General features: G+C 46.3%; 1 protein-coding gene across 1 annotated transcript; it reads right to left on the reverse strand.

Annotated features, from left to right (window-relative positions):
* Positions 1-528: 528 nt before the first annotated feature.
* On the reverse strand, positions 529-53,896 carry fam20cb (FAM20C golgi associated secretory pathway kinase b). Its single transcript, XM_012867157.3, has 11 exons — positions 52,853-53,896; positions 51,221-51,396; positions 48,764-48,842; positions 11,579-11,671; positions 7,730-7,845; positions 6,873-7,053; positions 6,459-6,568; positions 6,287-6,368; positions 6,081-6,140; positions 2,325-2,475; positions 529-1,833 (listed from the first exon to the last, which is right to left on the reverse strand). Exons 1-11 carry the CDS (start codon positions 53,359-53,361, stop codon positions 1,717-1,719), a joined length of 1,674 nt encoding a protein of 557 aa, XP_012722611.2. The 5' UTR covers positions 53,362-53,896; the 3' UTR covers positions 529-1,716.
* Positions 53,897-72,089: the final 18,193 nt, after the last annotated feature.

Below are 72,089 nucleotides of genomic sequence, written 5' to 3' on the forward strand. Positions count from 1 at the left end.
GTGGAGGGAGGAAGAGGAAGATGAAGCTGGTTGTTCTCTGAAGAACCTGTGAGGCCAGAACCAGAACCGCTGCAGTTCACACGGCACCCAGTGGACTCTGGTTACTGATCAGGGGATATCTAAAAGACACTGATTGCATTTTGGTCGTTTTAATTTGTAAAAAAACGTATGACTCTGTGTTGGTCGGTCATATTAAATGTTTTTGTAATATTTAGCAATTAGTGGTTGTAACTTGACAGACAAGGGAAAAGATGAAAGGAGTGAATACTTTTCATAGGTTCTCTGAGCCTCTGAATTGGATGGTTCTGGACTACAGTTTCTCCCAGAACTGGACCTGATTCTGATTGGATAGCAATGGAAATCTGGGCTGACTTAAATTCCATATAATCGGACCTGAACTGGACCTGTTTGTTTCATAAAGCACCTTAAATTAACATTTTCTCTGAATTTGAGTTATAGAATAAACTGAATCAAAATAGACATTATTAAATCATCCTTTAGTCCAAAACACGCACATGCTGCAGACGATTATGCTGATTTAGTTTTATTGCACTGTTACCATGATGCAAAGGAATAAAAAACAACAGAAATAACAAACAATGGATCAAAGGAATAAAAAGAAGCCTTTTCACCCACACACCCTGTGCTGCCCTGACACAGACAGGACAGGAACTAGATAATAAAAGCCTCATTCAGCACAGACACGTATGAAGAGCTCTACAGTTGTACCCGCTCCGCTATAACCCACACATTCAAGTATTTCTATCATTGCACAGGCACTAGATTTTCCTACTGTATATATTAACTTTCAGCCAGAGACTGAATCAGTGACAACAGTTCAGCTATCAGCTGTTGGTCATGAAGGAAATATACATCCTGAAAGATTATCTCTCCACAACAGCAACATCAGCACATTAAGCACGTTACAAACCAAATGAATAAGGATATGAATTAGTGTCACGTTTGGCCTAAATCTAACCTCATATCTGCTGCAGAGAAGAGAATAAAAGCTGCAGGAAACGCATTAAAGGTTGGAAAGAGGAGAGGAGGCTGATGGTGGCTTGTTGCACATGCTCACGTTGCCCTCTTGTGGAGAAACAGAGACGTACACCATCCTACAGCTTCATTTACCAGAACAGTTTTTCTGTTTTTCTTTTGTTGTGGCAAACAATAAATACAAATTTTAATAAATACTCTGTCAAGTAAAAGTTTAAGGGCAAACTGATGCAGGAGTAAACCTGTACTCCCTTCCAAAAGCTCCAATCAGACGCTGAAACAGATCAGCAGAAATAAAGTCCAAAAAAGAAACCGTGGAATAAAACATTTTACAAAAGAAATCAGCAAAACCTCATATTGATCCAGCTTCTGTCCTGTGGTGAACGTTCATGTTGGCAGATTTATTCCAAGGCCCGCAGAATTCACTGAATTCAAACAGCGGGTCCATGATGGGTCTCCTCCAAGACCTCCACTGGGTGCGGGGTGCTCATCTATCCTAAACTACATGTTCATGATAAGGAGTCCTGGTGAAAGGTGGTTCTGGTCCGTCCAGATTCAGTTCAAAGTCCCCTTTGTTAGGGAAGAGTTCTGGTTTGTACCAGCTCAGCAGGAGGCGGACGGCACGGGTCGCTGGTCTAGTTTCAACAAAAGACAGCGTCAGCTCAGTGTCCATGCTCCTTTCTCCTGGGAGTCGCTCCACTGCAGCCTTCCCCCCCCTGGCTACCTCCTCCTGGGGCCGCTGTGTGTGTGCTCGGCCCCCCGGTCCCCCTGCAGGTCGTCCTCCACCACGTAGCTGTAGCCCTCCTTGTCGATGCACTCAGACAGAGCATTCAGCACCTGCAGACAGCAGGAGGCCACAGGATGAAACCGTTAAATTATGATTTCTGATCATCACATCGGTTCATTTCTGATCATCACATCGGTTCATTTCTGATCATCACATCGGTTCATTTGGTCCCACAGAAACCTGACTGCCTTCTAATCCTTTACATTTCCCCATTCCCAGAGCTACAGCGTGAGGAGCAGAGAGATTACACTGAAGCACAGAAAAACACACTCAGAAAGGTCAGGCATTAAGCTGCAGCTTCATCAATAGAAACAATTAAGCTTTAAATGTTAGTGATGAGCTCGTTCCAGTGAAACTATGAAAGTTATTCTAGTTGTAGCTTCAGAAAGGCTGGAAATGATTACTTTAGATCAGAAAACTCCACAGATTTACCTAGTTTATTATAATTATGAACAGAAACAACTAAGTTCAGTGATTTTATGCTTTCTGCGAGTCAAACTGCTGGCAGGTCTCAGCAGGTGGACCTTAGTGGAGCACTGACCAGGCGCAGCCGTCGGTCCATGGCGTTCAGGTGAGGCTGGATGAGGATGGGACTGAGCCGGTCCCTCGTCATGGACTCGGCCATGAGGACAGACAGCTTGTACTCCTCCTTGGCCAGCAGCTGCAGACGCAGGTGGGTCGACTTCCTCACCCTGCACAGAGCCAGCAGATGAAGCACAGAGTTCAGGTGAGGGCTGTGGAAGCTGCCTCTGCATCAGCTGCATCCAACTTTAGTCATAAAGCACTTCTAACACACAGAGATCCAGTGTTGTATAAAGTACTGAAATCTCAGAGTGAAGTAAAAGTATAAGTACTTCTCCAAAATATGACTTTGGTAAAAGTCCAAGTCACTGACTGAAATGTTACTTGAGGTAAAGTCTTAAAGTATCTGTACTTAAGTATGACAATTACTGTAAAAATAGATGTACTCAAGTAATATAATGAAAAGTATAAGTAAAAAGTAAAAGAAAGAAAATGCAATTTGAATGACATTTTTTACATTTTGGTAAACTTTGAAAGTCAAATTCACTTAAAATAATATAAACAACCAAGTGCAGGAGAAATTTAGACCAAGTTTAGACAGAAAATACAACCTTTTTGTAAGCTTTCAGTTTTTCTTCTTCAAGTAAGGTCAGTGGTATACAAATTGCGTGCGTCTCTCTCTCTCTCTCTCTCTCTCTCTCTCTCTTTTTTTTTTGCAACGAGTAACTAAACCAAACATTGAAAATGTATCGAAGTAAAAGTATGCAATTAAGTTCGAAAATATAATGAAGTAAAAGTGAAAGTTATCAAAAAAAAAGTATACTCGAGGAAAGTATAAAGTACTCCAAAATATACGTAAGTACAGTAGTGAAGTATTTATACTTTGTTACTATACAACACTGCAGAGATCAGAGTGCTGCACGAAAAACACAAATAAACAGCATTAAATTCAGTAATATTGGTTAAAACAACATGGGAAATAAACATGGAGAAATAAAGTCAACTAACACCAAGGAGAAGGTTTTAAAATGGTCAGAGGGGAAGCAGCAGTAAATCAGAAACAGCTCGGTCTCCTCTGGGCTCACGCCGGGTTCTCAGCACCAGGAGTAAAAGATCAGCTGAGAGAACGGCGCGGTACGTAACGCTGTAGGAGCTCAGAGATGTAGGGCGGGGCAAGGCTTTAAAGACTTAAAAAGAAGTAAAATCATTTTAAAATGAATCCTGGAATCAACCAGTGAGGTGAGCTTAACACGGGGGAATATCCTAGAACGTACGTGTCTAAGTTAAAGTCGTGCAGCAGCATTTTGCACCATCTGCAGACGTGCCATGCTGCTGCAGGCGACTGTGAGCAGATTAACGGCCTTTCGTAGTTTATTCCATTCATCATTTCCTGCTAACGACTCCTTCCAGGATTGTCCAGTTTCACTCACTGGGAACTCTGGGTATTATTCAGGGCAATCAGAAAACCTTTTTTAAAGGCCCGGCGTTCTCAAGAATAAGTAGAAATGTGACAATTACAGAATAACAATATGTTCCTATTTTTTAGGTCAGGGGTGTCAAAACCTTTTACTGCGAGGGCCAAAGGGCCACAGATTAACTCTGAAGATGAAAGCTGAGAAGTGAGTGAGAAATACTCTGTTTTGTACCTGCAGTTTGTTTTATTTTCACTCTAACAGTCTGAGAAAAGGCACCGACCATCTGGACCTGCAGAGCAGACTCGCTCCTTGCTTTCTAACTAGGTCATTTAAACTGTGAAACAGATAACAGTTATTTTCTACTTTCTGTGAGAACTTTGGTTCAGTGTGAATGGAGCTGTGCACCTTTCACTTTGCTGCTAAAACGCTGAAATGTTCAGATAAAGGCTTTTCTGTTCTACGGCAGACTGTTTCCCAGTGAAAACAAGGATGTGGTCCATCCAGATGTGTTCAGCTGTAGCTCTGCATAATCTCTGGTAAGGTTTCACCACATTTACTAGTTTCTGCTCTAACGGTCAGTTTCAGTCTGGGTCCAGCAGGTTTGTTAGCCACCAGCTGCTATTGGTCGGGTCAGTAATGGCTCATTACTGATGGGGGTGCAGAACGGAGGGGGGGGGGCACGGTGCAGACTCTGCACCAGGCCTGGAGGAAACATCTCTATGGGGGAACTGAGAGCAGCTCAGCGCCAGCATGTTCAGTCCCACTGACGACCACATGCAGCTCCATGAAGCTCTGAACCCTCTGGTTTTAAACTGCTCTCTTCTCCCAGCTCCCTCCTTAGGGCGACACCTGCTGGCAGGGAGGTGGTACAGCGATGCTGCAAAGGTTCTGGTGTGACATGGCTCAATTTAGGCTAACATCTTTTAACATGCTGCTTTTCTCCCAAGCTTTATGATGTATCTTAAATTACATTTTCACAGTCAGGAATTCATGACAACTAAAAGTTGATTCATGATTATAGATAAAAATTACACACTAGGCTGAGCAGATATAGGAAGACCTGCTGTTGGTGGAGGAGGAGTAGAAAACAAGCAAAGACGACCGTAGATCATTTATTTACTGTTTTCTGTTGAAATGGAGGATCATCCATACTCTCTGACCAGAAGAGGGAAGAGAAAGTAACCAAGAAAAGTAAAAGAAGTAAAAACTGGGAGAAACTAGAGTCTATATCGGCTCAGCTATTATTACCAGGTGGAGATAATTCATGGGGGAGCGGAGACTCTAAACGGATGCAGAGGTTGCAGCTTTCTGCTGGACAGGTAAATTAATTTAATCTAACAGAGAAGTTTATTTAGGCGTTATGTGAGAAACTGTCCTCCTGCAGAGACGCCTCGTTTGTTCGTCTCAGGGAGGATGTGGACGCAGAGAGGTGGAGGGATATCAGCCGGTTGACGGCTGTAGAGGGTCTTTTTACTCGTGTTTATAGTCACTTATTTTAGAGCCAGAATAAGCGACTCCACGATCAGAAAAGAGCCCAAATAACATTTGACTTTAGAAGAAACAAGCAGACTTGGCAACAGAGCCATAAACCATGTCACACGTAGCTGTTAGCTGTTAGCATTAGCTAGGTACCAGATACATGGAGGACATGTGGACATCGTCACATTTATGACACTCTGAGGCTTCTGTAGTAGTTATAAGGCGCTTAACGGCGAGGTCTTCTGTAATTCGTTTAGTGCACCACTAGATGGCGCCACACTGGGGCTTTAAGGGTCGGTACAAAGTTTAGCCAGTAATGCACAGAACCAGCCTTAGAGACCACAGTGAAATCCAGCAGTATCCTAAAATAGTCATCAGAGAAATCATTAAATTAACGCTGCTTCAGAAATCTCTGCAGCTGCAGACGCTGCTTTCACTGTTGCAGACTCACGTTGTAGGACGAGTCCAGCTAGCATCCAGGCTCAGTATTGTTCAACATTTCCTGTTTACCTGCTTCTGGCAAAATAGCTCTAAACAACGCTTTGGTGTTGGTTTTATGGACTGAATAGGTAACCAAGATTCTTCTCCAGACGTACCTCCTATGTTAGTTTTAGCTCACTGTTTTCACCTGAGCCATGAATGTTCAGGTGAGCGTCTACAGAGAGGGGCGGGGCTTAGGATCTGTGTCTGCAGAGAGGGGAGGGGCTTAAGGTCTGCTGTGCACCAGATTAAAGAAATAAAAACATTTGTCAGTTGTCTCAATTCTCTTAACAAATGAGTCTCTTTAAATAATTCTTTTAGTGTTTATTTTGACAGTCCTAGTAGAAATGTGACAAAATGTCTAAAAGCTAATAAAATCCATAAAAGGAAGGAGAGTTTACCTGCAGCACTGCACAAGGGGCACCAGGATGGACATCTCATCATGAGAGTGTTTTCCAAAGCTGGCAGGAATAACAGAAGCATAAAGAAGATTCTGTTCATAAGAGTTTTAGGTTATTTATTACTTTTGGGCATTCTTGGATAAGCACAGGTATAACTGAACTTCACTCTGAAGCCCAATCATCAAGCAGCTCAGGAGCGTTCTCACCCTCTGCCGTTGTCCAGGTGGATGATGAAGGTCTCGTTTCCAAACTTTTCAAATGTCTCATAATGGTGCCGGTCCATGTTTCCTGCAAAGAAATAACAGCCAGTGTGGAAATGCTTTTAGAACGAGTGGCCGTCACTTTAGAGGACATAAGCCTAAGGCGTGTAAAAGGTACCCATGAGGAAGTCAAAGATGGTCATGTCCATGATGTCCAGCAGCCGTGTGCCGCTGTCGTACGGTGGAGTCTGCTTCACCTCCTCGCAGTAGTCTGGGTCCACCTCCCACCTAAGAGTTTACACGACACCAGGAGTTAATTAGATTCCTCCTCCATTGATTTTATTTCAGATCTCATAACTTAATTGGTTGCCTTTAAGTCTGTCTTGGTTTTACTGCACATCCTGCTTGTTTTCCAGGTTCTCTACAGATGAAACAACCTGGGAGGTTTGCTAAAGGCCCACAGAGTATCTCCTCTAAGGCAGTTTAAAGTCTCCACCCGCTGCTGAGCAGCAGCAGGTGGAGTAAAAACCCTTCAGCAGTAATGGTTTCTGCTGAGCGTCAGTGTTCGCAGCGCTTCGCCTCGATCTCTTACTCTGCCTTCTTGCGTTTGTGATAGGAGCGTCTCCACGGGTTCCTCCAGGTCTTGCGCTTGGCGAGGGCCAGGTCGGGGAGGAAGGCCGCCAGGGATCCCTCTATCTGGTCCGGTTTGCCGCACAGAGCGTGCTCGGTGGAGCAGTAGTACGAGCACTCTCCGTAGAAACACACGTTGTTGGCTGAGAGTCACAGAAAAACAGCCTGTGGTTAGCAGCTGAAACACACTTCCTTCAGACACGCTTCACTTCTCCACCTGGTGGTTACTCTCCTTTTAATCTTTTGTTATTCACGCCACATATACCCAGCCCCCCGCTGAGCACGATTAAAGCTGCCAGGGGGCGTTCACTGAGCTGTGCTAAATGCTGAGATTGCTGTTAGTTTTAATCCTTGGAGGTTTCCGCAGGTTTAATAAGTGAAGTGAAGTTGGGTTGGTAATTAAATGAAGTGCTTGGCACAAGGTAAAGTCCCCTGATAGCACTAATCCATGCAAATGAATACTCCGGTAATTCAGCTTTACATTACAAGAAAGGAAACAGGTTTATTTATTACATAGCTTTGAATTTCTTTAAGATGTACCGGGAAAAAAGTCTTTCTGGTGACACTAGAAGCTCAGACTTCAACGTCCTCTACTTGGTTTAATGTGGTGGACCAGAACCATACGGTGCAAAGATGTGAAGATGGAAAGATTAAAGGCCAGATGTGGGGCGCAGTGACGCTGCCCCTACATCTGGCCTGCAGGGGGCAGTAGAGAGGTAAAGCTACGGTTACAGAAAGTCCTGAAGGAGCAAACATGGAGGAGGCCAACCAGAGAGACAGAAGAGCGTCCGTCCCCTCAGTGACACACGCTGGTCTTACCTGGAGAAATGAAGAAGGTCCTCCACAGCTTCTTGTCTCTGGTCACATCTCTGATCTCCTTCGTCATGTTGACCAGCCTGCCGGCAACAGGAGGGACCCGCCGGAAGTCCAGGATCCTGCAGGAGAGGAACCAGCGTTAGACCGGACCTTTAGACCGGACTAACCAGACCAGCGTCAGACCGGACCTTTAGACCGGACCAGGGTCAGACTGGACCTTTAGACCGGACCTTTAGACCGGACCATTGTCAGACCGGACTAACCGGACCAGTGTGAGATTGGACCAACGTCTGACTGGACCTTTAGACCGGACTAACCGGACCGTCGTCAGACCGGACCAACGTCAGACCGGACCTTTAGACCGGACAAGCATTAGACCGGAACCAGCGTCTGACTGGACTAACCGGACCAGCGTCAGTCCGAACCTTTAGACCGGACCATTGTCAGACTGGACTAACCGGACCAACGTCAGAATGTGGACTGTCAGACTGGACCAGACCGGAACCAGCGTCTGACTGGACCAACGTCGGTCCGGACCTTTAGACCGGACCAACGTCAGAATGTGGACTGTCAGACTGGACCAGACCGGAACCAGCGTCTGACTGGACTAACCGGACCAACGTCAGAATGTGGACTGTCAGACTGGACCAGACCGGAACCAGCGTCTGACTGGACCAACGTCAGTCCAGACCTTTAGACCAGACCATTGTCTGACCTGACTAACCGGACCAACGTCAGACGGAACCAACCTCAGAATGTGGACTGTCAGACTGGACCAGACCGGACCAGCGTCAGACCGGACCCGGTGTTCGTGTCCTCAGAGAGAACCTTCCAAACAGTACGAAGACCCAAAGACTGAATACGACTTACTTTCCTTTTAGGCGTCATTCTTCCTATGAATAAAATGTGGATCCAGCCCAAGCGTGAACTGAGCCGGTTCTGTTGGTATTTGTACACAACGAAGAGAACCTTGGCTATGATTAAATCAGAACATCCGGTACAAGTCCAGATATTCAGTTCAGAAGCTCAGATTAAATTATTGTACCGACGGCGTGTTTTGATGATTTTAGTTTCTAGAATCTTATAAATGAGAGAAATAAAACGATGGAATGTGACCAGAACCGCATAGAGAAGCTGAGGATTCTGGTCCAGAGGAAGATGCGACACCAGAACCAACGATGCAGGTCAGCCATCAGGGACACAGCAGAACTCTTCTGAGCTAAAATCCTTTTTATCGGTTTGGTCTAGTATTGTTATTTATTGTTTGGGTTTTAAAGGGATTCATCATCAGGTATCAAAGCAAATAGAAACACCTTCATTTTTACTGTGATGAGTTTCCATAATACACGAGTTTTATTTCTGACTGGATTAGTGAAATAAAGCCGGTGTAGGTTAGAGTCTGCCAGTAGGGGGCGCTGTTGCACCGTAGTGGTGACTCTCCCTGAAGGAGGCTGAGATCATCCTCAGATATTCTCTCTTGACTTTAATAGGTGTGAACATCAAACCTTGGAGGAGAACACCTGAGGTCACCTGGCTGCTGCTTCTCTGCAGCCTTCAGCCGCAGCATCACCCCCCCCCCCCCCCCCCACCCGCCATTGGCCGAGGTCTGCAGGAACAAAGCAGCTGCAGGACGCGCCGCCGGAGCGTTGCCTGCTGCCTGCTCACTCTCACACAGGACAAACGCAGCGTGCGGTACCGGCCCGCCGGGCCCGCTGACTGGTGATCGGGTTTGGTCCAGTTTGCTGCTGCCTGCCCTGTGTCTGAGAGAGCTGAGAGCTGCTAATACCAGAACCAGCAATACCAGAACCAGAACCAGTTAGACCAGAACCAGAACCAGTAATACTAGTACCAGCAATACCAGAACCAGCAGCACCTGTTCACATCATAGTGCTGCTGAAGGCAGCACTGCATGGAGGCAGACAGCCTGAGGCCCCCTGGGAGGTAGTGCAGCACCAGAACCCTTAATACCAGAACCAGAACCCTTAATACCAGAACCAGAACCAGCAATACCAGAACCAGCAATACCAGAAACAGAAATATCAGCACTGGTAATACCAGAACCAGAAATATCAGCACTGGTAATACCAGAACCAGAACCAGTGGTACCAGCAGCAGCAGCAGCTCCTCTGTGGCCAGGCTGTAATTTAGAACAGACAAAAATCAGGAAAAATAAAGCGCCGCTTTTAGCAAAGCCTGCCTGGCTTTATTTAGTACGAGCAGAGAGCCTTTCATGCCTTTGGTTTCCTCCCCTTCCTGTGACACACTGACACACACTGAGACACACATGCTGAAGTGTGTGTGTCTCAGTGTGTGTCAGTGTGTGTGTGGGGGGGGGGGGGGGGACCAGATGTGCAGCAGAACCCTGCTGTAATGTAACTGCTGACCAACTCTTGTTATTGCGCCTAAAGGGGGAAAGGATTCAACATGGCCGCCCTCCATGGCGTCTGCATGTGACCTCTGTGTCGTTATAGAAACATGTTATAGAAACACGTTATAGAAACACGTTATAGAAACATGTTATAGAAACATGTTATAGAAACACGTTATAGAAACACGTTATAGAAACACGTTATACAAACATGTTATAGAAACATGTTATAGAAACACGTTATAGAAACACGTTATACAAACATGTTATAGAAACATGTTATAGAAACACGTTATAGAAACACGTTATAGAAACACGTTATACAAACATGTTATAGAAACATGTTATAGAAACACGTTATAGAAACACGTTATAGAAACATGTTATAGAAACACGTTATAGAAACACGTTATAGAAACATGTTATAGAAACACGTTATAGAAACATGTTATAGAAACACGTTATAGAAACATGTTATAGAAACATGTTATAGAAACACGTTATAGAAACACGTTATAGAAACACGTTATAGAAACATGTTATAGAAACACGTTATAGAAACATGTTATAGAAACACGTTATAGAGACGCGTTATAGAAACATGTTATAGAAACACGTTATAGAAACACGTTATAGAAACATGTTATAGAAACACGTTATAGAAACATGTTATAGAAACACGTTATAGAAACACGTTATAGAAACACGTTATAGAAACACGTTATAGAAACATGTTATAGAAACACGTTATAGAAACATGTTATAGAAACACGTTATAGAAACATGTTATAGAAACACGTTATAGAGACGCGTTATAGAAACATGTTATAGAAACACGTTATAGAAACATGTTATAGAAACATGTTATAGAAACATGTTATAGAAACACGTTATAGAAACATGTTATAGAAACACGTTATAGAAACATGTTATAGAAACACGTTATAGAGACGCGTTATAGAAACATGTTATAGAAACACGTTATAGAAACATGTTATAGAAACACGTTATAGAAACATGTTATAGAAACACGTTATAGAAACATGTTATAGAAACACGTTATAGAAACATGTTATAGAAACACGTTATAGAAACACGTTATAGAGACGCGTTATAGAAACATGTTATAGAAACATGTTATAGAAACACGTTATAGAAACACCCAGGCCTTTGTGGATGTTTGATACTTCCTCCATACTGACACATTTCAAATTTCTGGTCCAATCAAATGAAAGGCTGATTTCATGTCATCAACACAGGAAGTCTTTATTCAGCAGACCTGCGACGCCTTCAGGTTCTCCGGGACCGCAGAGATCGGATCAAACTGACGCTTGTTTTTCTGCCTCGTTCTGCGTTAAGTTGATCTGTCACATAATTTCCAGCTGAGAACCACTGGACCCGAGGCAGAACCCAGAGTTCTGACCCGAACACGCCGTTCATCAATGAAGTGAACATGCCTCCATTACACACAGGTGTTCACCTACCTGTCCAGGTGGAAGGCTGCGATCTCAGCGTTGTGTCTCTCAAAGTCAGAGAAGTAGAAGAAGTCCGGCGGGGTTTCCTGCTCCCGGGTCTGCCTGCAGGGACACAGAGAGTTCTGGGTCGGTCCGGTTCTGCAAATCTTTGTCAACATGCAGAACTTTCAGCGTTAAGACGAAGATTCATTCACAGCGGAAACACAAATTTAGACATCAGTAAGATGCAGGGCTGGGTGCTGGTTCTGATCACGGTCCGGTCCATCAGAACCTCTCAGTGTTTCAGACCCACCAGAACCTCTCAGTGTTTTTCTTGACCCACCAGAACCGCTCAGAGTGTTTCAGACCCACCAGAACCACTCACAGTGTTTTTTCAGACCCTCCAGAACCTCTCTACGTGTTTTAGACCCATCAGACCCACCAGAACCTCTCAGAGTGTTTCAGATCCACCAGAACCTCTCAGAGTGTTTTTCTAGACCCACCAGAACCTCTCAGAGTGTTTCAGACCCACCAGAACCACTCTGAGTGTTTTTTCAGACCCACCAGAACCTCTCAGAACCTCCTGCTCTGACCCTTCTCCTCCAGAACCTGCCTCCTCTCACACTCGGCCTTGAAGCTCTACCTGCAGGGAGCGTAGGTTTAGCGGCTGAACGCCGGGGCTGATGGGAAACGGGCCGGTACCGAGCAGGACCGCGGCTGGAGCGATGGAGAGGAGGTAGAGATGTGCTGACGTCCTGCAGCAGGAGGAGGAGGAGGAGGAGGAGGAGGAGGAGGAGAAGCGTGCTGCATTCAGGCTCTTCTCTGCTTTTATTGACGAGCGTAAATAGTTTCCAGGAACCATTTGGAGCTTTTCTTCTGCGGCTCAGGCTGAGGGAGAAGAATGGAAACTATCTTGGCTGGATCTCTTTCTCCTGCAGTCCCTGTGGAAGCTTCTCTCTTTATCCTCTTTCTCACCTCCTCTGCCTCGCTGCTCGCCTCTAAGAGCTGTTTTCCTCCATTTTTATCATGGCGGCTTAATGCCTTAGATCTGCCCTCCTCCTCCTCCTCCTCCTCTTCCTCAGCTGGCTGATTGTGACTCCACAGCTGCGTGGCTGACATATGCACCAGTCATTAACTAAACCAACACCGAGCCACACGCTCACTCCTCCACTGCACAGTCCTCTGCAGCAAAGCAGGCCGAGGAGAGAAATGTGGGAGAAAATATTAGAGTTCTTGTTTTGCTGCTGATGAAACTCTGCAGCTCCTCTTCTTCTGAGCCGCACAGAGGAGGTGACCTATGACCCCGCAGGCTGCCTTCATCAGTACTCCTGATATAAGAAAGATAATAAATATGATCTCAGGTTAACCTGAATATTGACAACAAGCCTCATTATTAATAAAGTCCAATGGCCAGAATTCCCTCGGCTGCCTTTTATGATTTATTTATTTATGATTTATTTATTTATGATCTAAATTGTTGTCAGAAACAAACTTGATGAGGAGAAATGTTTCTCCTCTGTCTGGTGTTCAGTGTGCTTCGTGTTCTGGTTGGAACCCAGAGGTTCTGGACGCTTTGCTGAATCAGCAGGAACATTAAGAGCTCCAGATACCAGATTATAAACCATTTTCATCAGGTCATTCTTAAATCAAACTTAAATAAAAAGCATTTTAATCCAATACCAGCAGTTTTATATTCAGTCTTATTGTCTTTGGAGAGCCAAGCGTCACGTTTCCAATCAGAAACCTGTTAATTAGCTGAACGTTGATATTTCTAAATCTGCCAGAGCTGTGAATATTATAAACCTGCAGCATGAAGTTCTTCATAACAATAAACCCATTAGTTTATTTCTTTATATAATGATAAACTCATTAGTGATGTTCGCTGACAGGAAGATGGAATAGTTTTTCTTCTGCTGAAGAATCAATAAATCTGGAAATATTGATTTATTGGTCCAGTTGCAGGATTAAAACAGGATGCTGTAGTCATTTATTCAATAACGATAATTTTATTTTCAGAGCAGTGTCTTCTGTGCCTTATTCTCACTTTTATCATTATCACATAAAAATCACCAAATATTGGCTGCTGGGCAATAACTGCATAGTTTATGTCCATAAAGGCTCAGGTTGTGTCCTTATCCTCTCTGTAATTTATAATTAATATAATCTCTTTCTGATGCACTCGCAGAGATTTGTTTTGAAGTCAATGCATTGAATGAAAATAGAAATTCTTAGAATACAGCATTATTTGAAACAGTTTTCATAAAGTTGGTCCTGTAAATATCAAATTCCTCATTAAAGAAACAAAGCTTCTCTGAGATTCAATTCAATTTACTTATTCAACACAAATTCACAAAACACTGAAGGTTCTTTATTCAGATCCAATCCTGCAGAGTTCTGATGGAAAAGAGCTCAAATTAATTTATACAGCGACGGCGTTTCATCTGCTAAAGTTCTGGTTCTGCTGCTGAGAGCAGCAAACTGACAAATCTCCATCAGCTAACTCCATCAACCCGACAAGGCAACCCGAGAACTACTTCCTGTCTTCCTTCAAAATAAGAGTCTCACCATGCATCAGCATGTGGAGGCTCTGAATCGCTGACGCAGCGATTCTTCCCTTTTAGGGCATTTAGGCTCCATTTTTACAGACAGCAGACACATCCAGAGCGTCTCTGGTTACTGGAACAAGCTGACCTGCAGCTCCTGCTGTGCTTCTCCACAGAACGGAGGAGAAAGCAGCTTCATGAGAGGCAAACAGAAAAGCTGCGGGGACTAAACCTCTGACGGCGGCAGCTTTTACTCAGTATTTCATGAGCGAAGCAGCGTAGCCATGGAGATCTCTCAGGATAAGAGAGAGCAAACATGGCAGTGCGATGAGCTTTAAAGCAGAAGACTTCACACGCTGCCGTTACATTTCTGCAGCTGTATAGGAGGGGAGAACACGGCAGTAAGCTCTTCATGCTCCAGAAAGCCTGTTAAAGACGGCTGCTAAGAGCGCAGATTGTGTTCTATCAGAAGAGCAATGAAAGTCAGAGTAAACACGTTAAAAATAGGAGCGGCTGTTTGTGTCTGACAGCTGGTTTTAAAGTGCGTCTGCTCCCCACCAGCCAGGAAGCAGAAAAAAGAAAAGGGCTGGGATAATTGCTGTTATCCACAACCGATTGGGATGTCAATAAAGTTATTTAGAGCGTGGCATTACACCCCCCGCTGACACGGAGAGGATGAGGGAGGGAGGAGAGCAGGGAGAGGAAGAAAGGACTGAATAAAGTGTGACCAAAGCAGCTCTGAGGTTAAAAAGGAGCATAAATAAAGAGGCAGGAGGAGGAGGGTTCCCTGCATAATAAGCCAGAGAGAGAGCGCCGCCATGCTAACAACCTGAATTACATCCAATAATAAATAAATAAGCCAGAGAGAGAGAGCGCCGCCATGCTAACAACCTGAATTACATCCAATAATAACAGAAACTTCTTCTTCACATTGTTCAAACTATTCAGCACATTTTATCATTTTAAATCAGAACAAATGCTTTTATGTAGGGTGAACCATTTTCCCAGCATGCAACGCGGTTCCTTCCCTCATAAACACGGCCCTTTTCTGTGGTTTCATATATATGCTGCATGTTAATGTCTGTTATTCAGTGACCTCACAGTAAAGCCATAAATGTTTGAGCGTCTCGTTCCGTTAAAATATTTACAGCTTTGGCTGAACGCTTATTTCTGCAGAATAAAGAGCAGATTTTCACAGCGTGGTCTCCTCCCTCCCAGCGAGGCACGAGGAGACGCCGCCCGCCTGCCATGCGGCCTTTATCACCAGAGGCAGGTGAGCGGAGCGCGGCCGCAGTGACCCGGCCCGCTGTAAACACACAGCTTACACTGGGGGCTCAGACACTTTCTTGGCTCCGCTCGCCGCTCTGAGGGGCCCTCAGCCGCCGCCGGCTCCGTCTGCAAACACACAGCTGTGTGCAAACTCAGCCTACAAGCATGTTGAACATCTACCTGTGTGCAGAGGAGGAGGAGGAAAGAATGAAGATGAAGAGACGTTTCCTGTTTTCCTGTCGCTGGTGGACCAGTTGGTCGTTCTGCAGACTTCTTGGTCTTTCTCTCCCGTCTGAACACCTGCAGCCGCTTACAGGCTGGAGTCTGATCAGGTCTAAGAGACGAACCTCAGAGGTGTTATGTGCTGAGGACCAGAACCCAGCTGTGACGCCATCATCCACCCCTGAGCAACACTAAGCCCCGCCCCCACGCAGCGGACAGCCAATCATGTGCCACCTTCATGTGCTGAGAGCAACGATCAGGCTGACATCAGCGCCGCTGCACGCCGTGAAGCAGACCAAGAACGCACGGAAAGATCTTCATTCTAATGCAGAAAATAATAACATCATTATTCAATACAGCTGCAGCTCAATAAATCTAAATATAAGCAACAATTTATGCATTTCACTATAAAAGCTGCAACTCCCATATTTCTATTTCTGCTTATTATAAGGACTAATTATTAAAAAATCTAATTAAGTTCCTCATTACATGTGAATATGAAATCAAGAGAAAGGATTTTTTACAGAAATGCTGAGTTGGGTCCATGTTCTGGTCCACAAAGATCCTGCAGAACCCTGCTGAGCTGGCAGCTGTCTGGCTGACGTTCTCCACCAGGAGGGTCTGGAGAACTGCAGAACCAGCAGATGTTTCACCAAAATGTGCCGGCAGCGCCACGGAGAGTTAGAGGAGAGGAAAAACTGCAGAAAGGCCAAGAGGTTAGAGATCCGTCTGCTGGTCCTGACCCGCTTTGATTCATCCGTCCATAAGGCCGCTTCCTGAGATCTTCTGCTTTCTGTGTCTCTGCTCTGTCTTCTCTACCATAGAAAGTACTCCTGGGTCAATGTGAGCTTCTGTGCTTTCTGTGTCTCTGCTCTGTCTTCTCTAACATAGAAAGTACTCCTGGGTCAATGTGAGCTTCTGAGCTTTCTGTGTCTCTGCTCTGTCTTCTCTAACATAGAAAGTACTCCTGGGTCAATGTGAGCTTCTGAGCTTTCTGTGTCTCTGCTCTGTCTTCTCTAACATAGAAAGTACTCCTGGGTCAATGTGAGCTTCTGTGCTTTCTGTGTCTCTGCTCTGTCTTCTCTAACATAGAAAGTACTCCTGGGTCAATGTGAGCTTCTGTGCTTTCTGTGTCTCTGCTCTGTCTTCTCTAACATAGAAAGTACTCCTGGGTCAATGTGAGCTTCTGTGCTTTCTGTGTCTCTGCTCTGTCTTCTCTAACATAGAAAGTACTCCTGGGTCAATGTGAGCTTCTGTGCTTTCTGTGTCTCTGCTCTGTCTTCTCTAAGCCCCAGTGGGTGGAGGCAGATGAGCGTTCACACTGAGCCTGGTTCTGGTTCTGCTGGAGGTTCTCCTCCCTGTTAAAGGGGAGTTTTCCTCTCCACTGTCGCTTCATGCATGCTCAGTATGAGGGATTGCTGCAAAGCCATCAACAATGCAGACGACTGTCCACTGTGGCTCTACGCTCTTTCAGGAGGAGTGAATGCTGCTTGGAGAGACTTGATGCAACCTGCTGGGTTTCCTTAGAGAGGAAACTTTCTCACCAACCTGGAGGATCTGATGGAGTCTGACTTTGGAAAGAGACTTGAGATGAGATGATATGTTGGGAATTGGTGCTATATCTCTGTCCTAATTCACTGAGGTGCACCTGGACAGGTGAGGTCCTGGGTTCGTTCTCCTTCAGCAAATAAAAGACTAAGATGCTGCTGAAGTTCCATGATGAGCTGAAGTTCCCACCCTAGCGTCTCTCATCTTGGAGGAGAACTAAACGGTGGACATTAACTAGATCTGTCCCCCGGCTCGGCTTTTCTCTGCTCATTTCTCTCCACCTCTCTGCTTCACCTGGAGCTGAACAGAAGCAGAGCATCACGGAGACGTTGTCTGGTTTCACGGCGCGCTAAAAGAGCAGCAGCTTTGGATAACGCAGACAGAGGATGTTTTATGTAGTTTCAAAGTCAATCGATCACCACGAGGCCTTTGGTGGCGGGCCAAAGCGCCGCGCGTCTGCAGAGCAGGGCGGAGGAAAAGGATACGCTGTAAAATCTAAGAGGACAAGGGCATCCTGGAGCCCCAGCGGGTTCCACCAAAGGGCTGACTCCACACACTTGTCACACATCATCCGTCAAACTCACGGGCAAAGTGAGAGCGGCGCCGCGCACAAACACACAGGCAGCGCCTGGTTCTGCAGAAGGACACGGTTCCTAAAAGAGTTCCTCTAAACAGAACGTGGAGCGGCCAGGTGGGGCAGAAATGTGCTGCAGCAGATCTCATTTATGGCTCAATTAAAAATCAAATCATCATCAGAACCTCTGAGGCTGGAGACGATCTGCAGCCTGCAGGCCTGGAGGTCTGGAGGTCTGGAGGTCTGGAGGTCCGGAGGCCGACCTTCCCAGCCTGAGGGGGAGGAGTCCTGCTGCGGCACATCTGGCTGAGCAGGAGAGGCTTTACGGGCCTCTTCAGAACCCCCCCTCCCCTCCCCTCCCGCCCACGTGGAACGTGGACACGTGTTGTTTCTGACGTTTGGTGTTTGCACCGAAGGGAAGCAGAGAGAGGAGGGAGCTGAGAAGCCTTCCTCTCTATAATCACTAAATAATATCTAAAGCATGTTATTGCTGCAGCATTATTTATCACTGAAAGAAATTATAAACATCCAATATTTTAACACCTAGATTAAAACAACTTAGATGCGTTTCCTCAGTTTCTTCGTTTGTTTAGTGACTTCCTGTTTCCCTGGGGTGTGAATTCTTGGTGGCGCAGAGATTCATTTCTTACTTATTCTTCAAAATGGAAAAGATCAGAGAACATGCTGCTCGGGCGACGCTGGAAATGGCTTAAAGGTTCCTTCACCTGTCTGCTCATCGTTAGCTGAGGCGCTGAGAAGCGTTTATTAAGGCTGAGGAGAACAGGAAGCAGATGGAACTGCATCTCTTCCTCTTTACAGGCTAGTAGCTGTGGCGCAGCTAGCTCCTGCTGGCAGTTAGAACAGCAGGCCTGGTTTGACCAGCAGAGGTCGCTGCAGATGAGCTGCCTGCAGGCTGAGGAAACCTCCTAAACATCAGCTGCTCTTCCAGCCTGCAAACATCTGGCTGTAAACCCAAAGCTTCGTCTGAGCAGAGAGAGTTAAGAGAGGCAGTAAAAGACTCAGCCGGGGATTTTTAACGAGCGCACCACAAACACCCACAGGCTGCTGGAGTAACCTTCACACGCCGGCCAGGTGTGCGCTGCAGCGAGACTCTTCCTCATGCCAGACCCTACAGACATGGACCTCCTCCTCCTCCTCCTCCTCCTCCTCCTCCTGCCTCTTCCACGCAGATGAAGAGCAGAAAGATGAGGCAGACATTAGGCTAGCAGGCTGAAGCAGGACGGAGCCTCAGATACAGCCATGGACGTCCTGACAGCTTCAGTACGGCAGAGACATGGAGGCAAATCAATGCATCTGATCATTTTTACACATCTGACTGCAGATAAAATCCTAACTTCACTTTATACCTGAGAGCCAATCGTCTGCAGAACCGCCTCTGGCTGCAGGTCTTTGGGTTCCTCTCCAGCAGTTTAGAGCTCACGCTCAGTCAGGATGGAGAACATCTGAGAACGTCAGTCTTCAAGTCTTCCCACACGTTCTCAGATTTTAGGTCTGGACTTTGACTAGGCCATTCTAACCCATAATACCTCAGGCTGCAGGATCAGGCTGGTTCTCCTGCAGGTTCTCCTCCAGGATGGTCCTGGTTCTGCTCCATCAGCTCTGACCTGCTGCCCCCAGCATGATGCTGCCTCCAGCGTGTTTCAGGGATGTTGTGTTCAGGGTGGAGTGTTAGCTTTCCACCACAGCGTTCCTCATGTAGGCGGAGGAGTTTGGTTTTATCTGATCACAGCACCTTCTTCCATCGTTTGCTGTGTCTCCTGCAGGTCTCCTCTCTCCCTCTACCATAGAGTCAGATTTACATGACCAACACTCACAAACGTAGCAATAAGCTTCCTTTTTAAAGCTAACTGCTACGTTAGCCATAACCGAGACCTGCAGGAAAAAATAAACTTCATCCTACTTCAGGTTTCCTGTCATGGAGGCTGAATGAACCGCCAACGCCTTCAGAGAAGAACAGGTCTACAACAGAATGGCTTTAAGTGAGCGTAATCACACCAAGCCTGGCTACTACAGCTGTAACACGTTGGTGGATGCTGTGAGGAGGAAGATGAAGGAGGAGCAGGAGGAAGACGTTCAACTAGGCTGACGATGCAGTAAAGCGTGATTCTGCTGGTTCCAGAAGCTCGCTGCCGTTACGTCTGCGTTAAACCTTCATTGTTCATGTCAGAACCGCTCAGCAACGCTGAGAGGCTGGTTGTCATCTGAAGCTGTAGAGATGCTGCAGATACACCCCCCATAAGGACGGAGGTATGTCAGCAGAGTCTGAGAGAGACGTAGCTCTTATCTGAGCCTCCTCCCACCAGCACCCGTCCAGCACCTCCTCTTATCTGCCCTCCATCTCCTGCCCTGGTGTGTGTGTGTGTGTCAGCAGCTGCATGCGCTGCCTGGAGGAGATATTTAGGGTCTGAGCGCCTCAGGAGGCGTCTCTGCAGCGGGGGAAGTTCCTGGGAAGCATCCGGCCGTTTTAAACGCATCAAAGCGCGCAGCAAATCAGGAAGGCCTCCAAGTTTAATTCAATTTCCTTCGATTAGAAAAAGAGCTTGAAAATGCAATTATGTGTTTCAGAATCAGCCGATGCCCCCCCCCCCCCCCCCCCCCCCCCACACACACACACACACACACCTTGATGCCGGAGCAGCTCAGGGAGGGGCTGTACGGACTCGCTTCCTGTGACCCGTTTTCTGAGCAGAGGAGGATTAGCAGAGCAGACGAATTTCCCCGGCGGCATGAAAAGTTCATCCTCAACCTGCGGTTCAGATGAGCCGCGTGATTGGTCGGCTGCAGCAGACGACCAGACTGCTCTGACGCCTGATTGGTCCGTTCATCCTAACATACGGTGACTTACGGTGCAAACCCAGTGATAATGGTGCATTTTGATGCATGGCTCACAAATGTGACATTTCCATCCAGCCGCCTGAGTCAGAACCAGAACCAGAACCAGAACCAGAACCAGATCCAGAACCAGAACCAGAACCAGAACCAGATCCAGAACCAGAACCAGAAACAGAAACAGAACCAGAACCAGCCACTCCATGCGTCTCTACCAGCCTCAAACGTCTCCAGACTGAAGCTTTTATCCATTCTCCTTCATAAAACAGCTGCAGCTCAGTCAGAGCTGCACTCGGGTCTGGACTTTGACTAGGCCACTCTAGCGTGACTATGCAGTAATCTCTACTTCTGTAGAGAGAAAGTAGATAAAGGCTGTTTCTACAGCACCTATCAGATAAAACTCCTCATACATATTATAAGAATGACTGATTAAACATCTAGTTTGATAAATATAAACGTCTAGGCAGTGAAAACAGAATGTGGTGAAGGAGGACGGCTTGGCGGCGTTAAGCTCTGGAAACGATGAGATGAAAGCAGCGAGCGGTCCGTAAAATCACATTCCTGGCGTCGTTTGAATTCTCCTAAATGAAGGAAACACGGCTGCAGCCGCTTTACCATCAATTACAGGTAAGAGCTGAAACGGGGCTGAAGGTGCTGCTGCGCTGCAGATCCTCGGTGGAAACAACATTTTGATCAACGCGGCAAATTCATCGTCTTAGATTCAGTCGTGTGTTTTTTTTCAGCTACTTTGATATTTATGAAAACAACCGTTTTTAAATATCAGAGGCGTAAAAGGCATCAAACAATGCATTTCTAAGGCTGATTGCACGGCGCTTTCAATTATCCGTGCCTGTAATGGCTGCACATTTGACTTCAGTGGAAGTGCTCAAGTGCCAGTTTCTGAGGAAATTGCCTCCATTCACAATAAAAATCTCTACTGGATGATTAGGGGACAGGCTCCGGCTAAGACTGATTGCTGTGGCCTTTCAAGTGCTATTCTGGCTCTGCTGAGTGTGTGCCTTCCACTCTGCATCGATCTATCGACCCCCGGCCGGTAAAACCCAGCCCGGACCCAAAGGTGAATCACACACAGGCGCAGACTCTGACTAACAAGCTCCTTGATTTCTGATGACAAGATTGATGCGGCTGCTCTGAGTTCAGCCTCCATGGGCGCGCTGACCGGGACAGAGCAGCTCCTCCGTCTGCAGCAGGAGGCAGGAGGCAAACCTGCAGCTCTGCAGTAACGAGACGCAGGACGGAGTTACGGGACGTTACAATATTTATAAAGGAGACGGCCGCGGCTGGAGGAGGGCAGAAATAAACTCTTCTGATCAGGGAGGGACTGAGCAGGACAATCCCACCTGGTTTCCTTCAAGCTGCTGGGACTGCTTCAACATGCATGTAACCCTCAGTCACCTTCAGCCAGCCTTCCTCTCCAGCGTGGAGCCACAGCTGCTCACAGAACCGGAGCAGAACCCTGCAGCCCAGTCTGGCCTTGCTGAGCGCTCACAGCGCTGCTGCCAGCGTTCCAGACGCCGCTGCATAACCTGAGCGAACCGGCTGGGCCTGAAACGACCACGGCAAGAAATACTCAAACCATCAGTCCATGATCAGCGAGGATGACCTGGAAGCTGAATAAAAACTGACAATATGGCTGATAGGTCCACCATAAGCAGAACGTCGGTTCTACTTCCTGTCACCCAGCGTCTGATCTAGTCACAAAAATTACTTTTAGAACAACAACAATAATAATAATAATAATAATAATAATAATAATAATAATAACAATAACAATAATAATAATAATAATGATGATGATGATAATAAGGTGTTTTGTTTCAGAGGACAGGAGAAGGCAGCGATCAGGTCCGATCTGAACCAAACTTCCCAGCATTGAACGTTTAGAAAACATCTTTACGTGAAATGGTTTGAAATCAGAGGAGCTGGAGGTGAGGAAGAGAAAGAGGAAGAGGAAGAGGAAGAGGAATCAGACCCACAAACAGTCCAGTAGGTGTTGGGTTGATGATTTCATTATTATGGAGGAAACCAGAACTTGTGGATCGGTCTCAGATGAAGCGTCTCCTTCTCGCTGGAATCAGAAACTCTGAACTGGGACGAAACCCAAAGCGTTTGCCTTTTCTTCCTGCCTCAGCCATAATTACGGCTAATTATCAGCTTTCTCTGCTCTGCTCAGTTTCTGCCTTCAGCACTGGAGGCACGTAGCGCTGATCCGCCGGGTCGTTGTCAGGCCGGTTCCTGGTTCTGCCTCTCTCTGACCCGGCATCATTTCTCCCTGATGCTGGAAGTTAGCTGCAGTAGAACCGGAGGATAGTGGTGACCTCCTCCTTCTCAGCACCTGTCTCCTCCTGTCTCCATCTCTGCGCCTCAGTGCACACCTGAAAGCACACTCACACTTCCATGATTGGCTGAGGAGACTTCTCTGAACCCAGACAGGTGACTTACTGGAGCGCGCTGAAAGCCTCCCAGTCAGCATGGCCTTCAGACACACGCATGCTGGAAGCTCACGCTCGCTGCAGACGGTGCCTGCAGGCCAGCGCATGGCTCTGATTTCCTGTCTGCATCTAACGTCACACACCTCAGCGCACCTCGCTGGCTTTACGTCACAGACTAACGAGCTACAGCGTCACTGTGAGTCGACTGGAAAACTTCCAAAGCTGGACAGAAAAGGTTTGACAGATGAAAATGTGGAGCCTGCAGACCCAGAGATTTCAGTCTTTATGATGTTATGTTGATAACGCTGCCTTTTCCTCACAATAAACCTGTTAATACTATAAAACTGAGTTCATTTTGCACCTAGAGTTTATTATTAAGCAAAGAAACAGAGACATAAGCAGGAAAGCTGCAGATGCATTCAGTCACCGCTAACTTTCCCATCTGACCAGCGTACAGGTACAGCAGCAACCTAGCAGTTACCTTCCTTTTTATTTAATTCATTTTTCTTTAAAGTGACTTCAACTACAAACTTACCCCAGATGGAGCATTTTTTCCCTGGAATCCGAACCTATTCATGTTTCTGACCATGAAAGTAGTAAATATGTAAATGAGAGCTGCAGTAAATTGGCTGTGATAGATTACTGACACAGAAACATGTTTTAATCTGGAGTTTGGTGCATTCAGCTTTGATAAGTACGCTAGTTTTTCATCTGAGCTGTGGATCTCTGCAGCTCCTCCAGAGCCACTATCGGGCTCTTGGTCGATAGTACCGGATTTTATTTAGGGTGAAAATAATTAGAATTAAGAACCACCTTTATGTTACTCTGTAACATAAAATCCCAGCAAAATACAGCAAAGCTCATGGCTGTAAATTAACAAGATTCATTTATTTAAGGTGTGAATATTTAAAGAAAAATTCTATCCGTCTGTCTATCTGGCATTAATCTATATGAATGCTGCCTTTTTTTGCTGGTTTTGGCCGTAGAAACTGAACATAAAAGCATAAACTTGGACTGTCCATGCAGCTCGTCCTGCAGCTGACTCAGAGCAACGCTGCGACTCAGGGCCAGCCAGAGCCCTGAAGAACCTCTCCATCACGCCGCTCATTGTGCAGCGGACTTATCGGGCCGCTCCTGAATAGGAACGCACTTAATGAATTATGAGAGGATGAAAAGAGAGGAGAATAGCTGAGCTGTTTCCATTGAGCGACGATTCATTTCCAGAGGCAGCAGAAGCTCTCAGACATACGCTGCAGTCGCTGAACAAGGCCTCGCTGGCCCTGACAGCACAGTGGAAACTCCCACGGTCCATCCACACTCCTGAGTGGGCAGCAGAACTGCAGGTGGTCCTACGTTCAGTCAGCTGGTATTTAAATACCTCCATGCAAATAAATATGCATGTGAATCAAAATGCATCCCCAGAGACCGGAGCGGTCTGACGGACCGGAAACAGCTGGATGTGGCCGACCCACACGGCGGCAGCACAGAACCTCAGAAGAGGAGCAAATCAGATCAGCAGCGTGACACAGTGAGCTTCATTAGCTTCATACTGCACTCCGCTCCTGTCACATGTTATTAACTTTGCAATGAAGCAAACAGTCATTCAAAATGCATTAATGCAACATGTGGCCTTTAAACAATGCGTTTCACTAAATTTCCTCTGAGACACTTTATGAATGATCAGAATCTTCTTCTGCATGTAATCTAAAAACATGAGGGGGGCTAAATGTCCCTCCCAGCAGGTCTGCACCTCTGCGCTGACTTCCTGTCCTGCTGCAGAGCTCAGTCAGACCAGCTCCAGTAACTCAGGCCAGACTGCAGCATCTCAGTTAGAAGGACGGTCGGATGCTCTGATTGCAAACGTTAATCAGGACTGCACGTGTTTTAGTTAAAAACCGTAAGCATTTTGTTCCATAAACATGCAGGGCAGCACGTTTCAGGTCAAAGGCAGTTATTTCCTTTTAAAAAGACTTCCTCTGCAGTTTCTGTTCATTCATGAAGCCGACGCCTCAGTGCAATTCTGAGCTGGATGGCTCTTAAAATATCAGAACATCGGAGATGTGATCAGGAGTTTAATGGAGAAATGGACATGGCAAAATATAAACGCACTTTTCATAAGCTGGTTTCAAATTAAAGACCCATGTAAACAGCATCAATGACAAGAGGTTAGAAAAGGCACTAATAGGAAATGTTGCTCTTCATTTATATTGGAAACAAATAGATCATCGTTAGAATACTAAAAACTTAGGATGGCCTAGTCAAAGTATTTAAATACTTGTTCTTGTTCTGGACAGAAAAGCGCCGACATGAGAGCCCGCCTGGATCCGGCTGTATGACCATCCTGGCTGCCCCCCCCCCCCCCCCCCCCAGCAGCAGCAGCAGCATGCCCCCCCCCCCCCCCCCCCCCCACAGGTCCTCGCTAATCAGACAAGCTTTCAGTCATTACCAACATGCACACAAGGCGGAGCGTAATGGAGAATATGTGCTGATCTGATGTTAATGCCTCTCAGAGTCCTCACATGGGCGCCTAATGGCCAAGTATGACCAGGAAACATGTAGATGCCACCAGATTGCTTCTGATTGGGGCTGAAGTCCTTCCTGCTCCTCTTCTTGTCTTTCATGTTGGCTACATTAGTGACAGGACAGTAATCAAAGCTGCCATTAATGCTTGGCCATTTCCTGCCCTGCTCTCGTCACGCAGGCCCACGGGGCAAGACTGCGCTTTCAGAGGGGAGGATGGGGGGGGGGGGGGGGGACCATTCACTTAATGGATTTTCCTCATTTCCTGTGGCTTTGGACTTGAAAGACAGAAAACCATCTCAGCTGTTAGTGGTGCTGCTGGTGATTTGTTAACAGAGCTGGTCTCACACTGACAACTCAGAACTTTAACGTATGATAATATACAGGAAATTATTGGAATAAAATAATGAAACCAAAAGAGTGATGTCTTTTCAACACAGATCCTAAAAACCAGACATTAGCTACAGTAGCGTAGCTGTACTTCAGTCCAGCTAGACCGTTACGCACCGCGGCCTAGCGGCGCTGCTGAGGGAAGCTAACGCTGAGGTTAGCATGCTAACAGCAAAACCAAGTCCAAATGTTTCCCTCCTTTTTATATAATTCAATCATTGCATTATGTTGACATCTGTAAGTGTTTAGGATTAGAACAGGTGTCTGAATAAAGCCAGAATCCTTGTTCATCTGCATTTCAGAGACGACAAAGCTAAGGCTAAGCTAGCGCTAATGTTAGCCTGCTAACAGCAGAATTCAGAGTTCCTTCTTTTGAATTTTAGAATTGCTCAAAACTACAGCAGCAAAATAACAGCCCAGGAATCTCAGTGTTAAAGCTGTTCTACTCCAACTGAGCTGCAAAAATTAACAGATTGTTGAATATGTTCTTAAACCATAAAACTATTATTGTTTAAATAGTAACGACGTAGAAAGTATGCCACTTCCACATTAACTTGTAACGCCACGTTGGTGCAGTGCAGCTTAATGTATTTAGGGGAAGTTCACAGAATAAACTGTCAGAAATATGAGGAAAGACGGTCACGTCTATTATTTCTGTTTTAGTGTAATTATCAAGAATCCAGCATGTTCTGAAATATGCGACAGTAACCTTGTGTTCAAAGGCCAAATACCACAGATTTAGGATAAAAATGAAGCCAGAAAGTAAAAGAAAACTAAGTGCATCTTAAAAGCTTAGATAAGTAGTAAATACACGAAGCCCTGGTCTAAAGATGTGCCTTCTTTTTACAATAACTGTAAATAAAATTATAAATCATATTTAAAAAAAATCAAAAAGCTACTTGTTGTAGGGAAGCTTCTTATTTTACTTTTACGTGAGACATAATTAAAAACATATTTGATACTAAGCAGTAATAATATCATTATTATATTTAATCCCTAGTTTTTTTCGGGTTTTTTTTATGAAAACAAAAATTAAAAAACATATGATGCTGACGGTGATAACTTTAAGCACATTAACAGACGTGGCTCTCAGTTATTTATAGGTTCCACAGAAGATTATCTACATTTCTCCCTTGCTGAATCACTGGTGGTTTGTAGGTCACAGATTATTTTCACTACAGTCTCTTTCTGTGCAGGTCTGCCTGCTGAGGATCAGAAATACTGTCGACTGAAATACAATTTGTGGAAGAGTGCTGAGAAATGTTAATAAAAAGGTTTCCAGACAAGTGGTGACTTGTTAGAAGAAGACAGAACAGTATTTTATGGGATGTCATTATAATTCTTGACGCTGTTTATTAATTGAACCCTGTTGTGTTTCGCCCTCATTTCATACCTTAAAACAAAGGTTAGAAATTATACAGCTTCTAGAACTGATGGGAAAACACTGAAGTTATTTTCACATATTATTTTTCATCCGACTGAACTCAAGGTTCGCTGGTTTGAGCCGAGAACATCCCAGATGTTCATCAACATCAGCTGCTAGCTTTTAGGGACCCATCTGAGCACAAAGCCATTGCTTTGGTAACTTGGTCAACCTGAGCCTCGTTTTAACCTACTTAGTGTTTTGTTGACATGGTAACAAAGTATTTCTAAATTTCACTCCAAAAGCATAAAGCGCTTCAGTAAAAAGCGTTTTAAAAAGTCTCTTCAGTAAAAACCAGAGAACGTTCCTGAGGGCCTTCTTATCTTCCAGCTGAATGGGCCTTACAGTAAGCCTGCGCTGCCCCTCCCCTACCTGTTTCTGATTCTACACTTTTAATGTGAGAAACACAGAGGAAGTCCCTATGACTGGCCCCACTGAGCTGACTTTGAAACAACAGTCTCTTAAAGGCAGGAATTTAAAACGTTACAGTTCAGAATCCATCACAACATTACTGAGCTTTTAAAAAAGTCGCAGAAACGCGTTAGAATAGCTGAAGCTTTCTCCCCCTCGCTAACCTGCTGCTGCACACTGCTGGTCAGCTGGCAGAAAAGACTCCACCCTTCACCCAGACAGTCTCGCTGCAGAACTAGAGGAGCGGCGTCACTATTAAGCTAACGCTGTAAAACCATTTCAGATTTGGCTTAACGGATGGAAACAATAAACTGTTATATGTAACGTCATTATAACTTTAACATTCAGTGTGTTATATTACTTTAGTTGCTGTAGGAACACTTTTTGCTCTAATGCTTTACATAGCAGCAATAATTATGCGTAATGTTTTTTATTGTTGTGTAAATACCGTCATAATGAGGTCTTTTCAGCGCGGTACGCCATCCAGTCCTGGATATTAATGCTTCAACATCCCGTCCTAAATCTGGCCCATATTAGCATAACCACTTCTAGAGCGACCTTCAGGGGAATTGTTGCCTTTTCCACATTTATTTATAACACTTTTAGTATGTTTGGTGTAACAGCAGCTGCACAGTTATGGACTGAGAATATTCACTTATGCTGTGCAGTGTGGGTTTCATCAAAACACAGACACATGCTAAAAATGCTAATTGATGCATTTTCTTTGGAATATTCACAAGTATATTTAGCGCAGAAAGCATTAGGGAGTAACGGGGAATATCTGGTCCTCATTCTCACCTGTGGTGCCTCATTGGAAATGACTGACAGCCAGGCCAAGTGGAGCTAAACCTCCCTTCATCTTGTTTTATTTCCAGCCCACATGACCTACCACAAAAAAAAAGCAGCGGGCTTTTTATATCTTGGCCCCGCTGTGCACAATTTAATTTAACTATGCCTCAACTTGTGAATTTCTTTAATCAATTCTAGCTTAAAATTACCCACCATCCACCACTGTGCCGCTCCCCGGCATTAAACCCATTTCTTTGTGCCGCCACTCTGAACACGAGCTGCAAACTGCGTGAGTAATTAGTAATGCAACCCCCTTCAAATTCTTTCATGTCTGGATTCAAATTTATTGCCGAGACAATTAGTCTAATTACACTGTTTGCCGGCTGGCTGAGAGGGTGGTGACATGCCACTCTAACACGTTCCAACTCGCGCTGCGGCCGTCGCTCCTCCAAGTCTGACGGTAGCAAAAAAAGACAAACAATGCTTGTGTGAAACTCTGACAACATGGTGGGCGACTTTAAATGTCTGATTTATTGCACGCAAATGTGTGCAGATTACAGTCCATCCGTCAAAGCCACAGCAGTGCATACAAGAGACGAGAGGAGCCTTAAAGTGAGCGCCGCCAGGGATTCACAGCGCCGTGAAACAGAGCGAGACAAGACAAGAGGCACCATGAAGAGCAGTTTCTAAACAAAACCATGAGGGAAATATAAAGCAGCAAGGCTGAAAGGTTTTAGTAAGAAACAGGGACTGAGAGCGCGGGGCGGACGGCATGAAGCTGCTGTGAGCGGCTGAAGAGAAGGCCTGTGGTGTCCTGGAATCTCAGGGCTGTGTCTCGTAAATTGGTGGGTGGGGAACATGGTGGCTGTCGATAAGCGCAGAGAAAACAGTCCTCAGTGCCTATAAATACATAATAAATGCACATAAGGAGAGCCCTGGAGCCACGGAAATCCAGGGAGAGGGTGCAGCGGGGGAAGCAATCAGCAGAAATATGCAGAGGAACGGCTGGACAACGGTGTAAAAGTTCTCATGGACACATTTACCAGAAACTCTGAGAATATCTGAGGAGCATCACGTTTAACCCCAGTAAAGCTAAAGAAAGGGGAGATTTTACGCCTTCCACCTCAGAGGAACCAGCGCTCTTTCCTTCACAGACAGCAGAGGAAAACGACGGGATGCTGGAAGCAACAATACAAAACTCACCTTGTTAAGAGTTTATAAGGAGTTGCTGGAAGGTTTTATGGAGGGGAAAATACATGCTTTATGAGAGGAGAAACAATAAAGTGCAAATGAACATTTTCCAGAGCTGTGAGACCGACCACACCCGTTTCCTTCAGCCCAATCCCACGTGTGGAGAAAACGGGGAGAAGCTGGTGTTCCTGGTGGGAAGCAGAAAACGGACCGAAGCAGAGCGATGGAGAGAAAACAGGAAACACGCAGTAAAAAACACGCAGAGGCAGCAGCAAATACACGCTCAGGAGAAAAAAAGAAGCATATCAGATATTTTAGGCCGAAAGTTCATTATTTTACAGACAAATAAAGTAAACAAACCATTCTAAACTCTTTAGGTTTAAGAAGGAAGGACATATGGAAGTTTTTAAACTGCTGAGGGCTTCCTGCCCAGAGACAGCGCTGCAGCTTTCCAGCTCCTTGCAAAGTACTGATAGTGCTTACATGTCCACAGTTTGTCCCATCCAGCCACAAACCTTAAAGGATTTTATTGAGTAGTGGCCAGTAGTGCAGAGGGAGGAGAGACTAAAATGTTAAATTATTATTAATCATTTATAAGCCGTTTGCTCTCAGGCAGCGCTGCACGGCCCAGCAGCCACCGATCACACCACAGCAGGGTGGCTGTGGAGGAGCTGCAGAGATTCACTGCTCAGACAATCAAGACAAATCTGGACCTTATGGAGGCGCAGCAAGACGAAATGAGAAGTCCTGTTAGCACTTTGTCACAAGCTGTGCTGAGTAACGATGGAAGAAGCTACTCTGGTCCAACGAGACCAGAACTGAAACCGTCTGTAGCAGAAATACTGACGGTCCCCACTGTGAAGCACGGTGGAGGCAGCATCATGCTGGGGGGAGCAGGTCAGAGCTGATGGAGCAGAACCAGGACCATCCTGCAGGAGAACCTGAGACTGAGGTGGAGGTTCTCCCTCCAGCAGGAGAACCAGCCTGAACCTGCAGGGTTAGAATGGCCTAGTCAAAGTCCAGGCCTGAATCCAGCTGAGGATCTGCTCTACTTTGTCAATCACATAAAAGTGACAAAGCAACAATAGGGTGAAAAGGTTCATGGGGCAGGAGAAGGTTCTGGACCTGCTCCTCAGCATCAGAAGGTCAGCCCTGGTGCATCATCTCATCTCCAGCAGCGTCAGCCAGAGACGAGGAACGCGGCGCGTCCAGCTGGCAGCAAAGACCCAAACTGACGCTCCGTCTCCATCTGCGCTGCAACAAGAAAGGCAAAGAGGAAATCTCCGAGCTGCTCGCCAACATCTCGCTCGCCTTGAGAAAAAGCTTCCACAGTAACTAACGGCGTGGGAGCTTCATATGTTCTTTCTCTCGGACATTTGCATGTTTAGCTTGACTGAAGCCAAGCGGGAGTTTTGCATTAATGCATCTTTTGATAAAGCCGTGAGGTTTGGCTGAGTGCTCAAACAAACTGCTGCTAACGTTTCCCTCTGCTCTGCATCACATGAAAGCCTCTTTTCTGTCTGATAAATTATGGGCTGGAACCTCTGAGCTGTTTGTGGAGGTGGAGCAGGGCGGCATGGTGGACTAAAAAGGTGCATCAGACTCCCGCTTCATCACGCCTGGCTGCCTCAGAGAACGCCTCCCCCCCCCCCCCCCCCCCGACGGCTCGTGGTCAGAAGAGAGCGCAGACTCCAAAGCTCATATTTAAACAAGCGCTGTGCAAAGATGATAAATGTGACCCCCCCCCCCGAGTCGACTGAGCACACAGCGTCACAGTCAGAGGGAAGATGGACTCCATCGGGCCGGGCTGATCCTTTTTAGCAGGCTGGAGTCCCTTCTCCTCCCTCTGCTTCTGCTTTTTCTTTCTAACAACTACATCCCATAATGCTTTGTTGGGCCGTACGCTCTTCTCTTTATCCACGTCCCACCTGACATTAATCATCTGCAGGACGGTGGCAGAGCATGGCCGCCGCTCCTCCTGCAGCTCAATCACGCCATCGCTGTCGATAATTAGAATACCGTTTAAAAAATCTCTGAACATTTAGATTTTCAGATTTTAATGGCAGCTGAGAAGTTCCACTGCTGAAGAACAGAGTTTATCCAGTATTCACACGGTTTGAGCTTTTTAACATTTGGAAGACGCTGCTGAACGCTGGAATGACATTAATTACGTCACTGCTTCCCTTCCATCCTCACACGGTTCTGACCCGTCCAGGAGCTTCAGCGCCGCCTGTGGTCCAGAAGGCCAGAGGTACAGAGAGCATTAATGCAGCCGACCAGATAGGGGGGGGGGGGGGGGCACAGTGGTTAGAGCGGCGCTGGGTTCTGACGAGGCAGCAAGAACCCGGTTCCATCCCCACAGACTGCCACCATGGGTCCCTGAGCGGGCCGCTGCTCCCCGAGGGTAACCGCCAGATTCCACATCCTGCTCCGTTCCACATCGCCTCGGTGAGACGCTACGCCTCCTGCCTCCGCGTTTCTCCGTCTAGCTCCGCTCTGAGAGGCTGCATGAGACGTACGAGTTCATGAAGGGGGAAATAAAGGAGCCGGAAACAAAACTAACTTCTCCTTCATCCTCTGAACAGCGTCTGAAAGGTTCTCTGCTAATGATTAAACATCCACTCGCCGTATAAAGTATAGGTTAGCATGTTAGCCACCACAAATGTATGTTTTTGTAGATAAAATCATTTAATCGTGTTTTAGCTTATGTTAATAGACATTTAAACCCATGCTTCATCATTTTATGGGAATTTCAGTAGAAGACGGTGGGCTATTCCTCTCTGGCTGGAGTCCAACGGACCGGAACCGAGCCGAAAATAGACTGGTTCTGTATTTTGACGGAGAACCACGGAAAACGTGTCCGCTGACGGTGACGTTCAGAGAAGTCCCGGAGAACGTGGAACGGTTCTCATCAATTAAAGAACGTAGATGCTGCGTCAGACAGGATGTGGCGTCAGAGTTTAATACAGATTTCTTTCTTAGTGGCTGAGATTTAGTTTGTTGCTGCAGCTGGAAACAATTAGATTTAGTCTGAAGATGCTTTCTCTGCTGCTTTAATCAGCCCATAGCATGCTGCAGCGTGGGGAAGATGTTTATTCTGCATCTATTCTGAGGCAGGACCGGAAGAGCCGCGGTTCCCACGTTGACCCGGTCGTCAGTCGCTGCTCTGCTGTTTTACTAATTAGGTTCCTGGACAAGTCTTCAACACGGCACATTCCTCAACGCCTCAGAGGACAACATGAAGCAGGGAAGTGTACGTTTAATTACTCCAGCGTCCATCTGCTAGAGCTGGTTGGGCTGAAAAAGGAGATAAATGCATGAAAATAAAAAGGAGCCAAAGAGCTGCTAGCGTTATAATTAAAGCTGACAATCAGGAATGCTGGAAACGACGGTGAAGGTGGCATTTACCTCCTGCTTCATTACAATATGCTCACCCCCCCCACACCAATCACCCCCCCACCAATCACCCCCCCCCCCCACCCCCCCGGGCTGGGTCCCTTCCCACCAACTACGGCTCCTACAGGAGGCCAGGGGAGGAGGCCAGGGGAGGAGGCGAGGCGCTCTGACGGCTGAGAGGGAGCCTCAGACGCGTCGGAGGCGCTGAGGCTGGGTCACTGGTTCCCGTTCATAGCGGGTTCTGGTTCTGGTCAGAACCAAGCCATAAAAATACGCATAGAAACACGACAACATGGTTGATTTCTATTTAACGGGTTTACGTTTGTTTTATATTCAGATGTTTTATTGTTTTCTTCAGTTATTTTTCTGCTGACTGAGATGCTCCTGCTTGGTTCTGGTCCGATCCAGCCGGGTTTCTACATTCCTGTGGTTAAAAGACGCCATAGAAAGCGTCAGAGTGAGCACAGAGTTAGATGGTGCTGCCCCTCCCCAACCTGTTGCTGGCTCACAGAGTGGGCCGCTATTAGAAGTGCAGACAGCAGGTTGTTCCTCGCAGGCTTTCTTTATGATAACCACAACGGTCAAATATTCTTAAAACATTGTAAGAACTGTTATTATTATTATTATTATTTTAGCAGCAATGAGAATAACTGCGGCTCTTTTCTCTCTAACTAATTATTTAATATCATTTGTATCCATGGATTTTTAGCTCCATTCAAATATAGAGGCGTAACTTATTCATATATATTTACAAATAATGTATTATTTATATTCCCTTTGCTGCCAAAAGGACCCACTTTACAGGTCAAAGGTCATGTGAACGTGAAGAACCATATATGGTCGTGTGTTCATTTCTAAATGTTTTATCTGCTTTAACAGACAATAAAGCGTCTGACTGATTTATTTATGATGCTGCTGGCTGTAAACTACGTGGCCTTTAAAGGTGAAGCCCCACATACAGGTTCCGTCTGAGCGGTGAACGGCGCCGCTACGCGGAGCATCCAGGACTCATGATGCTGTCACGCCTCTTTGTTCTGGGACTCCAGGGAAGACATTAAAGCCCGTTTCACCAAACGCCTCCTCCGCTGCCTGGATCTGGTCTCAGCGCCGCTGTGGAGGCCGGGCTCGGGCCGGATGAATGGATGTGTGCTGCTGCTGTCACATCAGCCGCTGGGGGGGGGGGGGGGGGGGGGGGCGCTGACTGACGGCCTCTTCAAGGCGAAGCGACAAGATGACAGATGGTTTCACAGGACGCCTTCCCACAGAAACCCAGAGCAAGGATCAGCTTCTCTGCTGCTGATGAGTAATTAAGCTTCTCCTCATAATTTCCAAGAAACAATGAGTTCGTCAGGGATGAAGAGGGATCGTAACAGACCATGAACAAGTCGCCTCTGAGACTGCAGAGCAGAGCGCAGCGGCGTGTGTGAGGACGGCAGATGGCAGAGGAATTTGGCGCAGGCTTTGATATGCAGATTGGAAGTTGGCTCGTCATTTCTGCTGGCTGCACAACTGCCTTATCGCCCCTCCAACACGGCGCTGGAGCTGATAACATTTACCTGAAGGGGGCGGCTGAACGATCGTATCATCAACATGTTCCAGCGGGGAACGGGTGAGAAGCTGCGAGGAGCGTGCAGCAGAGTGATCGCCAACTTATCGATGCAGAAATCAGCATCCAGAGAAGAAGAAACAGGATCCCTGGCTCCCCCTCCGTGTCTCCAAGCTAACCAAAGCCGCTGTGACAGCTAGGAGACCCGCTGTCCACGCCATGAAGGCCACCACCAACACACACCTGCATTCATGCATGTCTGAGCACCAACTCACGCCGGCAGCTTTGAGATCATAAGAAGAGGAAACCAACGACTACCAACAACTTAACGACTCTGCTAATCAGCGGCTCATTAAAAGTGACGCTCTGCGCTGGAATAGGCTGCAGAAGAAAACATCACCTGCTCACTAATACCTGCATAAATCATGACGGCTGATTACTGTAGATGGCGGCACGCCAGCGCTACATTAACAGATTATTACTGTGGGATACGGCAGCCTCCCACGGCCCCACTGGACCATAGATTAGTTGCATAAGCTTCTGTTACTGCAGGATCATGCAGCGATTTTCTATAGAGCAACAAACCATAAGTCTACGGTGCTTATTGTCTATTACACCGCCGCCCATGACAACACAGCACATTAGAAGACAATTATCCAAATGGGTCAGTTTATCCTTTGGCTTTAATTACAGCTGCATGTTTGCTTTGCAGCGACCGACCCAATGCACCCAGCTCCATGTCCATGCCTGGGTCAGTATTACATTTAAAACACGTTTTAAATAAAACCACACATGGACCTTATATCCCTGCTTCTGCTAAAATAACGTCTAATACTGAAGTGAAAATGCTCTATAGTGAGTCTCTGTCTATGTTTCTGCAGCTGTCAACCACATGTAAATGAAGGTTTTGATTAAAAAGCATGTTTTAATGTAGAAATGTTTAAAAAGCTCAGCGTGGTGAATCTGTGATAGAGGTCTACTGTCCTCGCCCCGTTTTAACTTTCCCTGCTGGACAACAGCACAGTTTCTCTGCATCTGTCCTCTGTTTGGAGTAAACTTTACATCTAAGCTGAATATTTGATGCGCTGTGAGGAAAAGTTCAAACGCATCGAGGAAAACATTAAAAACATTCGTTTTTGGGAGAATCTTTAGCCTCGCACTGCTTTAGCCAGCTCAGGATCTTCTTCTGAATTATGATGCAGATAATGTTGACATCGCCTCCTACTGGCATGCAGCTGGTATTACAGTGTTTTATTTTATTTTAATTATTATTTTATTATTATTACAGGGTTTTTGACTGGAGGCCCAGGCACCACATAAAGAAAACAGCCGTTTAGATAATTTAACGGAGCGTGGCCTGATTTGTATAAGTTTTCCTGAATGCAAACCGATAAAGTTAGCAGCAGCGTGAACACTGAGGAAAACGCTGCCGCTAACTGGGAGGTTTTAGCCTGGATCTGCTTCAGCCATCCTCACTATCTTTCTCTCTTTAGTTCTAGTTCTGGTGCTTAAAGTCAAAATAATTAAAGGTTGTTAGCCGAGCAGCTTCATTGTTGTGGCGGTCACTTTAACCGGTGGTTTAACCTAAAGCTACACATGGAGGACATCCCTGAAGTCTCTCTGGAATAAATTGTGAATTTATTAACTTGTGCTATACTTTAAAAGCAGAAAGCACTCATGCCTAATCACGGACACAGAGGGGCTCATTTCCTCGTTCTTCCAGTTTGCCCTCCACAAAAGCTCATTATTTGTTTCTTACATGCATATGAAAGCATAAAATCCATGAATTACAGAAAAAACTCTCACCACAACCATCTACAATCCGTTTTAAGAGTTTGTCGTTTGAGTAGAAAGTAATGATTTGCTGAAATGAGGCAAGTGAATAACACACTGTGCAAAGCTGCCCCGTGGCTCTGCCTTGTCCATTATTGATCACTTCATTTGTCCCTCTTTCTACCAAGACTCAATAGAAGAGAGTTTAACAGACGGCATCGTGTTTTCACTAATGTGAGAAACGCAGGACCGTCTGCCTTTGCTCAGCGTTTACCTTCATCCGCTTTCATATAGCGTTTACCTTCAGGTCTGAGCAGCAAACACGGCGGACAAGCATCCCTGACATTCAGGTATGCATTATTATTATTATTATTATTATTATTATTATTATTATTATTATTATTATTATTAATATTATTATATCATCTGTGCTTCAGCAACAACTGCAGGGAGAACAATAATCCTGCAGTGGAACAATTACAACGAGGAAACATTAAGGCCCAGCACGATTCCCACTCTGGATAAAATTTCAGATTAATTATTTGGCAACCGAACGCAACGGATACACCAGGATTTATGGCTCAAAAACTATTAGATTCTTGTATTTACAGCAGAAAAGAGACATTTTCTCCTTGGTATGCAAACAGTTTAGCACGTTTTAATCACTGAGGTTAGAATGATTGTATCTATAATAATTATTTATGGCTATAAAACTAAAAAACTAAACGGAAGCTTAGAGGCGAACGTGTTTTCTCTGTGGCAGCTCCAAAAATGTGGAACGACCTTCCATTGCAAATTAAATTGTCTACTTCTTTGTCTGATTTTAAATCGCTCTTAAAAACTCATCTCTTTGCCTTGGCTTTCTAAACTGTGTGAGATGCTGATTTTAGCCTGTGATAAATGTTTTTAAATTACTTTTATTTTTATTTTATTATAGATTTTATAGTTCTGGTTTTAATTTTGTCTTTTATGCTTATATCTTTTTTTATTTTATTTTTTTTAGTCTGTGTAATGGTGTTATGTTGTTTCACTGTACAGCACTTTGGTCCTCTGAGAAATTTTAAACTGCTTTATAAATAAAGTTGGATTGGATTGGATTTCTACACTACAGCAAAAAAAGAAACAGCAGCTAAATTTAATATCTATTACACACAATATTATGTTTTTTTACTCATCTGCTCTTTATAGAATAAAACACTCTGTCATCAGATGGTTAATTAATTAGGCTCTGTTCAGCTAACCAGCAACGGTGGGGGAGGGGGGTGCTCCATTACTCTAGTCTTAAAACAGGCATAGAAAAGTCACGCTGTTATTTCCTCTAATATCCAGTGAAACGGACTTTAACCACGACTTTCCTGTGAGGTTTTAAATACCGTGTCTGCTGGCACGAGGAGAGACGTGTCTAAATGTGTACGATCACCCTGAGTAGTCTAGTCAAGCAGCCAAATCTTCATTAGCCCAGACTGAGTGCTTGCATAGTGTTTCATGAGATTCATTATTAATTAATAACAATATTGTAGTACTTTTAGTTTAGGATCTGTTGCAGTGGAGCAGCATGCATGGAGCGGGATACCTACAGAGCGCATGCTGCAGACTTTAACGTGTCCAGAAGTCCACTGCAGCCTGGTCCAGCTGACGACCAGATAAATACCTGTAAATACGGTAAACACCTGGACTGTTGGGCTGGGCGTCAGGATGACAGCAGTAACCAGCCCTGCCTGCTGCTGTGCATAGCCAACTTTTGTGTTTTGGAACCTGATTCATGGCTTGCATCAAAGCCCTGCTAGTTGATAAGTAGGGCAGGAACTCTGAGGGATAAAGTTGTACTTTTCACCCTCCAGCTCTGCTGCTATGAACTTCATCTGTCTCCAAGCAGAGCTGCACTCATCATCCCAGTCCTGAGGCGGTTCATCTCTTTGGTTCCTGACTCAAAGCCGGAGCAGCGGCACCAGAGACCTGGTGAATTCAGCATGGAGATCACGTGTTCAGGTAATCCAAACCAGATAAAAGCGTTTAATCTATAGATATGACATTTGTACGAGCATTTTATGAAAAGCCTGAACGGTTATGTTTCTTTTATTACGAGCTCAGACTTTTATCTCATTGTATGACCAATCTGAATAATAAAGATTTTCATCTCAGACTCATCTCACCGTCTCCAGACGAAGCTCTTTCCTGCGCCTCCTACAGCTTGATGATATAAGCCAGCTCTCATATGCAGCCAATTTCCTGCTAATATTTCCCATTTAACACACACATTTCCTCCAGGCTGTTGTTTGTGCCTCCGTCGATATGTTATTGACATAAACAAGGTGACATTATGGGCCCTCGTCTCTCCACTCCCCCGCCACGTCAATCAAAAATTACTCACGCACCGAGCTCTGCACAGATATAGATTGCAGAGAGGGAGGAGGGGCGGCGCAAAGAGGAGATATCTCTCCTAGAAGCGCTCAGATTGATTTGCGTGTCGTCGAGTCAGAAAGCCGACTGATTGACAAGCGATACAATGAGGCTGAGGCGGGAGGCCGTGATTATATCCATCATGGGCCTCTCCCCCGCCCCCGTCCATCATTCCGGGTTTAATGGGCTCCGTGCGCTCGCAGACGCATTTCACTTTACGGCAACGGCCACATTGCCGGGCTCGCACCGGTCCAAAGGCAACGAAAACAGCAGAACACAGAACGAGATCGTTTTCCTACTCTAAGACATCATGAGACGCACGTCCGTCTCCGTCCTGCCTGGACCTCAGATTAAAGGTTCTGTTGGTACCAAGAGGTAAAACGTTCTGCTTTCTAACAGCATCAAACAGAGCCTTTAATGCATAGAGGAATAATGTGCTGCCCCTCCCCCACATGTTGCTGTGCACTGCTGGTCAGCTGGCTGAACACACCTTCCAGGTGGAAACATCCATGTTGGGGAGATCCTCCCATTTATTAAAAAAGAGACACCATTAAATGTTTGTTGCTTCGGTCTGTGTCAAAGTAAAAGGAAATAAAGGTTATAGGTAACAATAATTAGATGATTTATTACAAAACTTTTATTTTACACCATTAAAGCTGTTTATTTTAACTACGTTATCACAGTTACATATTGCATAAAGAGACACAATAAGCTTTTATAGAAGGTTCCCTTAAATACTTGATTTTGTTAGACATCACAATAAGTTAAATTCCAAATTGTAAATATCAAATCTATTAAACTACTTTAACTGGAAAAGCCTGGATGATGATGTCATGGCTCTGTAAGCTTCTGATAGGTTGATGAAATGCAGAGCCATCTGTATTTTACAGCAACGCCTCAAACACGCTGCTTCCTCGTGTGACATCATGGAAACTTTTTAAGAAACCCGCCCAGGTAGCAGGAGGAGAACCGTGGACCTCCACCAGACATGTTCATCCTTGAGTCCAGATTATGTGCAAGCATCAACTTCCTGGGGAGGTCCAGCCATCAACTGTTCAGGACGTAGAATGGTTCTGTCTCCCAGAGATGGCTGGGCTCAGATTCAGATTTAATCATCAAGTTAGCGACACAAACAAGGCCTTTGACTTTGTTCCCTTTTGAGCTCAATGAAGACCTTCGAATTATAAATATATAAAAAGGTTCTGGTGAGAAACACGTGAATCAACCCCAGAACCAAAGCTAAAGAGAGTCAGTATTCACAGAGAAACGGTTTCTGGACCAACCTGGGCTGAAAGGCCGCTCAGAGAGGAAGAAGCCAGATTACAGCAAATGGACTGGAGGACAAAGATTGTGGTGTCTGGAGACATGTCCTCTGGTCTGTAGGGACCAACGCTGAGATGTTTGGACCTAGTGGCCGTCGTTTTTAACTGTTTGTTACATTAAACGTTGGTGGAAGGATGACTCCACATCCCAGCCCAGTCAAACAGCTCAAAAGCAACTGTATGTAAACTTTTGAATTAGAAAAAAGATTTCTCGCCTATTATTCTGTTATTTATGACATAGAACAGATTCTGGCAATAACAGTTAAGGTTCAGTCTAATTTAATGTAACTATCCAGTTTTAACTGGGTCAGTATCAGGCTCGTTAAAAATAACGAGTTTGTTTAGCTTTAATGACTTAGAGGCTAAATCTTGTTTCATCTACCAAGGTTAGCATCATCTTCATCACGCTGACGCCTGTTTGAGCCACTGGCAGAATAACGTTACCAGCCTGAGACCCAGCAGACGTCAAACCAGCTGAACAGCAGATAACCTCCGTCCTTGTAGAAGCGCTTTGGAGACGCTAAAACCAAACGCTGATAAAGACGGAGAAAGAAGATCAGCAGCTAGCGTCTGACCAGGCAGTCGCTGACGTTTGAAATGAGCTGATAAGACGCTCCTCTGGTGAGGAGCCCAAAGAGAAGCTGTCCAGGCTCCTGGGAACCTTCCTCAGCATCAGGAACACCTTGTGAAGGTGTCCCTCATGTCCCTGTACATCCTAGCTCCATGTTGCTCAATGTGTCCTCGTCTTTTTATGATGTCTCAGTATTTTAATGATGAATGATGTAATATTTCTATGTAAATCAATGTGCTGTAAAACTTGACTAATGATCTCCATCAGACAGATGAGCTCTGACCTCTGTGTGGATGTTGTTACTGCAGGAAAAGAGCCAAACAGTGAGGAGCTTCTATCTTTACAGTTTATTCAGGTCGTTATTTAAATAGAGAGCCAGGTTTTCAGCAGATAACAGGAAGGCTGGACGGAGTACTGCCATGTCTGTCTAATTGATCCAGGTTTTCAGCCTCTTTCTGTTATGAAACATGCTGAATGTAAAAATGTTGTTAAGTCCACCTCCTGCAGTTTCAGGAAAGCTAACTGAGCTAACCATTCATCTAAATATTACTTTTTCTTAGTTTTAGATTTGTGAAACCCTGTTTTCCAGGAACTGCTCTCTCTAGCACACAGTGTGACATCATCACAGCTTTTAATAGAAAAGTTAGAATAATATATATATTTTTAAATATGTTTGTAAAGTATATCTTGAAGAGTAATCAGTTAAAATCATAACTGGCAGGTAGAAACGTAAGAAATCAACCAGAAAACTGTGGCTGGTGCATCTCTATTTAAAACAGAACAACAAATTTTACATGATTACATTTTTAGATGTTTGTTTCTCATAGCCGTAGCAGCCAATCCCTTGTTTTATGAAATATTACATCTGTTTTATGTTCTCTAATTATTGAGTTTCAAACATTAATTTGTGTTTCTTGGTGTCGGTAAATAAAAGCAGATGGATCTCTGCTAATATAAAAATCCTTCTTCCAGTTTTATGTATTTGATTCAGTCAGCTGCTTTTTTAGCTTCCTTGGCTCGTGTTAAAGCAAATGCTGCGTAGAATTTCTACTTTCCAGACAGAGTGAGACCTCTTGCTAAACGGTGCTAAAGCAGTCCGTCAGTGAAGGCATCTCTGCAGGGATCTTTGTGGGATTCCCACTTCCACCTTCCAACATGAATGACAGCATAAAAGTCTCAGTGTTCATGAAGCAGCTGCTTCCATGTGACCTGAAGCCACGCGGCTCTGCGCCGTTTCTGCTGCTGTATATTCTGTAACGTTGGATTTACATACATGGAAACTTAGCACACCTTTACCTGCACGCACAGAAACGTTTGCTTGCAACACAAAGGCAGAAATGCTGATGGTAATTCTGTGACTCATGGCTGTTCTGGACCTCAGCAGGAGATAATGACTGAGCTTCTCCATCAGTTCGGGTTACAGAACTGCTGCTTGTGAAATCATGTATTCCTCTGTAAGCCTCAGAAATCCTGGGTTGGGCATCAGCGAGGATTTCTCTTCTTTCACATAAAGCCACATAAATCCCTGAAGGCTAGACAGGCGTTACGAAACCAACCCTGAGTTGGACCAGACTGGTGAAGAGCAGGTTAGCTCATGGGGGGGGAGAAAACAGCAAGGGTGTCTTTTGTTTTGGTCCCAGAGAAACTATGACACCACAGAAAAGAGGAACTGATTGGACTTTCTCATCTTCTTTTTCTGAGAAGAAAACAAAAAATACCTGCAGGATCAATACTGAGAGCCTATTAGAGACGGAATGAGGGAGAACAGTGAGAGGAAAGAGAGACGGAGGAGTCGATATCCAAACAGAGAGGAACATCCAGAGTGCAGCTTTCCAAAGACGCGGGCGGCTGGACGGTCGATAGCTACCGAGACGCGGCACGCATCCCTGCCGACCTGCCTGGGCCGATCGCCTGGCTGAGAGGAGCAGAGAGGAGCAGAGAGGAGCAGAGAGGAGCAGAGAGGAGCTGGGAGGAGCTGAGAGGAGCTGAGAGGAGCTGAGAGGAGCTGAGAGGAGCTGAGAGGAGCAGAGAGGAGCTGAGAGGAGCTGAGAGGAGCTGAGAGGAGCTGAGAGGAGCAGAGAGGAGCTGAGAGGAGCTGAGAGGAGCTGAGAGGAGCTGAGAGGAGCTGGGAGGAGCTGAGAGGAGCTGAGAGGAGCTGGGAATAAGAGCAGAGGCGGAGCCGTCTTTGTTCCTGCAGCCCTGACTGCTTTGATGCTGCATGTGGAAACTCAGCAGCAGATTTGGGAACAAGAAGATGATTCGGGGTGTTAGCCCACCAACCACACATCCACACACCTCCACCTGAGTCAGACTGAAAGCCAGAGGATCAGAGACGGCATCTCATAATGTTCCTAACCTGTGAATACCTCCAGGCGTGGAACCCTAAACACCGACCTGCAATGATTTCCCACTGGAACAAACTCAGAATTAGACATTTGTCAAGTTCCTTACAAATAAAGATCAGAAAACCAGGCGCTGTGTCGTATTCAGAACTCTTTATTCTGAAACCCACAAAGGAAATCCAGTCAGTTCTGACCTCAGAGGTTCCTTAGAGAACATCCAGCATCATGGAGACCAAGGAACCCAGCAGGCGGGTCAGGGAGAAAGTTCTGGTCCAGTTTACAGCAGGGTCAGGTTTTACATCCCAGGCTTTGACCATCTTAGATTTAAACTGGGAGGTCAGGTCACCACGGCCTAGTCAAAGCCCAACTGAAATGCAAACCGATGTTCCCAGATGCTCTCCGTCTGACTGATCTTGAGATGTTTGACAGGACAAATGGCTGCAAATGTCATGATACAGATTATTATTTCACACTAAATCCCAATAACAAAGTTTTTGTTTGGAGTGAAGGTCTTAAAGGGGCGTGAAGACTTTTACAAGTCGCTGCCAGCAGAAACACCAACGTCCGCATTAGTCGCCTGTTTGGCTAAAGTTTGGTCCATTCTAGCTTTTATCAGACAACAGATTCACATCCAACTGCACTGCTGGTTTCACATGTGAAGCCGTCCAGGAGATAATCTGCAGACTCTGAGCATTTGCCTCCTCCTCCTCCTCCTCCTCCTCCTCCTCCTCCTCCTCCTCCTCCTCCTCCTCCTCCTCACCTCTCTCTCCTCTGGACTCCTCCCAGCCTGTCAGGATGATTTCAGGCTTGTTGCGTCTGGCCTGACTTGGTGGTACGATTGAAACAGTAATTACTAAGTCTCGGAATAGCTTCTCCGCCCTCCCTCCTACCTATCATCCAGAGGCTTAACCCCGCTCTCCCGGCTGACATGCAGCGGCCTCGTAAAGAACCATTAACCCACAATTAATTCACAACCACAACAACAAAGGAAATGTGACATTTAAATCCACCAATCAATGTGGGATTAGGATCAAGGAGCGCTTCTCGTGGGATGTGTTTTCATCTAAACATGACTGGACCAACAAAGAAGCGTGAATTAATCAGACTTTACAGCATCAAGCAGTGGAGGGATTCCATCATTAAAACCAGGAGGACAGCATCTTCATTTTAATGGTTTTCAGTGCATCTTGTGATGAATTTAATAGCATTAGACGTTTTATGATCAGTTTGGCAATAAAATCAACAAAAAACATGTGACATTTTCTCCTTTTGTTTCTTGGTCTTGTTTTCCAGTAAATATCCAGTTCAGTCTCCCAGAAAGATATTTCTGTATAACCTGAAAAACCTTGATAGGAGATTTATAAGAGGAAAAAACAGCAAAAACACCCTCATGAAGTCAGAGTTCTGACAGGGAGAGCCGGACTTTTCTCACCAAATCTGATCATAAAATCCAATATGGCTGCCCAACACAAAAACCTGATAGCTGCTATAAAAGCCTGTTTACGCCTGGTGGCCCACTGTAACCGGGGCCGGTGTGTAACTGGTGGTTGAAAGGAGGTGCACAGCCTTTATAAATTAAATTGTTGCTTAAATTGTTTTTAAATGCAGCAAATAGGCTTAAATCGGAGGCAACCAGACTTCTGCTCAGTTCTTTCTGAAAACGTTTCGACACCTATCCACCTATCAATCCCAAACTAGGAACATATTTTTTACTCAGAAACTTTCTCCAAACTATAGAACACAACAGAACCGAGAGAACATTAGCATCTGGCTGAAACTGTTAGCGTTAGCTTAAATCCTTAGCATCTAGCTTAAAGGGGACCTATCTCTGCTTCCTGTCAAACATTTAAGACAGATATATGGGCTAAACAAAACATGTCAATTACATTTTTCCACTAAATAATTCTCAGACGATGCAATTTTACGTCCCCAGGTTCTATTCTGAACAGAGTGAGCTGTTTTCAGGGCTTGGTTCCTTTTATGCAAATAAGCTGTAGCTAGCCACCTCAATGTTTATACTCACACTTGTCTTTATGCACGTGAAAATGGCTATAAACAGATGGACTATGGTACAACTGTACATCTTTGACCCCGAGTCAGACCCAGAAGCAGAAGAAATAGAGCCTCTAGCACAACCAACAATAGGCTACTGTTTGATCATGATAAAATAAGGTTATATACACCAAGCCTCCATATTGGTAGTGTTTTGATGGTCCTTTTAGAGCCGAAAAAAAGCCTCTATCTTAAACTGTTAGCATCTAGCTTAAACTGCTACCCTGTAGCTTAAACCATAGACATAATATAAGAGTAGACGCGTCGTTGGGCGGGTTCTGCCTATGCTGCGATGCGTCAGAGCGTCCGCCATCTTAAATGTGGCAAATTTGCAGTTACTCAGTCACTTAAACAGTATCAGAAGGACTTTAATCTCTGAATATACTTTGTATTCGTAGTATTTATTTTGTAATATTACAAGTTTATTTTCGTATCCCTTTAGCTTCATTCTCCTGAATTTATTCTCCTAAAGAATAAAAACATTTTAAATAATCTAACCTGACCCTATTACTCCAGGAGTGAAATAATTCTGCAAACTGTGACTATTCTGGAAATGTTCCCCCTTAATTCTCATATTATGACGTTTTTATCATAACAATATCACTTTTGTGTTTGTTTGTTTATTTTTACTTTATTGACCTAGGACTTTTTTTCTCATATTATTAATTTTACCTCTTTAATACTCACCCAAAAAGTCTGTTCCTAAAGGTTCACATGTGACACGGTTTTAAGAAATAATGAAGACCACAATGTTTAGATTACATACACACACAAATTCATCCTTATATTCATCATAACACATACACACACACACAAATATATATCTATCTATCTATCTATATATATATATATATCTATATATATATATATATATATATATGGCCTGTGTTACCACTCTGCAGCTTTAGTGTGTCCAGTTTTGCAACATGGTGCAGCCTTAGTTTATAGAAGGCAGATACAAGTAGTGAAATCAGCCAGAATACATTTTCATGCAGCACAGGAATGAGGCATCTTCTCTGATCCATCACAATAACAGAACTCAACATTTTTCTGCCACATACAATATGGCGGTGACGTTGACGTGCGAACCTGCGCCCTATGACGCGTCTACGTATATATGTCTGTGGCTTAAACTGTTAGCCTCTAGCTTAAACTGCTAGCATCTAGCCTAAACTGCTAGCATCTAGTTTAGATTGCTAGCCTCTATCTTAAACTGCTAGCCTCTAGCTTATACTGTTAGCATCTATCTTAAACTGCTACCCTGTAGCTTAAACTGTTAGCCTGTAGCTTAAACTGCTAGCATCTAGCCTAAACTGCTAGCATCTAGTTTAGATTGCTAGCCTCTATCTTAAACTGCTAGCCTCTAGCTTATACTGTTAGCATCTAGCTTAAACTGATAGCCTCTATCTTAAACTGCTAGCCTCTATCTTAAACTGTTAGCCTCTAGCTTAAACTGCTAGCATCTAGCCTAAACTGCTAGCATCTAGTTTAGATTGCTAGCCTCTATCTTAAACTGCTAGCCTCTAGCTTATACTGTTAGCATCTATCTTAAACTGCTACCCTGTAGCTTAAACTGTTAGCCTGTAGCTTAAACTGCTAGCATCTAGCCTAAACTGCTAGCATCTAGTTTAGATTGCTAGCCTCTATCTTAAACTGCTAGCCTCTAGCTTAAACTGTTAGCACCTAGCTTAAACTGAGCACTCTTGTCAAAATGTCTGTCTGGGTTTAAGCATGTCCACGCCAAACTGAAGCTTATGGTAGTCCATAAAGTGAGGGGTGGGGTCTCAGTTGTGCTCTCATCTAAGCTAGACTGTGTAGCTTGGATTCATGTGCTTCCTTTAAACTTCTGTTAAAACAACAGAGCCCGTCTAATAATTGTGATAGCTGATTTTTGCTGGGACCACATGGAGGACGGTTAGCTTGAAAGCAGGCTCCATGCAGGAGCAATCTGAGGATGAAAGATCCCTGGCTCCTCTGCCCTCCCTCTCTGTGACGCTAATAATACACAGTAGTTCATTCATTCATACCTGAAATAGGATTAGCAGGTGATGAGGCGAGGAATGTGGGCTTTGTGGCTGAATCCTAAAGATCCCAGCAATTATGTCTTTCAGTGTTAAACTTGTTCGCTGGAGAAAAACTGGATGAAAAACATGCAAATCACCAAGCGAGGGATTTTTATTTCCTCGTTGTTTTCAAACTGAATAGATCTTTGTAGCTTTAGTCTCAGATATTCTGATTACAATGAATCCTACATTTTTACTAAAGGTTTCCATGTTTTGTAGGTTTTATGATTGTCAATAAACATCTCAGTTTATATGTTTAAGTTTAATCACAAACTTCCAAAAACCCCGGTTCAAATGCCAGTTAAAATTTTTTTTAAGTTATCTAAATATGATCAGTGCAGCAAATCCTAATGTATCTTTTAATTAGCGTTGAACAAAAAACTATTTCAAGAACTTATCGAGAAACAGAAAATATTAACAATGATAAAGGAAGGCTTTAAAATCTAACAAGACAAATGAAGCTAAAGGCAGAATGAAGGCTCTCCGTTTTTAGCATCGTTTTCTGCTTAAACTCAAACGTATTTACACCTTTAAACCATCCTGTCGAGGCAGCAGTGGTGCAGGAGTCACGGTGTTTGTCCTGAAATAGGCGGGTTGCCCGTTCACGCTAGTGAGTGCAATCGGGTGAATGAGCTTTGAGTGGTCAGTATGACAGGAAGAGCCCCGTATAATTTTAGTACATTTATTTACCATTTATAATAGTTTTAATGGAGATTACTTCTAGTAATCTACTGAAGACAGCAGATCCACATTTCAGATGCCAGAAAGAGCAATCTATCAGATATTTAAAAACGGGAGGACTGTTCTGCAGCAGAGAAAATCATGCAATCAGTGGGATTTCTCCCCTGGCAACTTTCCCTGAGTGTTGAAAGACATCAGTGAATAAACAGACATTCTCACATGCTTTCCCACTACATGATGACTCCTCAGATCCCTTATGTCAGAATTCCTCCTCTGGCACCGCAGGTGTCCGTGACTTTGATACTCATCCATCTGTTCTAGCTCCAATGTTGGACCAGGAAACATTCCCAGACCCAGAGCCACGTTAAAGTTCAATAGCTCAGAAAAGCAAATCAAATTCAACATCACAAATCAAGGTTAGTGAAAAAAATCCCAGAATTGATGAGAGCCTGAGATTATAAAAGCAGTAAATGGCTCAGAGGAGTCAGCCTATCAAAGAGCCAACAGGTGAGGCCTGAGGGCCTCCAGCACAGCCGGTGAAGAATGAGCCGCGTCCCCTGAAGCCCATCGAGGTGACGCCTATTCACAGCCTTCAATCGGATATCGAGGCTGCGCTGAAATGAAAGCACTTTGATATGGCCAGAGAGGCGAGAGAGGAAATGAGGCTGATGCTGTGAGAGAATGAGAAGGTGGAGAGCTGCAGAGAGACGAAGATGTTCAAGGTACAAAGCTGCATAATCGCTGCTGAAGCATCACTTTTTTAGAAGAAAATGTGTTTAATGGTGAACGCTCTGCAAGGTAGAGGATGGGGGGAAGAGAAGGAAAAACCCACCGGCACCCAGCACGCTAAAAACACGCGTGTTTAAAAAGAAGCAAAGTGACTTACTTCATGGGTTTGAAGAGAGCCTGGCCGTAGTTCTGGAAGGTCATGATGAGCTTCAGCTGAGTGCCTCCTGACTTCATGGCTGTTGGAGTCACACAGAAAACAACTCAAAGATCAGAAGGCAACAACAAATTTCATCATTTCATAAGTCAAACCCAGCTGCACACAGTTGGTAGGACTGCTGCCCTGCAGGAAGCAGGTCCAGGGTTCACCCCCAGTATCTATGCATCTTCTCCCTGAGCATGCTAACTCCTCCTACAGTCCAAAAACATCAGTTAATTGCTTAATTGGCCCGGGGTTGGTTGTCTTTGTGTTGCCCTGAGATATTCACCCAACCTCCCTCCATCCATAAATATAACCCTGAAACAAAATAGCATCTTAGAACCTGGATCTTTAACTTCAGTAAAACACTGAGAAAGTCTCAAGAATGAAGGATTTATACTCTAAAAAAAACTGTGATGGATGATTACAAATATCCAGCTTTTCATTTACACCTTTCTAACATGAAAATATCCCAGTAACAATATTTTCCTGGTATAGAAAAGGCTGATAAAACATTAAAAGGGCTTATATTTACATTTGGTGGATTATCGTGGACACAGAGGGTCACACTGTACCGAGATAAACAGAAGTTGTCTGATAAACTGAAAACATGTCCTGGTTCTGTTCTACAGCTCGGGGTCAGCCGGGCTGACATGTCATGACCCGTCTCTGCAGCGCGCTGCTGCATCTGTGGGCCAGCGCTGCATGTTTGGACCCTCGGTTCCTCGACGGCTTCGTCTCCTGCTGGATCCTCCGGGCGGCTTATCTCCGTCTCTCATCTCTTTGTGGGATCTTTGTTTCTTAAACTCATCCTTCGGGGTTTTTCTAGTTTTTCCGACATGATGATGCAGTTGAGGGCCGGGCCTGGACTGAAACGCTGAAGAAGCAAAGGTGCGATTTCAACACTGATCGATGGCTTTTGCTGCCTTTGGGTGGCTTTCTGCCAGTGATCAATGCTTTCATTTATTTTTTACATACAAGAACCACGAGGACAAGCAAACTGTTTACACAGAAAAAACAGCGAGAGGCAAAGAGATCGATGTCCGTCTGACCCGTACCAAGCTGGTGGCGTTCACTGGGAGGTTTGAGGAGGTGGAGTCAGGCTGCAGTGATCAGGAACTCATGCATGCAAGCAGAGACCTTGGAAAAAAGCTCTGATTTCAGCCCACACACAGCAGGCTGCTCATGTTGTTGTTGCAGAAGCGTTAATCTCCGTCTCTGCTCGGGTTTTGCTCTCTGACCGAGTTACAGACTGTTCCAATCAGCTGCAGACATTTATCATATCTGCTGCTTTTTGTTCAGCAGGCCTGCTTTCATGAACGCTGCTGAGGGGAGGTTATAGTCAAGAATACATCCAAGCATTCCTATCCTTAAGTTTAAATAATAGACAACTGCTGCAGGGCTTTACTGGTGTTCTGCCCAGAGCCTGTGTGAAGGCTCTGTAATTACCATGTATTTAGCTGGCAGGAGATGCTAAGAACCACTTCCTGTCTCCAAACAGGCTGAAAGTACGGAGAAATTTAAAGAAATGACACTACTTCTTAGACAGATAGGCACAAACACAAAGCATTGTACGTTAGCAGAAAGCAAGCGTGGATAGGCGCTTCATGAACTGCTAATCCAGCTCCTAGATAAGCATTAATCTCTGCTACTGGCCACTTACAGTTTTGTTGTTGCCAGATAAACCTGGAGTCAGAAATATGTTTTTCACAGACGGACTGCCTTGAGTCAACGAGCCCTCCTGGAATGCCCGACTCGAACGCAGCCAAAAAGAGAAGAGCAGGTTTATTCTGAAAGCTGCAGCGTGCGTGGATTATCAGCCTGAGGCCTGCCTGCATCCTCAGCAGCAGTTTTACTGATCCGTGCACAAACGGCCCACGGTGGCCGTCAGGTCACAGGAAAAGTCCCCTGATGCTTTGATCCCAGCTGGAATCCAGCCATGTTGGTTAGTATGGAGAACCTCTGTGTCTGTGGGTAGGAAACGTGACGGAGGAGCTGGAGGTGGAGGTGGAGGAGGAGGTGGAGGTGGAGGTGGAGCTGGAGGTGGAGGTGTGATCGCCCGCAGCCTCCTTTCTTCTTGCATACTTGTGTGTTTGTGCATGTTGGTGCGTTCACTGTCAGCATGCGGGTCGGGGAGGAGATAAGCTGTCAGCTGGTTAGCAGCATGTTGTCCTATGAGAGCGTTGATATAATTGTTTCTTTTTCTAACATTTAATTAGAATTATGGAAATAAAATACAAAAATGTCACTTTATACACACTGATGTGTATAAAGTGACTCTGATCCTCCGTCTAAACCAAACCAGCCAGAAGGGACGTTTAGGATGAGCTGAGAAAAGGCTCGGCCGTTTTTTGGGGAAAGTTTTTTTTTAGCTGCACGCCTTCATTATGTCCTCACAGGTTCCTGCGTGAGACTCACCGACTGTGGTGATCCGCTGCGTCACCAGGTCTTTAAGGAGAGCGTCGATGACCGGGTTGTGTCTGGAGTACAGCTCGTAGCGGTTAATCCCAATGTGGAAGCGCAGCCAGTTGGGGTAGGACTCGGCCGTCAGCTCCCCAGTCGGGCTGAACTCGTCCTCCGTGCCCTCCCCGGTCCTGGACAGGAGGAAGAGGAAGTTGGAATAAAACGGGAAGCAGAGGAAGATTTACAGGCTTGGCTGACCAGACAGGTGCTGAACATGACGGATGAGGGGGGCAACAGCCACTACAAAAGAAAAAGAACTGAAATAATGCCCTAAACTTCTAATTATAATGGCTGGTGTGACAATTAAATGATTTACACTGAGAAATAGATTTGTTTTAATTACATTGATAAACAATATTTAACAGTTATACTAAATCTAATTTATCAGAATAATTAAAATATGTTAGGTTTGCTAGAACAGCTCGCCGCCTTAGACTCTGGTGGACCGAGACAATCCTGGCAGCTCCAGCCCAGAAACGACGGAGACGCCCTGGTCCTCAGAAACGGGCTGCTGGGTCTAAGACCAGCAAAGCATCTAATTCTGGATCATATGTAGGTTTAACAGCAGGGGAGGAAACCAGCTGCCAGATGAAACGAATAAATGTGTGATATGTAAATAAATCACCGGCTTTATCAAACCACCAGCTGCGTTCAACAGGAAGACAGAGGTACATTTCTACAGCTGGCCTGTAGGGGGCAGCAGCACACCTGAGCTTCTGCTTCCTGTCTGTGTGTGACATATAATAAAAGTAATAATAATAATAATAACGTGGCCCTTCTATCACCACAGCAAGGCGCTGGGTTTCTGAACAACTGTTCCTACGGGTCACCTGTGCAACTAAACCAGGAAGACAAGGAGCGATGAAAGATCAACAGGGCCTATCAAAACCGAGAGCTGGGCCGGCTGCCGCTGCCTCAGCAAAGATCCTCCGCAGCAGCAAGATGCACACTCGCTGCAGTTTTCCTGTAGGACTGAGGAAATAAATCACAGCTTTGCACGTTTTAGGTGACGTACTAGAAGATGTCAGTGAGTTTCTAAAACCCAGTGAAACAATTGTACATAATTAATATCTTTAATTATTAATTAATTATTAATATTGTGATTCTAATGAAATATGGGATTTTAGGGTTGTATGTTTGGCTGGCTTCTTTCCGTTTATGTTCAACTTCTGTGAATTTTTAAATATCTAAACCTTAGGATAAGCTTTGGAAAAATAAGGAAATGATTAATTTAATCCCATTAAATTGGTTTTATTTTTCTATTAAACATCTAATTTAGTTATCAACCACATGAATATTGAGAAACGTTTTGGTGACTTTTACTTTAAATAAATAATAATAATAAATAATTAAGTAAAACGGCTTTAATTGGGTCGCATCGTGCAGCTAAACGGTCTATTGTTAGATTTATTCCGCAGATTTACGAGCAGATCAACGTTTATTTGCTGCTTTTTAACACGCGCCTCATTAAAATGTGAATCTGTCTTTTTTCCCAGGAACCTCCTGCCCCATGCCGGGGGGACCGCCGCCCCCCTCCCGGCCCCTCCCGGCCGCCCGTCCAGCAGGTTCCGGGCCGCCCCTGTTTACCAGGCCGGGTCCTCCGCCGCTTTGGGGTCCAGCCTGATGTCCGCGTTCACGTTGAAGAGCGTGTCTTCGTCCGTCAGGCCCGGAACCGACCTCCTGTACAGCGGATGCTCGAACAGAGCCGACAGCCTCGAACCTCTGGCCGGCCTGAGCCGCGCCGCCGCCGCCGCCCCCGCGTCCTGGGCGAAGAGTCTCTTCCTGTCGGCGCGCTGGCCCGGGAGCTCCGGACCGGGCGCTCTGGCCGCCGGCGGCCGGTCCACGGAGCGGGAGGACGCGTTGGAGCTGGGCTCGCTGCTGAAGTCCTGCAGGATCCGCAGGGTGTGCTTGTTGGGCCAGCCCTGCTTGGCCCAGCCGCGCTCCGGCTGCTCCTGCTCGCTCGGCGTGTGCGAGCAGGAGCAGCCGCCGCCGCTCTGGCGCTCCAGCTTGGGCAGCAGGTCGATCATGATGTGCATGGAGCAGGCCACCAGGAACACCATGAGGATCAGGACGCGGAACTTGCGCAGCAGGATCATCTTGACGGTCTCCTTCTTTAACAGATGCGAGTACTTGGTGCCGAGGATGAGGACGCAGAGGAAGAGGCTGACTACATCGCTGATGATGTTGATCAGGCAGGACGCCAGCCGCAGGAGGTAGGCGCTGAGCAGGCAGGACCCATCTTCACTGGCCGTCTTGAGGAGAGGATTCAGCCTTCAGCCTTCAGGAGCCCACACTTCATCCCCTAACCATCCACACGCGTCCGGCTCACGGTTCGGCGGGACTGCTGCGCCAGCCTCATCCTCCGCTGCCCTCCCTGCGTGGAACAGGGAACACGGGAGCTGGGTCCACGACGCCCCACAGCGCGCACGGTTCGGCTCTCACCGTCCAGCCCGGACCCAGAACGAGGGGGGCGAAACAGGAAGCGGAGAGGTCCGGTTCTGCTGGGACGGCGTCTCAGAGGAAGGAGGAAAAACGTCACATGTCAGTGTTGCTCGGGGAAAGTCCCCGGAAACCAGCGCCTGGTCCGCGACCACCTCCCTCCCGTCGGCGCGGCTCTGCTCAGGGATCAGCCGGAGGAACGGCCGGGTTTCCCGCAGCTGGAGGAGAGAAGCAGTCCGCTGTACGCATGTGGGGATCGGTGAGGGTGTGTTAAATATGACGGCGCAGCCAGCAGCGGATCCAGCCTTTAGCGCAGCGTCACTGCGCGCAGATTGGCCGAGGAGAGCCGGAGAGAGAGGAGAGGCAGAGCGCAGCGCTGCGCTTCCCCGCTGCTCTGCTAGGGGGCGTCGTTCTCCTGCAGCCTGCCTGCTCACAGCTGTCTCCTCCTCCCCTGAAATCTGAAGCTTCTCCTCAGACTCGCTGGTCCGTCGATGATGCCTCAGACAGGCCTATTAGAGCCTCATCAGTCTGAGGATCAGCTTCCATCCTCCATCGCATGTTGCCACTCAGCACCAATTGCATCTTCAATACCGTTCAATGGATGCATGAAATGAAAACCACAAAGTGCTTTCTGCTCTTTTCCTCAGCAGAACCGACTTAAACGCTGCAGAGACCCAGCAGGCTGTGGCTCGCTTCTCCAGAACCTTCATCCAGATTCCTGCTCTGCAGAACTTTCAGGTTTTCATGGGAGGAACCGACACACAGCTTCAGTTCTGAAAACTGCTGTTTACAGATAAACATCAGAAAGTTGGGCATCAGTACCCTCCTGAAGTAAAAACCCGCTGACATCAACGTGACCCGGAACCAGAGTCCAACTCTGAGTGATTTAAGCTGAGACTAAATGCAGACGTTCTCTTTCTGGAGATGGAGAACCATGGAGGTGCATCATGAAGCCTCCATGGAAGCTGGATTTAAGATGAAGGTGAGATGAAGGTGTGAACCACACGGTTTCCTGTATTTTCACACTAGAAGGGCAGATTTCCTGCCTCAGACTGAACTCTGACACCAGCAGCTGATTACAGCCAGAGATCATCTCTGCTGTTTGGTACCAGTGAGCCTGAAGCAGGAAGACACCGCTGACCCGGCTCCGCCCCGCTGGGTCCATCTCCACCCGTTGGTCCGACCAGCCTGGAGGCGCATTTAGCAACATTTACACTTTAAAGAATCCTGCGAGAAATGGGAAACAAAAATAAATATATATATTTCTATAACTGTGTTTAATTGTCTTGGACATTGTTATAATCCACCAGGGTAAATATCTGGATCACATCTAGTGATAAACTACGTTAGAGCCTCTCTGCCAAGCCAGCTTCCAGGGTCCCAGTAGAGCTGGACGATAATTCAATAACGATATTTATCGATAACGATATTTATATCGATCAATAGACACGTGGTTCCATAGAAAAACTGGGGTCAATAAAAAGTTCAATTGAAGAAAAGTTTTCTTTCCTTTTGCATTCCAGCCAATCATGTAGATTCATACTAGTTATTACACCAACCAACCAATCAGAACGCAGACCCAGGAATGCTCACAAAGAGTCCAGAGAGAAACATGTTCTATTCAGTTCAATTCAATTTTATTTATATAGCGTCAATTCATGAAACATGTCATCTCAAGGCACTTTAAAAAGTCAAGATCAATGATATTATACAGATTGGTCAAAAAATGTCCTTTATAAGGAAACCAGTTGATTGCTTCAAAGTCCGACAAGCAGCATTCACTCCTGGGGAACCGTAGAGCCACAGGGAAGCAACCGTGGAGAGGAAAACTCCCCTTTAACAGGGAGGAGAACCTCCAGTAGAACCAGAACCAGGCTCAGTGTGAACGCTCATCTGCCTCCACCCACTGGGGCTTAGAGAAGACAGAGCAGAAACACAGAAAGCTCAGAAGGTCACATTGACCCAGGAGTACTTTCTATGTTAGAGAAGACAGAGCAGAGACACAGAAAGCTCAGAAGCTCACATTGACCCAGGAGTACTTTCTATGTTAGAGAAGACAGAGCAGAGACACAGAAAGCTCAGAAGCTCACATTGACCCAGGAGTACTTTCTATGTTAGATGGTAATAGAGGATGATCTGCCTCCCCTGATGATGTCACAGCTAACAGAACACCAGACCGGATTTCATGCCTCGCCCTGCGTCCATGCTGGGCTGAGGCGAGAGCAGCGCAGTGATGTGTAGCGATGGCAGACAGGGATCACAGCGGTCCGTGGGTCACCGGTTCTGGACAAGGCCTGTCTGCTGCTGTCGATGCCTTTCAGTGATGAATCAACAGCACCGTTTGTTTGGGCTTCATATGTCAGCATCTGGGTTTATTTACGTCTCTGCTGTCAAGCGGCATCAGCGTACGGGCCGTGCTGACGGAGGCACACCGTCCTACGGTGGCAGCGTCTCAGCACCAAATTAACGACATCGTTTTATTTACAGAGCTGAAATGGAAGCAATCAGTGCAACAATCTGAAGCTCAGACAACGAGCCAGCAGGAGCGCCCGGCCCGGGACGTCCGGCTCACGTTTCAACCTTTGTCTGGCACACTCCCCGCTTCCCTCCAGCTCAGGCTTTTATTACAGCGCGGCCGCAACCTGATTGAGCAACAGCGCTAAAAGCAGCTGGACTTTGTGCAGACATGATGGGGGGGGCTCTGGTGAGGGAGAGCTGGTTTAGACCCAGCCGTGTGTGTAAACAGGATTTACGTCCTCTGAGCTTCACTAAGAGGCCGCAGGGCTGAGGGAGCGAGGGTGGAGATACAAAGTCTGCTGCCGGTTCAGGAGAGAGACGCTGATCTGATTGGCTGATGTCACAGTCCGCCATAAACATGCGTCCAGATTTTATTCCTGCTGAATAAACAGAAAACTCCCAAACTTCAGTTCGATCACATTCCTTCAGCAGGAAATCTGTCAGCAAAGATCTCAAACCACCTTAAAATCACTGCATACATGGATCTCTGGTCCACAGGAACCCAGTAGGCTCCACTCAGTAACCAGGACCAGAACTGAACACGGTGGTGCGTTCAATGACCCCTGGGATTATTTGTTCTGCCAGTACTGCAGCTTCAGAGCAGCCACTGACCACAGGGTGCATGAAGACCTGCAGAAGAGGAGCTCAGAACCTCCTGCAGACCTCATGGAGACTTTCCTAAACTTTACATTCAGCAGGAATCTGGAGGCACGGCGGAGGACCTGTGAGGCTGCGGGCCTTTTTCTCTCGTTTAAATGAGCGGCAGACTGTTTTAGGTAATCCTGCTGAATTGTGGTCTAAACCAGCTTCCTGTGTTTCTGTGCGTTAGCAAACATGTAGCAGCGAGCTAGCAGTGTGACGTTTAGCTGTGTGTCTGGTGTAACCACAGCTGAGGACAGATTGAAATGGACCAGGCTGCCATTAAATGTCTGCCTGCTGCTGACAGAAAGAGAGGGGGGGGGGGGGGGGGGGGGGGGGGCTTCCATACATACTGCCTGACTAAATTCATTTGTCTGGATCTGGCCTCCAGGTTATCGCCGCTTCGTGGAAACAGCGCTAATGTCCCTCCTGAACGGCGGCGTGTGGAATGCATCCGATACGTCGCATCAGAATGGATGCTGCAGATAACGGCGCCCTCTGTTGACCCCACAAGACGCAGCGCTCCTCCTCCTCCTCCTCCCTCTTCCTCCTCCTCCTCCTCCCTCCTCCCTCCTCCACCTCCTCCAGCTCCTCCAGCTGCTCACTCTACCTCCAGATGTGCAAAAAGCCCTTAATAATGTGAAGTCCTGAATCACAGCAGGCCTCAGTAGGCTCGCCATGGAGCAGCTCACCCTGACAGCAGCTCACCCTGACGGCAGCTCGTCCTGACAGCAGCTCACCCTGACGGCAGCTTACCCTGACAGAAGCTCACCCTGACGGCAGCTCCCCTTGAAGGCAGCTCACCCTGACGGCAGCTAACCCTGACGGCAGCTCCCCTTGAAGGCAGCTCACCCTGACGGCAGCTCTCCCTGACAGCAGCTCACCCTGACAGCAGCTCACCCTGACGGCAGCTCACCCTGACAGCAGCTCACCCTGACGGCAGCTGACCCTGACAGCAGCTCGCCCTGAAGGCAGTTCACCCTGACGGCAGTTCACCCTGACGGCAGCTCACCCTGACGGCAGCTTACCCTGACAGAAGCTCACCCTGACGGCAGCTCCCCTTGAAGGCAGCTCACCCTGACGGCAGCTCCCCTTGAAGGCAGCTCACCCTGACGGCAGCTCTCCCTGACGGCAGCTCACCCTGACGGCAGCTCACCCTGACGGCAGCTCCCCTTGAAGGCAGCTCACCCTGACGGCAGCTCTCCCTGACAGCAGCTCACCCTGACGGCAGCTCTCCCTGACAGCAGCTCACCCTGACGGCAGCTCACCCTGACGGCAGCTCTCCCTGACAGCAGCTCGCCCTGACGGCAGCTCACCTTGTCGGCAGCTCACCCTGACGGCAGCTCACCCTGACAGCAGCTCGCCCTGGCAGCGGCTCTTGTCTCTACCGAGGTGCTGAGTCGGTGTTTTGCTCCTCCTCGTCTGATTCGCTGTAACGTGAGAGAAAGCCACGTCTCTGTTCACGTCGTTCTGGGCTGAGGAGCTCAGCACAAATCAAGCCTGATATTCTGCTTGATTGTGGAATAGGGAAGCATGAGAGAGATGTGTTCTCTTTGTGGTGGAAGCAGTTCCTGTCTCACCAGGAAGAAATCTGATACTCTGTCATTTAAATATTATGGTCTGTTGCACAGAACTCTCCATGATCAGGTTTGTAAATTAAAGCTGTATTGGTCTCCTCCTCCCTGATGGTTAAAACTTCCCGTCTTCTGTTTTAATGCACCATGTTGGGTTGATGATGTCACAAGAGGCATCGGACCGGACCGCCCAGTGACCAGACGACCTTCATCACATTTAAACTTTAGTTCTGAAGCGCTCGAGTTTTACGTGTTTGAGCCTGATGAGCCTCCAGGGGGCGCTGCCCACAGAACCTTAACTGGTCCAAACAGGCGTGGTCCAGTAGGAGGTTCTGACCTCAGGTAGCTGGGCTGCAGGCATGCAGCAACAGGTGGGGGAGGGTGTGCCAGCCCTCTCTGTGAGATCTCAGTGAAAGCACACGGCAGCAGAGAGAGGAGGGAAAGTTTTCAGTGCGGCCGACATCTGCAGGGTAAAAGGAACCTTCAGCTCCAACAGGCTGAGATAAAAGTTGATCAGCTGATGCAGTCAGCCTCTTCCTCTTCCTCTTCATCCTCATCCTCAGCACCAACGCTGAGTCATCACTTTGGTCCCAGATGCTCTCAGCCATCCCTCCTCAGCAGTTTCCTCCTGATTATTGGGTCTTTACACTAAATCACCGCCGTGGTTCACGTTGAGGTGCAGCAGCTTCACAAAAGGATTTCTCTGAGGAATCGGGTTCTGCTGCACCTGTCCTGGTCCGGTCGCCCCGCAGGTGGAACGGGTCGAGCTGTGGACCAGCGTGAGAAGAGAGGAGAAAGGAGCACCTTGCTGAGCTTAAATATCTGAGGAGTGAGACATCCTGACAGCAGTAGATCTCTGTGAGCCTTTTAACGCGCTGCCAGCTTTTAATCTGGGAACTTTAGTCTGAAGGCTTAGACGAGCCGTCAGGTTCTATAACGGTTCTGCTGGAAATCTAAGCGGATCTAACAAGATGGAGTCAGAGTGAGTTCTGGACGTGCAGACGGCCAATCAGACGCAGCAGAGCGCCAGCCGTGGCCACAGCCTCCATCCGTCAGGAGGGAAGGACTGAGGATTTATGAAGCACGGTCCAGAGGAAGATGAGAGACTCCAGAACCATCAGAACCACCAGAACCACCAGAACCATCAGAACCATCAGAACCATCAGAACCATCAGAACCATCAGGTGACCTGAAGGCAGCTGTCAAAGCCTCCTGGGTCTCCAGAACATCTGAGCAGAACCACAGGCTGGTCTCCTCCATGACGCAGTGATCCAGGAACTTACGCCAAGGGAGATCAGACCCGGTACTGGAAACTCTTTAGAACCTGGATTAAATCATTTATTGGACTGATGTGATGATGTAATTACTGTGAAACCGAACTTTGGGTTTTCATCAGAACCATCAGAACCACCAGAACAAAGCGCCAAAATCTATACCTGAGATTCTATGTCTGAGCTGAAATTCTGCCATAAATAAACTTTTATTTATTTTATTAATCAACTTTTATTTATTTTATTAATCAACTTTTATTTATTTTATTTATTGAGGTCAGCTGTTCATCATCCACGCCCCTATCAAGCCGGTCCAAAGAGCAGAACCGTGCGGTCCAAAGAGCAGAACCGTGCGGTGCTGGGTCCGGTTAAGAAGCGGGCCAGGGCGCCGCCTGCAGCCGGTCTGGGATCATCAGGCCAGACTGTCTGCAGCTATAATGAGTGTTATTGAGCAGAACTATCAGACGGCGGTTTATTCTAGGCGTGTTCTGGAGGCCCAGTCAGCACTATTCTCACCCAGGTGTGCGTCTGGTCCCGTGTGTGTGGGTTCTGCCTGAGCAGCGGGGCAGACAGAACCGGGCCCTGTGCTAATGAGTGTTTGAGGTTAGGGTGTGTGTACCTGGGTCACAGTCATCAGAGTCCAATCAGCGGTTCTGATGGCGGCGCTCTGATCCTATAATTAGAGTCTGGGTGGATCAGCCTTCCTCTTTGGACCCATTCACTGCAGCCTGTTTGTTTTGGAGCGCCGCTCTCTGGACTGCCGGGCCGCTCCTCAGGTCCAGATTTAGCAACGACCCTCAGTCAGAACCCGCCTCACCCAGCACCAAAGTTCTGGACCTCCTCCAGCGGCCCGGCTGAGACGTGAAGCGGAGGAGAACCCTTAGAACCAGAGAGTGACGCGGGGGAACCAGGATGCCCTGCAGCGGTCTGATCCGGACTTTTAACAGAACCTGGACCCAAACTGAAAAGTTCTGGTTTCAGAATAAAAGCGCCGCGTGGCGTCAGGTGGACAGGAGGAGATCTTCAGCAGTCCTGGTAGAACATCTAGTCTGGTGCTCCTGACCGCAGAGGTCCAGCCTGAGGCCTTCAGAGGGAAGAGTTCTGGTTCTGGTTCTGGATTTAAAGCTGTGAATTGAGCCGTTCCTTCACCACACGGGTCCATTTCAGAGACACACTCCAAGCCCGGCTCAGAAGGTTCTGGTGCTTTCAGGGAAGTCTCCCAACCTGATTTAAAATCTAATTTAAAGTTTGAGCTGATGATCAGGCCTGCTTTTTAAATGGGATTGCTTTCCCTGCTCTCTCTCACAAAAATCAGAACTTTTCATTTTTTCCACATTTCCAATTTCATGCAGAAATATTAAAGTAATGACTGTAACCATCATTTGAGCATAAACAGGACATCCTTATCTCGCTGCACGCTGTTTTTGTCAAACAAATCTTCTGCTCCCTCTGCGTTTTTTACCTGACCCCGTTTACAGATACCATCTGATAAATCAACATTTATATTAGAACGTTTTACGGCTGTTATGCAGACCGCCTCCTCTGTGAAGGGAGGATGAGGAGCAAAGCTGAGCAGCAAATAAACATCTCCATGTGATGAAGAGGCTGAAATCTGCGCATTAATCCTGCCGTCTGCCTGGCGCCGCGTGTTTGGGATGCTTAATGCCGCCTCAGACAGCCGGGCCAAACGCCGGCGCCGATGGAGACGGATCCTAAATGAGAGAAAGCTGCTGCTGGGTCAGAACCAGGAGAACCAGGAGAACCAGGAGGAGCTTCTGGGTTCTGGGGACAGGAAGCCAAACACACACCTTCTCCTGAGCTCCTGGGTGAAGGTCACGCATGCTGAGCTCTTCATCACGTTGCTGAGTCTGCAGCTCCTCTTCATCGCTGCCTCCTCCTCTTCATCTCTGCCTCCTCCTCTTCATCGCTGCCTCCTCCTCATTAGAACCCACTCCTGCAGACCTGTCAGCTCCTGCTCACTTCTCAGCGGAGGAGTAAAACCCATTTCTTCTTTTCTCTGTGCCGTCTCAGCGCTGCCAGTCCAGCTTTAACTCCAGCAGCTCTGCTGGTTCTGATGGAGCTCGATGAGGAACTCCTTCTGACCGACTGGCCACTTCATTAGGTACACTTTACTAGCATCAACGTTGCCCTTTTTCAGCCAGTAGAACTGCCTTGCCACTGGTTCTGGGTCCATTTTTGACTGCATGAGGAAAACCTCCTGGTCCAGTTATCAACCAAAGCAGACGGGTTCAGTTTATCCTCCAGGTTGGTGAGAAAGTTTCCTCTCTAAGGAAACCCAGCAGGTTGCATCAAGTCTCTCCAAGCAGCATTCACTCCTCCTGAAAGAGCGTAGAGCCACAGTGGACAGTCGTCTGCATTGTTGATGGCTTTGCAGCAATCCCTCATACTGAGCATGCATGAAGCGACAGTGGAGAGGAAAACTCCCCTTTAACAGGGAGGAGAACCTCCAGCAGAACCAGAACCAGGCTCAGTGTGAACGCTCATCTGCCTCCACCCACTGGGGCTTAGAGAAGACAGAGCAGAGACACAGAAAGCTCAGAAGCTCACTTTGACCCAGGAGTACTTTCTATGTTAGAGAAGACAGAGCAGAGACACAGAAAGCACAGAAGCTCACATTGACTCAGGAGTACTTTCTATGTTAGAGAAGACAGAGCAGAGACACAGAAAGCACAGAAGCTCACATTGACCCAGGAGTACTTTCTATGGTAGAGAAGACAGAGCAGAGACACAGAAAGCACAGAAGCTCACATTGACCCAGGAGTACTTTCTATGGTAGAGAAGACAGAGCAGAGACACAGAAAGCACAGAAGCTCACATTGACCCAGGAGTACTTTCTATGGTAGAGAAGACAGAGCAGAGACACAGAAAGCACAGAAGCTCACATTGACCCAGGAGTACTTTCTATGGTAGAGAAGACAGAGCAGAGACACAGAAAGCACAGAAGCTCACATTGACCCAGGAGTACTTTCTATGGTAGAGAAGACAGAGCAGAGACACAGAAAGCACAGAAGCTCACACTGACCCAGGAGTACTTTCTATGGTAGAGAAGACATTACAGTCTGGACCGGTCCATTCCATCGGGTCTCAGAAGCTGCCTTCTGCAGTGAAACGGACCGGTTCTGAGCAGAAACACACACACACAGAGAAAGGGCAGTGAGAAATGGGACCAGACCCGGCCCGTCTGTATTCCCGCCGATCCAAAGGTCAGAGCGTTGTCCTGACATTCTCCGCGCCGCTGGAGCCCCCGCCCCCCACCATCAGGTGGAAATGTTATTTTAGCAGACATGATGGGCAGACGGGGGCCCGGCCCGGCCCGGCTCGGGGAAGGTGTGTATCCTGAATGGACTTTTCTCTGAGATCCAGAGCCGCTTGACCTTTTGCTGATAGCCCAAATGCGCGGTACTTTCCAGAGGTACTTTCCCCCTGGGGGTAAAAACGGCCCCTCAAAGGGAGCGTTATTGAGCGGGAGGGCGAGGAAATAAGGCCGGCGGTTCTCCTCAGCTTCCCTTATCAAATGTCAGAGAAAATTGCGATAAAGTCTGACCCTCCTCCGCTCCTCGGCCGTGGAGGGCAAACAGATTATTTAGTGGTGCAGGAAAACAGTTCTCACCGTGGAAATGCATTAAGGATGGAGGAGGCCGTCCACAGAGGTGACACTGTACTCCCACTACAGTAATAGAAGGAGATTTAAGCCACATGCTCGGCTTTATGTCGCCTTTTAGTGCATACATAATTCTGTTGTAGCCTTTTGTCACTCTGTACTGCAGCTTTGAGGATTTTACTTTATGATTTTTGCTGCAGTGGGAGGGGCAGAGGACATGATCAGCAGGAGTAAAATATGGCAAACCTTGAAGCGTTACGGCCTAATAAAACATGCCATACAACAGATGCTAGAAGCACTATTAAACTGACAGCAAACAGCAGCGTGCTTTTTCTAATAATCCCAAAAAACATATTGATTCAATTTGGCCAAAAACAATTCCAGCCTTATTTCCCTTTAGACTGCAGAGATTACTGCCATGTATGCACAGCTTGTAGTACAGATATTGCTGTTTATGATAAAGCAATGCACTCATAAAGCCTCCTTTTAGCTTCAGAATAAATCTCCCAGGACAAGGCAGGTAAAATTACTTAGTTTCATGATGTAAACATGATTTTTCCTCTGAAATGTAATTTATCTGCTGCAGGATTTTAAAAGCTATCAAGCCGTCCAGTATAATGTAAGGAAGCTGAAATGGAGGCTGCACACACTTTACTGGGGTTAACTTTCTGTTGTACCCTTACGCAAGTTTTAAGTTATTTAATGTTTAATAAATAACTCTGTTGGGTATTGTCTGGTGAATATCAGCCAATCAGCCGATATCAGGACGATGGTTGAAAGGGATGATACGAGCTCTGGTGATCTTTTAACAGCAAACTCTGCACACATAGAATAAAGGAATGAAAACTTCTCTTCATGTTCAATAATTTATTAACAGAAATAAAATAAACATATGGAGAACATCACTATATACTGCTGTTTATCTCAATTAATATTATATTTCAATCAACAAATCCTCTCTACTAGGCTATGCTGGTGAAGATTCTCAGTCATCCAGGTCATGGTCATGAGAAAGCTTTCTGGATAGGAAGCTAAACGTCTTCAAACTTCAGAAAAAAGTCCAGTTGTTTTGTTTTTTAACTCTACTAGGATAGTGAAACTTAACTAAACTACTAAGGAAAATGAAGATACAAAGAAGCTAAGGAACTATGTACACACAAAAGAAACAGACAAAATAAAACGGTTGATCATCATCATCATCAGAATGATTCAGTGAACACTGCAGATCTGAGTTAAAGAACCAAAGTTCATCTTAAAGAACATGGAAGGAGGTTAAATTAGCTTAATTAATTCAGAAGAGGAAGATGAGCGGGCTGCTTCTAACATAGACGGTCTGATTACTATTCTCCCAGCTTACAGTCTGATTTTACCCCACCTGCCAGATAACACAATACCAGGGTCACTTTCTGCTTTACCAGGGTCACTTTCTGCTTTACCAGGGTTACTTTCTGCTTCACCAGGGTCACCTTCTGCTTTACCAGGGTCACTTTCTGCTTTACCAGGGTTACTTTCTGCTTTACCAGGGTTACTTTCTGCTTTACCAGGGTCACTTTCTGCTTTACCAGGGTCACTTTCTGCTTCACCAGGGTCACTTTCTGCTTTACCATGGTCACTTTCTGCTTTACCATGGTCACCTTCTGCTTTACCAGGGTCACTTTCTGCTTCACCAGGGTCACTTGCTGCTTTACCAGGGTCACTTTCTGCTTTACCACGGTCACTTTCTGCTTTACCAGGGTCACTTTCTGCTTTACCAGGGTCACTTTCTGCTTTATTAGGGTCACTTTCTGTTTTACCAGGGTCACTTTCTGCTTTACCAGGGTCACTTTCTGCTTTATTAGGGTCACTTTCTGCTTTACCAGGGTTACTTTCTGTTGTCTGTTGTCTGATTTAGCCGCCCCTGTCGGTCTGTAACCAGAAACCCTCGATGAGATTTTATGGGATGGCTCAGTTCAGAGCAGATTCATGGGTGAGAACGGCCTAGTCAAAGTCAGGATTTCAGTGTGGATGCTCAAAGCTGGTGGAGAACAACCTCAGAAGACCTGCAGAGAAAGGTGGATCTACAAAGTAGTGACCCGGTCAGCCTGAATGTAAACAATGCAGATTATTGAGGAAAGTTTTAAAAACCATTCATTATTCATTTACATCATTATACTTGACTTTGTTTTAATCCGCTGCCTAAAACCTTAAAGTTTCTGAACTAAAAAATGTCTAAAGAAGTGGAAACAGTTTCAAAAGGACCTGAACCAGCAGAATAACAAGATATCATTTTAACGCCAGCCTTTGTTTTGCTTTTGTTCTCGCATCAAACAGTAACCGACACTAATTCTGCTCTGGATGTTAGAATCAGTCAAAGCGTCTGATTTGTGTTTTCCACAGATTAGCTGCAGCTTCAGAGCTTTCCAGGAACTTGCTGCTATCTGCAGGATCTCGGCTCCTGGGCCCCTGCTTGTCGTTCCTCTGAAGCTTTATTGGGCCCTGAGAGCAGCTTAATACCTGCAGCTGATGTGAGACCTGGAGAAGGTTCTGTGGTCGGCCTCCCGCTGCATTTCATTCCCTTCTCCTCTGCAGAGCAGGCGCAGCGCGAACGCCAACACACTGCCCATAAATGCAGGGTTCAGCTGGGCATGCGTGGTTTCCACAGGTCACCGTGAGTCACCAGGACCTCTCAGCGTTTGCCACAAACAGATGGGCGGAGATGAGGTTTTCTGCAGTAACAGAATGAGACAGAAAGTGGCAGGTTGTTAGGATGATGGCAGCGTATAACAGAGCAGAGACGCTCACTGCTCAAATAAAAGCAAGGTTAGCCGTCTTTCAGCAGGACTCCTTTCTGCTGCCTTTCTAATGACGGCCTGGCTGTCCAAGAGGTTCATGAGGCCCGGTTCAGAGTGTTGGGCGTGCTTCAGAGCGACGGGTAAACAGTGGGGAGCCTGCTGATTTGTAGCAGCACTCACACAAACGGATCCAGAGAAAACCCGAGCTGGAGTCCAATGACGAGCGCAAACCAAGCGTGAAGATGCTCTGCAGCCAGAGATCCCCATAGAGCCCAAAGACACTAATGGCGTCTGTCTCCATCCGTCATTTAGCCCGCTGCGCATTAAGGAAGGCGAAGGAAAACAACAACTGGCCTCAGCCATGGAGGGGGGGGGGGGTTATTGGATTAGTAGACTTCAGTCATTCAATCCCAGTATTGATCTGTTGCTGCTTGGAGAATCTGCTGCATCCAAAGTGGGATTGATTGGGAGAAAGGAGGAACATGACCTGGTTTAGCTGATGTCTTCAGTCACTCTGGACTCCATGCAGCCTGCAGAACCGGGCCGACACTATGAGCTGCTGTGGAGCCTCACAGACTCTGGTTCTGATGGACCTTCTGCCTGCAGAAGCATCGTCCAGCCTCACAGCAGAACCGGTTCTGGATGAATGGTACCAAACACAAACTCACTCACCAACAAAGACCCATCTGCATAAAACTCAAACTTTTTATCACAATAAAAACCAAACCAACAAATCATTTTATCATCCTGTTTTTCACACCTGTCTCCATCTTTACTACCAAAACCTCCATGAAGTTCCTGTTTTTGCTGTTATAGAAGTTTTGGTTTAAGATTAAAGGATTCAGCCTCTAAACTGTCTCTGTTATTGTGAAATTATCCTGTTCAGCTTTCAGATGTCTAAACATTTCACATTACGGAGCAGAGAAGCTGAAGTGCTTCCCAGGTTTATTTTAAAAACCCGTGAGCTGCACGCACCTCTCAGTCCTAATGTGAGAACAGCGATGAAATAGAGAACGGAGAACTGAGGAGGTTCCTGTGAGGACGTGGTCTGGAGTCCACCAACCTCTCCATCATGGTTTCAGAGGACCTTAGTGAAGAAGTTTTCACACAGCCAACAGCAACAACTGCTGCAGCCTGAAGAGCCACTAAATGCAGGCTTCCCTGTCTGAGCGCTGCAGGCTGCCTTGATTGGCCTGATTATACGGTGGTGGTGAAGTGGAGAGAAGCAGTAAACAGAGGCTGGATGTGTTTACAACCATTTCCTTACACAATGGTTGTTTTTTTATCTTAAAACGGGCAATCAGGACCAACCCAATTAAATCAGCGTCATCCAACATCAATTAAAGAAAAGAAACAGTTCAGCCACCTCAGGGACCGATTACAGGCCAGTTGTTTCCAGAAACCCAGCGGCTCCTGCACCACACGGCACCACAGTAAAGAGGGGTTCTGTTGAAACCCTGCAAGCACATAATATCTTACCTGCAGTAGGGTTAGTCTCAGAGGCTAAAGCTAACAGCTAGTCAGGTTTTAACCCTCAGTCCTGCTAAATAAAACCCGTTTTATGTTGTTTTATTTCTCTTTCTAGAGCTTTAAAATAGAGATAAACTTAAAGCCTCATAAAAAAAGAGGATAAGTATGTTTTCTTCTATTTGTTGTTGATATTTGTAGAAAATGTTATAAAAGCACAAAGTTTACAACCTGCAGAAAAGAAAAATAGATCTAAAAACATAAATTTTAGTCTAATTCTGTTGCGATTATTCCATGAAAAAAGGGGCCAAGATCACAGAGCTCAACCAATCCCAGGAACGCCAGAGTGGTTTATTAAAACCTTGTTAGTCTTTATCGTCACGTCTGCAGTGGGAGGTTATTTACCCCGGCAGAGCGCCAGCGGAGATCTTCCTGTGAGAAACTGGACTGAGAACAACAAATGTAAGGTGTGTTCTGGCCATAATTAAACTGTATTAAACTGTAGTAAACTGTAATAAATTATAGAGGGGAAACAGGAAAAACGTGTTTGTTTGGGTGAATGGCATTCTGTTGGTCTTTCCACGGCAGAACCTTTTAGTCAAAAACATTTCCTGGAATCAGTTTGTTTCTCTCAGGAGGATCATTAGTGACTCACCGCCTTCATTTCCGATCATCGATTCACAAAATAACATTTACATGAATCACAGGTCTGAGGTTCTTTAGAACTTCTCAGATTAGCCGCTAGCTTCAGCCGCTAGCTTCAGCCGCTAGCTTCAGCCGCTAGCTTCAGCCGCTAGCTTCATCCAAAAAATAGGAGCTTTAAGAGATCTCACTACTGTGGGTAAGATATTACCTACTATGAATGTTTCACTGACTAAAGAGAACATGAACATGAAACTTAGTCATAAAGTAGAATCTAAAGCACGTCATCATTTTTATCTTAAAGGGGCGGCGCATATCTTATAAAATCTGATTCTGTGGGGCTGTTATCAGCAGACAATATCTGCAGCAGCTCTGCCTTGAGCTCAGATCGGTTTAACATGCTCCTTTTATTCTAAATGGAACGTGTTTGCTATCAGACTGCAGAGGAACACCGTCTGAACAGTCTTCAGTACCAGAAACCTTTCTGTCAATAAATATTTGCTGCTTTGGCGTTACGGTGGTTAGCGTGTATGATCCATGTACGGAGGCCTCAGTCCTAGACGTGGCCGACCCAGGTTAGACCCCTACCTGTGGTCCTTTGCCGCATGTCTCTCCCCTTCTCTCGTACCTCCTTACCTGTCAGCCCACTATATGAAGAACCAGCCACTCCACTACAGCAGACCTTAAGGTCAGGTTTTATCTGGCCCTGTTTGAAATTATAGGTTGTCAGCAGGTAGTTGGCTTCAGTGCACCTGGTTGCTATGCACCTTGTTGCTAGTTAACATGCACCTGGTTGCTATGCACCTGGTTGCTAGTTAACATGCACCTGGTTGCTAGTTAAAATGCACCTGGTTGCTATGCACCTGGTTGTATTCACCTGGTTGCTAGCTAAAATGCAACTGGTTGCTATGCTCCTGATTGCTAGCTAAAATGCACCTGGTTGCTATGCACCTGGTTGCTAGCTAAAATGCACCTGGTTGCTATGCACCTGGTTGCTAGCTAAAATGCACCTGGTTGCTAGTTAAAATGCACCTGGTTGCTATGCACCTGGTTGTATGCACCTGATTGCTAGCTAAAATGCACCTGGTTGCTATGCACCTGGTTGCTAGCTAAAATGCACCTGGTTCCTATAGCTTCACATCCGGTCGTTCCAAAGTGAGCTACATCGTAGCCTCGGCTTCCCTGGGGCAGACATCGGTGCTGCTGGGCCCTCTGGCCTCCTCTAACAGGCAAAATGGGAGAAATGCCTTGCTCAAGGACACAAAGATTGAGATGGGGGGTTGAACCAGCAACCCACCAGTTACAGGTGAACTCCACGTCGCAGGATATGATCAACAACCTTGACTGACGTCTATCAGCCAACAGCGAGCGTTGTGGGTCTTTATCTGTCCGTAACAGAACCGGACTAGAAAGAAGCTGGGTCTGGGTCTGAGTCTGGACGTGCCGTTTCACCCGGGTTGTTCGCAGCCGGGTCAGAACCAGCTGCAGAACCAGCTGCAGGAACCGGTTCCCCGCAGCCAGCCCAGAGACTATTGGGTGGAATATCTTTGAAAGGTAATTAGGGACGTTCTAGTGGCTCGTTAGCAGCAGTAATTTAGCTGCTTTCACACAGACGAAGGACTGACCCGTCTGCTGGGTTCTGGCTCGGGTGTCTTTGCCCTACTTTCACCTCCGGCACATCATAAAACAGGACAATAAAGCAGGAAGCAGCTCAGCTTTGGGCTCTAAGCGTTTCCAGTGCAGGACTTCTGATGAAAAGCTGGCCGGACCAACCAGACTGGCTCTGCCTGCTCCTCTGGTGATTCACAGAAAAGATCCGGCTCTCCGTCTCAGGGATCCATTCCAGTCAAAGAGCAGCAGTGGACCTTCCAGCTGCAGCTTGGTCATGTTGGATGGAGAACATCTGGAACAGCAGTTTTCAAGTCTTTACAGCTTCCCAGCTGGATTCAGGTCTGGACTTTGACTAGGCCACTCTGGCCCACTCTGCTCTGATCTAAAGCATCCCATAATATCTCAGGCTGCATGTTCAGGGTGGTTCTCCTGCTGGAAGGAGAACCTCCACCCCAGCCTGTCAGTCCAGGTGGACGTCCATGTCCTGGTAGGTCTGCAGGTGGTCCATCCTCTCTCCAGGTCCTGATGATGATCAGAACTCTGGGAGGTTCTGTAGAACCTGACCTGCTGTAAACTGGACCAGAACCTCCTCCCTGACCCGTCTGCTGGGTTCCTGGGTCTCCATGATGCTGGAGGATCTCTGATGTTCTCTAGATTTTATTTGGGGGCATTAGAGAAAAAAGGGCAGAACGTGTCTGTCACACTCTCCTGTTTTTTATGTTTTTTTGTTGTTTTTTTTGCGGGGGGGGGGGGTGGATTTTATACTTAAATTTTACACAAAAAAAATGAAAATGATCCAGAAGTTTGTGGTTAAGTGTTCTTTAGTTGGGGTTTGGCTGCTTCTTGTTTTTCACAGCAGTCATATTTCAGGTGTGACGTATCAGTAGGAAACATTTCCTGGAATCCATCATGAATGAAGGATAATTATTAATCTCTGATGAAGGCAACGGTTCAGATTCACGCTTCATTAATTATCCTTTCCTGTATCCTCACACCTTGGAGGATCCTCCTCCCCCGTGGGAACCGGCTCAATGTTGGGATTCTATTTTTCCTCTAAGAAGATTTTCTCCATTTATCTCTAAATCGAACAAAGTCCCATCCTCCGTTAAACGGGACGCAGAGCCATTAAAGCGGCGTTATCTGCTCATTGAGAGGTGGAAGCATGCAGGTGGAGATAACATCCATGAAATATCAGCATCATTAGAGGCCACCCAGCACGTCTGACGGACGGCGGCCATCTGAGGCAAACCGTGGCTGTCTTATCTGGGCGGCGGCAGGCGGAAATGTTAATGAGGCCTTTTGATCAACAGCACAGCTGTCTGTCACGTTAACATTTAAACTGACCTGTCTGTTTGTCCAGAGGCGAAATGGAAACAAACTAAAGCCTGAGCTCCGTGGAGGCCTGACCTGTTGGCTGAATGGAGAGAAGCATGAGGAGTCTGGTGCCGACGGCTGGCCTCTCGTCTTCCTCTGTGAGAGGAAGAGGAAGCAGAGGAATCGGATTTTTATGGAGAGATGAATTCGTATGAGACATCTGAAATGGAGATGAGGTTTAGACGAGTTTTGCCACATCAGCAAAAAGACGGCGGTGAGGAACAAAATCTGAAAGAGAAGGAAAACGGAGAGATGAAGTGCCAGGAAGGAAAGGAGGAAGATGGATTCATCTAAAGCTGAGAGGAAAATCTCCTTAATGATGTCACATCCCCCGTTAACAGCTTCATTATGACTGAAAACAGATGAATGGCTGCAGCGTCGCTTACCGCCGTCAGCTGTCACCATCCCGGCTGCTAGTGAGCGCTGGATCTGCATCTCTGCTCTTCTTCTACGTCATCTTCACACCAAACAGCAGCTTCCAGAAGGTCGAGGCCTTCAACCAACACCTGCAGGTCTTTCTCCAGTTTATCACTGGAGTTATTTAAAAATCAGTTAAAGATGGCAGCTTTCCCTCCTCTGGTGTTCACATGCGTGCGTGATGCTGTTGACCTGCAGACCGTGAGGTCACATCATGAGTTTTATGGGTTTTATTGCTTAAAAGGCAGTTTTGTTGTTTCATTTTTATACCAAGCTGCTGACGGTTTTGTCAGCAGGATCTTTAACTCGCAGCTGAAACCAGATATTTACATTATTATTATTATTATTCCTTTATTTAACCAGGAAAAGTCCCATTGAGATTAACAATCTCTTTTTCAAGGGAGTCCTGGCCTAGATAGCGGCAAAAAATTACATTACAAAATACATTACAGTTTACAATAACATCTGTCTAAATTACAA

The sequence above is a fragment of the Fundulus heteroclitus genome, unplaced genomic scaffold (assembly GCF_011125445.2).
Source record: "Fundulus heteroclitus isolate FHET01 unplaced genomic scaffold, MU-UCD_Fhet_4.1 scaffold_47, whole genome shotgun sequence".
NCBI classification, from domain to species: Eukaryota; Metazoa; Chordata; class Actinopteri; order Cyprinodontiformes; family Fundulidae; genus Fundulus; species Fundulus heteroclitus.

Coding starts and splice junctions, on each gene's coding strand:
- fam20cb (XM_012867157.3), bottom strand. CDS start 53,361: ATGATCCTGCTGCGCAAGTTCCGCGTCCTGATCCTCATGGTGTTCCTG. Junction 7,054..7,729: donor GACCTTCTTCATTTCTCCAG/GTAAGACCAGCG, acceptor TGTGACTCTCAG/CCAACAACGTGTGTTTCTAC. Junction 1,834..2,324: donor TGGACCGACGGCTGCGCCTG/GTCAGTGCTCCA, acceptor TGCTGTCTGCAG/GTGCTGAATGCTCTGTCTGA.